Genomic DNA, 72,089 nt, shown 5'->3' on the forward strand with positions numbered 1-72,089 from the left:
CGTCATTTTAACATCTAGTGGAGTTTCTGTTATACTATGGGCACCCAGTAGCTGCTAGTTCTCTTTCCTATCCCACTCTTCTCAACTCTAAGACATTAGGATTAGATAAAGGGAGAGAGAAGGAAGGCATAAATTTGTTGAGGAGACTATATAACAAAGCTGAATTTGTAACAGCTTTATAACTTTCAGGAAAAGGCATCTCCCAGACCAATGTAGAAATCATGATCATAGAGCACAGTGATTTCCCCTGGGTCAGTATACCTAGGCTCAGATTAGAGGATTCATGCTCACTCCACTTCTCAGGTAAGCCCTTAATTACAACCTCTCAAAGAGGTTGGTCAGGTTCTTTTCATGCCAGTGAGATTTTTTTAAGGCAATGTTGTTAGTTAGATTGTAGTAATAATAACAGCTACAATAGTAATAGCATAAGCCAGAGCAATAGTACAGCACAAAGAGGAGTAGGAGTGATATTAATTGAGTATGTACTAACTGCCAGACCCTGTCTAAGAACCTTATATTAAGTAATACATATTAAGATAATTACTAACAGCAATAGTATTAGCAGTAGTATTAGTAGTGATCTCTAATATTAACTGAGTGCCTGCCATATGCCAGGCTCTACGCTAAGCCCTTTACAATTATTAGCACATTTTACCCCTCTGAAAAAATTACTATTATTATATACATATTGCAAGTAGACTTCCAGAGGAAGTAGTAAGATCTTGATTTGCCCTCTTGTCAGAACCAACCAAAAAAATGGACAAAATACATGAAACAATAATTTTCAAGACAGTCTATAACAGGTAGTGAAGGACAGTGATCCCTGAGAGACAGGAAAGAAATAAGGTGACTCCTATGACTGTCCTAGCTTACTGGTGCCCTCTCCAGCCACAGGGCAGGCAGATGAATATCAGGGGAATCCAGGACTCAAGCTGAGGAGACAAAGCTGAACATACCAAGGCAGCTAGATTTGCAAGACAGCATATCAGAAAGGAAAAAGCTTCACAGAGAAAAAACTACAGAAATCAGCAGAGGGTCTCCCTTGAATATCCAGCACATACGTGAGGAAACCAACCCAAGCCTGGGGAAAGGATTAGAGGAAATAGTACCTGGTACTCACACAGTGTCGGGAATAGTGCCTGTTCCCACCAGCCTGGAAAACCTCAAAATTCAAGAGCTACTGGGTAGAGTACTCAGGGGCCTTGTCTTGGTAGTGGGGAATAATTAGTCTGAAATTAAACTCTGTTCCAGCCCCACCTAACAAATCTTAAAAACAAGACCCAAAGGATCAGACTGTTTCCAAGTAGCTTAGCTTCATCTCAGAGCAAAGCTCAAGAATAAACATAGGGATAAAAAAAAGTATCCAGCACCCAACCAGGCAAAATTAATGATGACTGGCACCCAATCAAAAATTACCAGCAGGCAAAAAGAAGAACCCATAATAAAAAAGAAAAAATCAACCAATCAACACTGACCCAGAATTGACAAAGATGTTAGAATAAGCAAAAAAGGACACTAAAACAGTTGTTATAAATGTATTATGTATTTTAAAAAATTAGTTCCATGGAAGCTGTAAAAATAGAGATAAATGAACTTAGAGAGATGAAAACTACAATATGTGAGATGATAAAATAAAAAATGTACTGGATATGATTAACAGCAGATTAGGCACCACAGATGAAAAGATTAGTGAATTTGAAGATAAAGAAACCATCCAAAATAAAACACCAAGAGAAAGAAAATAACACAAAAAAAAAGGACAGAGAAAAAATATTTTAAGAAATAATGGTAGAAAATTTCCAAATTTGATTAAAACTATAAATCTACATATCCAAGAGGCCAATAAACACAAAGCTCAAGAAACATAAGGAAAACTACACCAAGGCATGATATAATTAAATTGTTCAAAACCAGTGATAAGGAGACAATCTTAAAAAAAAAAGAGTAAAAGACATATTACAAAAATAAGGATTATAGCAGATTTCTTGTCTGAGACAATGCAAGAAAGAAGATGATCAAGTAACATCTTTAAAGCACAAAAGAAAAGAGTCGTGAAAAAGGGAGATCAGCACTGAGTAGAACAGAAACTAAAAGAAGACTCAGCTAGGAAGCTGGAGATTTAATGTTAGATTTACAGTTCCTACAAAAAGTGGACTTCAGTCAATATCATACACAAATATAAATACCAGTTGGATTAAAGATATGTATCAATCTAGAATTCTATACCCAGCAAAAAATATGTTTCAAAACTAAAGGTAGGATAAAGACTTTTTTTCAGGAATAAAAAGCTAAAAGAATGTATCACCAGCAGACCTGCACTACAAGAAATGTTACGGCAAGTCCTTGAGGCAAAAAAATTGATGCCACATGAAAATCTGGCTCTACCCAAAGGAATGAAGAGGATCAGAAATTGTAACTACATGAGTAGGGACATAAGACTGTGTTCTTATTAACAAAAATAATAACAATTTAGAATGAGGTTTATAACATATGTAGAAGTAAAATGTAAGACAATAATAGCACAAAAGACCAGTAGGGGGAAAACAGAACCTATCATAAGATTCTAATACTCTATGTGAAATGTATAATAACATTTGATGATGTTAAAGATATATACAATAAACCCTAAAGCAATCATTAAAAGACTAAAGAGTTATAGCTCATCGGCCAAATTAAGAGGGAAACAGAGTCATTAAAAAATAATAGTCTATCCTAAAGAAGTCAGTAAAGAATGGGGAAATTTTAAAAGATGGGACAAGGAGAAAAAAATGGCAAGATGACAGACCCAAACTAAGCATACCAATAATCACATTAAGTGGAAATGTTCTAATTACCCTAATCAAAAGGCAGAGATTATCAACTTGGATAAAAAAGCAAGACCAAACTATGTGCTGCCTGCAAGAAATGCACTTTAAATATAAAGACACAAATAGGTTAAAAAATGGAAAAAGATATACCATGTTAACATTAATCAAAAGAAAGCTGGAGCATATATCATTTGCAAATGTCTTCTCCCACTCAGTACATTATCTTTTTGTTTTCTTGATGGTTTCCTTTGTTGTGCAGAAGATTTTTAGCTTGATATAGTCCCATTTGTTTATGTTTGCTTTTGTCTCCCTTGCCTGGGGAGTCATATCTAGAAAGATATATGACTCAACAACAGCAACAAAAACGAACCCAATTTTTAAAATGTGCAGAGGAGCTGCATAGACACTTTTCCAAAGAAGACATACAGATGGCCAACAGGCACATGAAAAGATGTTCAACACCACTAATTATTAGGGAAATGCGAGTCAAAACCAAAATGAGATAACACCCTCATGTCTGTTAGAATGGCTACTATCAAAAAGGGAAGCAATAACAAGTGTTGGTGAGGACGTGGAGAAAAGGGAACTCTTATACACTCTTGGTAGGAACGAAACTGGTGCAGCCACTATGGAAAACAGTATGGAGATTCCTCAAAAAATTAAGAATACAACTATCATATGATCCAGCTATCTTATTTCTGGGTATTTATCCAAAGAATATGAAAACACTAATTCAAAAAGATATATGCACCCATATGTTCACTGCAGCATTATTTACAATAGCCAAGATATAAAACCTAAGTGCCCATCAACAGACGAACAGATAAAGAAGATGTGATACACACACACACACACACAATGGAATACTACTCAGCCATTTAAAAAAATGAAATCTCGCCATTTGTGACAATACAGATGGAACTTGAGGGTATTATGCTAAGTGAAATAAGTCAGACAGAGGAAGACAAATACCATATGATTTCATTCAAATGTGGAATATAAAAAGCAAACAAGGAAAAAACAAAAGAAATCTGGATATATTAATATTATGCAAACTAGAATTCTACATACATCAACTATATCCAGTTACAAAATATAGAAGATAAAGGTAGGTAACTGAACACTTGCATTTGTCTACACTCTCTCTTGAAATATCTATGCAACAGCATTAAAAGTGGGGTTTCTTTTAATGTCATGAACCTATGAAGACAAAGAAAATAGGAAAGGGCTTCCCTGGTGGCGCAGCAGTTGAGAGTCCGCCTGCCGATGCAGGGAACACGGGTTCGTGCCCCAGTCCGGGAGGATCCTGCATGCCGCGGAGCGGCTGGGCCCGTGAGCCATGGCCGCTGAGCCTGCGCGTCCGGAGCCTGTGCTCCACAACGGCAGAGGCCACAGCAGTGAGAGGCCCGCTTACCGCAAAAAAAAAAAAAAAAGAAAATAGGAAAGAAGACTGGAGGCTGATGCTAAGTGGTAACTAACTTCCTAAACCTAAGAAAACTGACTTTTAAGCCAACAGTGGGATAGGAAATAGGCCACCTGATTTACACCATTGGATTCCCACAAAACTCAGGAATTAAAGGACCAAAGAAGATAGTGAAGTGGGGTGATGATGGGCTAAGAACAGGAGAACTGATTGAAAGTCTGTTTAGAAGAAAGTTAGTCCCTCTCCCACCACCAGACCTCATCTCCCACTAAAAGTGACTGTGCAGCTGCTCCTCCCCAACCCAGGAGAGGTTATGGTGTATATGCCCTAGAGAGAATAACACAAGATGTCTAGGCCAGGAGACAGTATGTGGGGCTACAGGTGAGTTTAACGTACTGAAAACAAGGAGATTAAGTGAAAGTTTGTATACTGAACACTGAGACCCTCTCCTTTACCCAGGTTTCTTCTCTTTCTTGCCTTTTTTCTGGCAGCTGGGCTTTCTGCCCCGATGCAGGAGGTCATAGAGCCTTCTTTGGCTAGTCTGACCAGCCCCAAAGAAAAGACTATCAAAATGGACCAGACAAGTCACCCTGCAATGAAGCCAGTTTGTTAATAAGCATATTTGTGCCCCATTCTTATTTATGTGCACACAGCCAAGATTGAGAATAACAGCCAATATTTATGTCATGCTTATTATGTGCCAGGAGCTATGAGGTAGTTAGTATTACAATTCCCATTTTACAGATAAGGAAAGAGACACAGAGAGATCAAGGAACATGCCCCAGTCCACACCACTGGAAAGTGGGAGGTGCAGAGCTCACACTCCTCTTCTTTGTCGTATATTACTGTTGATGTTTTAAGTGGATCTCTTCCCTACCCTGCACTATCCCTCTTTATCTATGACCGTGTTGCCAGGCCTCCAAGCATTTCCAAGTTTCTCCCACACAACTTTCTTCGGGAAGCTCCTAGGATGGGCTTTATCAAATGAAGCAGTAAGCCAAAAGAGAGGTGAGATCCAGAACACAAGAGACCCAAAGCAAGAGGAAGGTGAGAGTAATTCCCAAGATTGTGATGCCAGCCGGCTGAGAAGGCAGTCTATCTAGACCAGAGCAGCTCAGAAGGCTTCAGGAACAACAACCTTGAGAAAACTTCACATATAAATTCCCAATGTGTATGAGCATATTGAGAGAAGATACACATATCTAAGGAAGAGTGTGGGGTAGTATTAGTGATAACAGAGAAAAACTAATCAAACAAAAAAAAATAGACAGTTATTAACTACAGGGGAAAAATAGTGCAAGAAGGAAAATGAATTCATTTAATTTACAAAATGGCTCAGTTGTGAATTATGTTTACATAGTCAAAATAATGTAGACACTGGATATTGATCCAAAGATAACATAGTATAACTACATTTGGAAGAGATGTGAAGGGAAGTATGAGTTCATCCAAGAGGGGGAATAGAAAGAGAGCTAGCATCTCAGCCTCCACATCAAAAAGTCAATGGATAATACCTACAAGTGAAAAGTCGGGAACTAGTAATACAGTGTGCTTTGCAGAAATACAAAACAATCAGCTAAAAGAAATGCAAGACCTTTGAACTATCTCACTCTTTTAAAAATATATTTAAACTTGTTTTAAATAAACAAAACATAGTAGGAGAAAAAATCCATTTAAAATATCAACAATAACATATGCCCAAAAAAGGAGAAACCCTAGAAATAAGTTATGCACATCTTTGATATATAAAACTTTAATGAGTAACATGAAAGAAAACTTGATTAAATAGAAAACTATGTCTTTTTCATAGGAAAACTAAACATTTTAAGGTCTAAGTTCTCCCTAAATTGATCGACATTCATATGATCCCAATAAAAATAACAAAAATACTTGGCGGAGGGGTGCCTTAGTCTGCTTGGGCTGCCATAACAAGGACCACAGACTAGGTGGCTTAAATATCAGAAATTGATTTCTCACAGTTCTGGGGGCTGGAGGTCCAAAATCAAGGCACTGGCAGCATTGATTTCTTGTGAAACCTCTCTCCGTGGCTTGCTGATGGCTAACTTGCTGTGTACTCACTTGGCCTTCCTCCTGGGCACATGTACTCCCAGTGTTTCTCCCACTTATATCCTTATAAGGATAAGGACCCCACCCTTATGACCTCAATTAACCTTAAGTGCCTCCTTAAAGGCCCTATCTCCAAATACAATCACATTGAGAGTTAGGGCTTCAACATATGAACTTTGGGGTGACACAATTCAATCCATAACAGAAAGAATCTGACAAAGAGACACTAAATTTGTCAGGGGAAAAAAATTTGAGAATAACCAGAAAAACTACATTTTAAAAAAGAGTGATGAAGCAGAAAAAGGGGGATGTATAGAACTGACCCTATCAGGTATTAGGTTGAACCACATAAAATTGCCATTTTTATATCAAGAAATGCTTGAATATTGGTGATTTCATACATTTCAACTAGTAAAACTTATTCTAAAGCTATAGTAGTTACAAGTTTCAGAATGCAGAAATAGGTCCAAATATACATAGGAATTTAATATATGACAAAGTACCACTTAAAACAATGGAAGAAAATATGGTCTATTCAATAAATGGTATTAGGACCAGTGGCTAGTAATGTTAAAGTGGATTTTTACTTCATTCCTTAAAACAAAATAATATTTAGAAAGATCTGGAAATGGATAGTGGTGATGGTTATACAACAATGTAAATGTACTTAATGCCACTGAATTGTACACTTAAAATAGTTTAAAATGATCAATTTTATGTTATGTGTCTTTTACCACAATAAAAAATGGGTGTGGACAGAGAAGAGGGCACGTGCACAGGCAACTCTGAGTGTTAGGGAGGTAAGCCATCCACAGAGAAAAAGGTGACTGCCAACACCTGTCAGTCTCATAGTAAACCCTTAAAGCTGGGCAGATCCTCCAGGATATCAATGTTCTGGTATCATCTAAGTACTCAAAGTGTGGTCTGTGGATCACAATGCAGATTCTGATTCAGTAGGTCTACATGGGACCAGAGATTCATTTCTAAAGCTACCAGGTGATGCCTGAACTTGCAAAGTTACAGAGCTATGATTCTCAGTTTTGGCTGAACATTGCATTCCAGGGAGATGTCACTGGCTAGGGCCTCTCCAGACCACAAATTAGGATCTCTAGGGGTGGGGCCAGATGTTATTTTTGGAGTTCCCAAGCTGGTTCCAATGTGCAGCCAGAATATGGAACTGCTAACGTTGAGACACAGATAAGTTTAGAAAAGTAGAAGATCAGTGTTAGGAAACTTTCTTCCCAATCCCAATGTTTCCTTTCTCTATGAGAGGACTGGGTCTCTCTCCATCTTTACTCACACCATATGGGAGATGGAAACTTGGGAAGAAGTTTCACAAATTGTTCACCTCAGCTTTGCCATTTTCTATCTTGGGAGCAAGGCTCCCCACAGAAAGCACACATTTCACCTGTGTTCCTCTATGACACGAGCCAGTGGTTTTCCAAGTGTGATCTCCAAGCCAGCAGCATCTACATCACTTGGGAATTTGTTAGAATTTTGAGGGCCTCACCTCACACCTACTCAATCAGAAATTCTCAGGCTGAGGCCAAACAGTCCATGTTTTCACAAGCCCTCCTGGTGATTCTGAGCTCACTCAAGTTTAGGGACGCCCATTCAAGTGTGGTTCTGCCTGGGACTAGTGGAAAAGTCTGTTAAATTCTGAGCTTCATAATTAGAAGCTCCCTTGGCTAACAGAGCTAAAGCTACATCCTCCAACTAGGTTCTCATCAGTAATAAAGGTGATGTTGCGATCTTCAGAATAATAGTAATAATATTTAGGAGAAGCAAATAGTTTAAAGGAAAAAAATGAAAGCATAAATGCAGTTTTGATGATTTTAGAGTGTGAAAGCAAACCTAGAAGCTAAAAAGACTAAATTTGTCCACATACAAATTGAACTCATTCACCAGGCAATCCACCAATATTTCCCAAAAGTAAGCAAGATCAAAAGTGAAAGTCAAATTGAGAAAAAAATAATTGCTTAGAAATCAATAAGCAAAGAAAACCAGCCCAATGGAAAAGTGGGCAAATGACTCAAAGACAGTTTAGAGCTTTGCTGTTCAATGTGGTGGCTTTTGCCACATGCAACTGATCCAAATTGAGGTCTGCCCTAAGTGTAAAACACACTGGATTTCAAAGACTTAGTGGCAAAAATATAAAGTATCTCTTTAATAATTTTTATATTGATTATATGTTGAAATGATAATATTTCAGATATAGTGGGTTAAATAATAGCTATTATTAAAATGGACTTCACCCATTTCCTTTTAACATTTTCAATGTGGCTTCTAAAAAGTTTTAAATTATATACATGGCTTCATTATATTTCTTCTGACAGTTCTGGTTTGGAGAATAAGAGATACTAATTGTTAGGGGTTTCCCTAGTGGCGCAGTGGTTGAGAGTCGCCCACCGATGCAGGGGACACGGGTTCGTGCCCCGGTCCAGGAAGATCCCACATGCCGTGGAGCGGCTAGGCCCGTGAGCCATGGCCACTGAGCCTGCGCGTCCGGAGCCTGTGCTCCACAACGGGAGAGGCCACAACAGTGAGAAGCCCACGTACCGCAAAAAAAAAAAGATACTAATTGTCAGATTAACAGGAAAAAATATGATTCAGTGCTGGTTAGAGTGCAAATATGTATAACACTTTGAAGAATAATTTGTTAATATCTATTAATATTTTAAAAACACATACCATTCAACCCAGAAAAATTTCTTCTAGGATTTTTGCTACAGAACCGATAACATAAGTGCACAAAGATATGTGTAAAAGAATGTTCATTGCAACACTGTTTAAACTAGAAAAAAAAAGGAAAAACCCTAAATGTCTGTCAAAAAGTTGATTAAATATATTATAAGAAGCCCACAGAGTGGAATACTATGCAACCATTAAGTAGAACGAAGGAGATCTACATGCACTAGCACAGGTGTGTATCTATAATATATGTGAAGTGAAAAAACAATATTTCAGGCAATATGCACAATATACCTTCAATTTTGGTTTCCAGAAAGGCATATATATCATGTGTTGGGAAGTCTTTTAGTTTTTATGTTACTCCTGTATTTTATTGTTGCAATGAACACATACTACTTTTGTGATTTTAAAAAAGCAGCTGTAAATAAACATAACAGCACATAGGAACCATCACCCATTGCACCAGTTCCTACATTTTGTACATTAGAGGGGAAATGAGGACGACTGAGAACATTCACTTGTTAGATTCACCATCTTCTCAGTGGAGGCTACTATCCAAGGTCTCTCTCTGCCCACTTAGAAAGGACAGGAGACATTACCACCAACTTTGCCACTCTCCTAGCAGAGTGCTTTATCACCTTCCCTCCCTTCATTTAGGATCTCCCATCCAGTCCTTCTTGATCATGGCAGCCTGACCTCCACCTCTGTGATGCCACTGAACTGCCATCAGTAAAGTCAGAAGGTCATTTCATGACTGTGACCACAGTTCCACTCTAAGCAGTGTAATGGACATAGAAGGAATGAGAAGCTATGGAAGAGCAATGAACCCCAGGATGGGGCTCAGCCTTCCCCTTTGGGGAGACTCCACCTGTGGAACTGCGGGTCTCTAATTATGGTTCCACTGCATCTTGGCCTCTAGTATTCTCATCTCCAGAAATACTTGTTTTTGTTCTGTTCACAAGGCAAAGATCAGAAGAGAATTATCTAATTCTCTCCTGTGCTTTCAAAAGAAAGAAGAAAATTCACACCTTTTTAGGAGTTGAGGATTTAATCTAAGAATGCTGTGGGGTGAGCCCCCAGAAATAAATGCCTGATACATCAAGGTAGAGGGGCCTTGAAGGTAGAATCAGTTGTTCTCAAAATGCCAGAGTAACTGAACCTTCACCACCCCTCTCTCTATTACTGACCTGGTCAAGGAATGAACTGTCAATCTTTATTTTGTTGGATGGGGTAGGCAAGATGAAAGGTGGTATAGGGCAGGACACAGAGAGCCAGCAAAGAGGAGGAGAGAGATTTGGTAAAAGGAAAAAAATAAGGGAAGTGAGTCAGCTGGGAGAAGAATTTAGTAAAAGAGTTGAACTGTTTAACGGGAATATTTAAGAAATGTTATGGCTTAACGTTTGCTGTAACTTCTTCCTCCTCCATCTCCCCCAAGAACTTCTATTTCAAGTAAATATCTCCATTGCCTCTTCTACTTGGGCTTTAGTGATTTAAAAAACAAAAAGAAAAAACAGTTAAGACTAGCCCGAAGGGAGGCACTTGGTGCCAGGTTACACTTATATGGATTAATGTGGTTTAGAATCATTTATTATTTCATTGGTTTATTCACTCCTTTAATAAATATTTAATAAGCATCTTCCATGTGCCAAACACTGTTCTAGCTGCTTAGATTTAATCAGTGAACAGCACAAATATCCCTGAACTCATTAAATCTACATTGTTGCCAGAGAACAGGTGGGGCACACACGCAATAAATTATAAACACTGTATCATAGTATGTTAGAAAGTGATTAGTTCAATGGAAAAAATGTTTAACGTGGGAGAAGTTACAAGTTTAACTAGGGTGTTAGCGTATGCCCTGTGTAAAGTGACATTTGAGCAAAGATTTGAAGGCAGTGAGGGAGTGGAGAACATGACTATCTGGAGGAAAGACAATCAAGGCAGAGGGAAAAGCCAATGCAAAGGTCCTGAGGCAATGGGTACAGATGTCTCTCTGGGGTGTTGAAAACGTTCTGAAATTAGATAGTGGAGCTGACTGAATGATCCTGTGCATGTACTAAAAACCACTGAATTGTACACTTTAAAAGTGTGAATTTTATGATGTGTGAGTTATATCTCAATTTTTTAATATCTCACAATAGGAGTGTGCCTGGCATATTCAAAAAACAGCATGGAGGCCAGTATGGCTGGAGTGGAGTTGAGCAAAGAAATGAGGCCAGAGACAGGATAGGGACTCAGTAGAGCATCTTACTGGCCCTTATAAGGACCTTGGTTTTTACTCCCATGAAATGGGGACCCACTACAGGGTTTTGATGTGTGTAGTGACATGACATGACTATATTTCAAGGGTCACTCTGGCTGCTGCATTGACAGTAGCTACAGAGGGACAAGAGTGGAGGCAGGAAGACCCTTAAGAAGTTCCTGCAGTGATTTAGGGAAAGATGATGCAGGCTCAAGCACGAGGAAATGGTGAGAAGGGATTGAGCTCTGGGCAGAGTTTGAAAATAGAGCCCAGGGGTTTTCTGGCTGAATGGATAAAGGATATGAGAGAAAGAAGGGAGTGAAGCTTGGCTCCAAGTTTTGTAGCTTAACCATAGGAAAGATGGACAAATAAGGGAACCACGGACTGAGCCTCGGGGCTGTCTAATGCTAAGGGAGTAAAGAGAAAAGGAGAGATTTATAACAAATACTGAGAAGTAGGCAGAGAAATAGAAGGAAGAGTTATGAGAATGTGGTGTCTGGAGAGCCAGAAGATGACACCACGTCAAGAAGTTGTGTCAGATGCTGCTGGCAGGTCACGGAATAAGAGAACTGCGAATTTATTGTTATTGCTGGTGAATCTGATGAGAGAAGTTACAGTAGCATGGTGAGAGCAAAAATACGAGTAGTGGGGATCTAAGAAAGAATGGGGAAAATCTTTCTGACCTAAGAGTAGGCAAAGTTTTTTTAGATGGCAAAAAACATTAACCATAAAAGGAAAAAACTGATAAATTTGGTTCCATCAAAATTAAAACCTTCTGTTCCTCAAAAGACACCACTAAGAAAATGAAAAGTTAAGCTACAGACTGAGAGAAAATATTCTCAAATCATACATCTGACAAAGAGCTTGATCCCATAACATAGAAAGAACTCTTCCAACTCAATAATAAGAAGACAAACAATCCAATTTTTTAAATGGGCAAAATATTTGAATCAATACTTCATGAAAGAAGATATACAAATGTTTAATAAGCAAATGAAAAGGTACTCATTATTTTTAGTCCTCAGAGAAATGCAAATTAAAACTACAAGGAAACACTACTACAGAGCAGTTAAAATGGCTAAATTTTTTAATTTTTAAATTGAAAAGATACCAAATGGATACTAAGTTTTGGCAAGAATCTGCAACAACTGGAACCCTCATACACTACTGGTAAGAATGTGAAATAGCACAACCACTTTGGAAAACAATTTGACCATTTCTTAAAAAGTTAAACACACAACTACCACACGACCCAGAAATTCCACTCCTACATATTTACTCAAGAAAAATGAAAACATACATCCATACAAAGATTTGTCCATGAAAGTTTACAGCAACTTTATTCATATTTGCTAGAAATCAGAAATAACTCAAATATCCATTAATTAGAGAATGGACCAACAAACTGAGGAACATCCATATAATGGAATGCTACTCAGCAATATTTCTAAAAGAACTATTGATACAACAACAACAATATTTTGGATGAATCTCCAAAATATTATCCTGAGAGGAAACTAGACAGAAAAGAGTACACAGCATGATTCCATTTATATAAAGTTCTAAAACAGGCAAAAATAATTTATCATGCTACAAGTCAGATCTATGGCTCCTTGGAGTGGAAAAGACTGACTACAAAAGGGAAAGAGGGAACTTCCTTGGGTGATGGAAACATCCGTGACTTAAGCAGTGGTTACATGAGTTTATCCATTTGTAAAAGCTCATAGAACTAACTGTACACTTGGTATGAGAATCTTAATGCATGAAAATATACCCCAATAAAGTTTATTTTTTAAAAAGAAAGAGTCGAAGGACGAAATGAGCAAATTTTTTTAGTTTCCTACATAGGAGAACAAAGGAATTAGGCAGTAACAACATGAAATGCGGGTTCAAAAGACGAGTTTTTCAAAGGAAGTAGTAGCATATTCGTATGATAAGAGAATTATCGAGTAAAGATAAGAAATTGGTGACGTAGGAAAGCTTCTTTCAAGCTTCCAAGATCCAAGTTAGAAGTGAATTAGCACCATCTCCTGGGGTCCTTCCCAGGGGTGAAAACCTCTGTCATGGATGAGCACTATCATATCAAAGTACTCTCGCTTTTCCAACTTTGTATTCCATCGTGATCCAGCCCCATATATATTCTACTGTTGCCTGCTGGTACAAGCTGCCTACGTCCTGTGGAACTTGCAGTTTGCAGTCTCCTTCCTTCCATGCAGTGTTAGCCTGTCCCTAGCCAGGTCATATTGTGACTTAATTCTAGTTACTGGTCCGGTGACTAGGAAGGGAAGTGGAAGTAGATATGCCCACTGAGGGGATGCACATTTCTTGAAAGCATGAATCTCTATATTATATTCAAGCAGGTGGAACACTAGCTATTAATGGAGAAGAGTAGCTATTTCTATAGGCTTGGAGGCAAGACATTCAAGATTTTTTAATGTATCAATACAGGTGACCTTATTCCAGACTCAGCGATTCATTCCTTCCCAATCACAGATCTACACTTTCATTTCTTTTTAACATCTTTATTGGAGTATAATTGCTTTACAATGGTGTCTTAGTTTCTGCTTTATAACAAAGTGAAACAGTTATACATATACATATATCTCCGTATCTCCTCCCTCTTGCGTCTCCCTCCCACCCTCCCTATCCCACCCCTCTAGGTGGTCACAAAGCACTGAGCTGATCTCCCTGTGCTATGTGGCTGCTTCCCACTAGCTATCTATTTTACGTTTGGCAGTGTACATAGTTTCATGCCACTCTCTCACTTCGTCCCAACTTACTCTTCCCCCTCCCCATGTCCTCAAGTCCATTCCCTGCTTCTGCATCTTTATTCCTGTCCTGCGTCTACATTCTTCAGAACCATTTTTTTTCTTTAGAGTCCATATATATGTGTTAACATACGGTATCTGTTTTTCTCTTTCTGACTTACTTCACTCTGTATGACAGACTCAAGGTCCATCCACCTCACTACAAATAACTCAATTTCGTTTCTTTTTATGGCTGAGTAATATTCCATTGTATATATGGGCCACATCTTCTTTATCCATTCATCTGTCGATGGACACTTAGGTTGCTTCCATGTCCTGGCTATTGTAAATAGAGCTGCAATGAACATTGTGGAACATGACTCTTTCTGAATTATGGTTTTCTCAGGGTATATGCCTGGTAGTGGGATTGCTGCATTGTATGGTAGTTCTATTTTTAGTTTTCTAAGAAACCTCCATACTGTTCTCCATAGTGGGTGTATCAATTTACATTCCCACGAACAGTGCAGGAGGGTTCCCCTTTCTCCCCCTCCTCCAGCATTTATTGTTTGTAGATTTTCTGATGATGGCCGTTCTGACTGGTGTGAGATGATATCTCATTGTAGTTTTGATTTGCATTTCTCTAATGATTAGTGATGTTGAGCATCCTTACATGTGTTTGTTGGCAATCTGTATATCTTCTTTGGAGAAATCTCCATTTAGGTCTTCTGCCCATTTTTGGATTGGGTTGTTTTTTTGATATTGAGCTGCATGAGCTGCTTATAAATTCTGGAGATTAATCCTTTGTCACTTGCTTCAATAGCAGATATTTTCTCCCATTCTGAGGGTTGTCTTTTCATCTTGTTTATGGTTTCCTTTGCTGTGCAAAAGCTTTGAAGTTTCATTAGGTCCCATTTGTTTATCTTTGTTTTTATTTCCATTTCTCTAGGAGCTGGGTAAAAAAGGATCTTGCTGCGATTTATGTCATAGAGTGTTCTGCCTGTTTTCCTCTAAGAGTTTTATAGTGTCTGGCCTTACATTTAGGTCTTTAATCCATTTTGAGTTTATTTTTGTGTATGGTGTTAGGGAGTGTTCTAATTTAATTCTTTTACATGTAGATGTCCAGTTTTCCCAGCACCGCTTATTGAAGACGCTGTCTTTTCTCCATTTTACACTCTTGCCTCCTTTATCAAAAATAAGGTGACCATATGTACGTGGGTTTATCTCTGGCCTTTCTATCCTGCTCCAAAGATCCATATTTCTGTTTTTGTGCCAGTACCATACTGTCTTGATTACTGTAGCTTTGTAGTATAGTTTGAAGTCCAGGAGCCTGATTCCTCCAGCTCCATTTTTCTTTCTCAAGATTGCTTTGGCTATTCGGGGTCTTTTGTGTTTCCATACAAATGGTGAAATTTTTTGTTCTACTTCTGTGAAAAATGCCATCGGTAGTTTGATAGGAATTGCACTCTAACTGTAGATTGCTTTGGGTCGTATAGTCATTTTCATAATGTTGAGTCTTCCAATCCAAGAACATGGTATATCTCTCCATCTGTTTGTATCATCTTTAATTTCTTTCATCAGTGTCTTACAGTTTTCTACACACAGGTCTTTTGTCGCCTTAAGTAGGTTTATTCCCAGGTATTTTATTCTTTTTGTTTCAATGGTAAATGGGAGTGTTTCCTTAATTTCTCTTTCAGATTTTTCATCATTAGTGTATAGGAATGAAAGATATTTCTATGCATTAATTTTGTATCCTACAACTTTACCGAAATTCATTGATTAGCTCTCGTAGTTTTCTGGTGGCATCTTTAGGATTCTCTATGTATAGTATCATGTCATCTGCAAACAGTGACAGCTTTACTTCCTCTTTTCTGATTTGGATTCCTTTTATTTCTTTCTCTTCTCTGATTGCTGTGGCTAAAACTTCCAAAACTATGTTGAATGATAGTGGTGAGAGTGGACAACCTTGTCATGTTCCTGATCTTAGCAGAAATGGTTTCAGTTTTTCACCATTGAGGACGATGTTGGCTCTGGGTTTGTCATATATGGCCTTCATTATGTTGAGGTAAGTTCCCTCTATGCCTACTTTCTGGAGAGTTTTTATCATAAATGGGTGTTGAACTTTGTCAAAAGCTTTTTCTGCATCTATTGAGATGATCCAAGTTTTGTAGCTTAACCTGCCCTCTCATGATCCTTTGTATTTCTGCAGTGTCAGTTGTTACTTCTCCTTTTTCATTTCTAATTCTATTGATTTGAGTCTTCTCCCTTTTTTTCTTGATGAGTCTGGCTAATGGTTTACCAATTTTGTTTATCTTCTCAAAGGACCAGCTTTTAGTTTTATTGATCTTTGCTATTGTTTCCTTCATTTCTTTTTCATTTATTTCTGATCTGATCTTTATGATTTCTTTCCTTCTGCTAACTTTGGGTGTTTTTTGTTCTTCTTTCTCTAATTGCTTTAGGTGTAATGTCAGGTTGTTTATTTCAGATATTTCTTGTTTCTTGAGGTAATATTGTATTGCTATAAACTTCCCTCTTAGAACTGTTTTGCTGCATCCCATAGGTTTTGGGTTGTCGTGCTTTCATTGTCATTTGTTTCTAGGTAATTTTTTATTTCCTCTGATTTCTTCAGTGATCTCTTGGTTATTTAGTAGTGCATTGTTTAGCCTCCAGGTGTTTGTATTTTTTACAGAATTTTTCCTGTAATTGATATCTAGTCTCATAGCATTGTGGTCAGAAAAGATACTTGATATGATTTCAGTTTTCTTAAGTTTACCAAGGCTGGATTTGTGACCCAAGATATGATCTATCCTGGAGAATGTTCCATGAGCACTTGAGAAGGAGGTGTATTCTGTTGTTTTTGGATGGATAGTTCTATAAATATCAATTACATCTATCTTGTTTAATGTATCATTTAAAGCTTGTGTTTCCTTATTTATTATCATGTTGGATGATCTGTCCGTTGGTGAAGGTGGGGTGTTAAAATCCCCTACTATGATTGTGTTACTGTTGATTTCCCCTTTTATGGCTGTTAGCATTTGCCTTATGTATTGAGGTGCTCCTAGGTTGGGTGCATAAATATTTACAATTGTTATATCTTCTTCCTGGATTGATCTCTTGATCACTATGTAGTGTCCTTCTTTCTCTCTTGAAACAGTCTTTATTTTAAAGTCTATTTTGTCTGATATGAGAATTGCTACTCCATCTTTCTTTTGATTTCCATTTGCATGTAATATCTTTTTCCATCCCCTCACTTTCAGTCCGTATGTTTCCCTAGGTCTGTAGTGGGTCTCATGTAGACCGCATATATACAGGTCTTGTTTTTGTATCCATTCAGCCAGTCTGTGTCTTTTGATTGGCGCATTTAATCCATTTATAAAGGTAGTTATCAATATGTATGTTCCTATTACCATTTTCTTAATTGTTTTGGGTTTTTTATTGTAGATCTTTTCCTTCTCTTGTGTTTCCTGCCCAGAGAAGTTCCTTTAGCATTTGTTGTAAAGCTGGTTTGGTGGTACTGAATTCTCTTAGCTTTTGCTTGACTGTAAAGTTTTTAACTTCTCCGTCAAATCTGAATGAGATCCTTGCCGGGTAGAGTAATCTTGGTTGTAGATTTTTCCCTTTCATCACTTTAAATATGTCCTGCCACTCCCTTCTGGCTTGCAGAGTTTCTGCTGAAAGATCAGCTGTTAACCTTATGGCGATTCCCTTGTATGTTATTCGTTGCTTTTCCCTTGCTTCTTTTAATATTTTTTCTTTGTATTTAATTTTTGATAGTTTGATTAATACTTGTCTTGGCATGTTTCTCCTTGGATTTATCCTGTATGGGACTCTCTGTGCTTCCTGGACTTGACTATTTCCTTTACCATATTAGGGAAGTTTTCAACTATAATCTCTTCAAATATTTTCTCAGTCTCTTTCTTTTTCTCTTCTTCTTCTGGGGCCCCTATAATTTGAATGTTGGTGCGTTTAATGTTGTCCCAGAAGTCTCTGAGACTGCCCTCAATTCTTTTCATTCTTTTTTCTTTATTCTGCTCTGTGGTAGCTATTTCCACTATTTTATCTTCCAGGTCACTTATCCGTTCTTCTGCCTTAGTTATTCTGCTATTGATTCCTTCTGGAGAACTTTTAATTTCATTTATTGTGTTGTTCATCGTTGTTTGTTTGCTCTTTAGTTCTTCTAGGTCCTCGTTAAACGTTTCTTGTATTTTCTCCATTCTATTTCCAAGATTTTAGATCATCTTTACTATCATTACTCTGAATTCTTTTTCAGGTAGACTGACTATTTCCTCTTCATTTGTTTGGTCTGGTGGGTTTTCACCTTGTTCCTTCATCTGCTGTGTTTCTCTGTCTTCTCATTTTGCTTCACTTACTGTGTTTGGGGTCTCCTTTTCTCAGGCTGCAAGTTCGTAGTTCCTGTTGTTCTGGGTGTCTGTCCCCTGTGGCTAAGGTTGGTTCCGTGGGTTGTGTGGACTTCCAGGTGGAGGGGACTAGTGCCTGTGTTCTGGTGGATGAGGCTGGATCTTGTCTTTCTGGTGGGCAGGACCGCGTCCGGTGGTGTGTTCTGGGGTGTCGGTCACCTTATTATGATTTTAGGCAGCCTCTCTGCTAATGGGTGGGGTTGTGTTCCTGTCTTGATAGTTGTTTGGCATAGGGTGTCCAACACTGTAGCTTGCTGGTCATTGAGTGGAGCTGGGTCTTAGCATTTAGATGGAGATCTCTGGGAGAGCTTTCACCATTTGCTATCACGTGGAGCCGGGAGGTATCTGGTGGTCCAACGTCCTGAACTCGGCTCTCCCACCTCAGAGGCACAGGCCTGACACCCAGCCGGAGCACCAGGACCCTGTCAGCCACACAGCTGCTAGTGTTGGAAGGTCTCCTGCATAGGTGGGGGTGGCTGTGGCTCACCATGAGGACAAGGACACTGGCAGTAGAAGTTCTGGGAAGTACTCCTTGGCGTGAGCCCGCCCAGAGTCTGCCATTAGCCCCACCAAATTCCTCCGCCATCTTGAAGGTCTCTCGCAAGGCTCTACTCTTGATGTAGCAGACCTATCAAAGTTGTAAACTGGGCTGACTTCCGGGTAAGATGGCGGAAGAGTAAGACGCGGAGATCACCTCCCTCCTCACGGATACACCAGAAATACAGCTACACGTGGAACAACTCCTACAGAACACCTACTGAACGCTGGCAGAAGACCCCAGACCTCCCAAAAGGCAAGAAACTCCCCACATACCTGGGTAGGGCAAAGCGGAGAGATTCCCGCACAGAGGATCGGTGCCGAGCGGCACTCACCAGCCCGAGAGGCTTGTCTGCTCGCCCGCCGGGGCGGGCGGCGCTGGAAGCTGAGGCTCGGGCTTCGGTCAGAGCGCAGGGAGAGGACTGGGGCTGGCGGCGAGAACTCAGCCTGAAGGGGGCTAATGTGCCACAGCTAGCCGGGAGGGAGTCCGGGAAAACTCTGGAGCTGCCGAAGAGGCAAGAGACTTGTTCTTCCCTCTTGGTTTCCTGCTGCGTGAGGAGAGGGGATTAAGAGCGCTGCTTAAAGGGGCTCCACAGACGGGCGCGAGTCGCGACTGAAAGCGCGGAGCCCAGTGACGGGCGTGGGACGCTGGGGCTGCTGCTGCCGCCGCCAAGAAGCCCGTGTGCGAGCGCAGGTCACTGTCCACACCGCCCTTCCGGGAGCCTGAGCAGCCCGCCACTGCCGGGGTCCCGGGATCCAGGGGCGGCTTCCCTGGGAGAACGCACGGCGCGCCTCGGGCTGGTGCAACGTCACGCCGACCTCTGCCGCTGCAGGCTCGCCCCGCACTCCGTGCCCCTCCCTCCCGCCCGGCCTGAGTGAACCAGAGTCCCGGAAGAGGCTGCTCCTTTAACCCTTTCCTGTCTGAGCGAAGAACAGACGCCCTCCGGCGACCTACACGCAGAGGCGGGGCCAAATCCAAAGCTGAGACCCGGGAGCTGTGAGAACAAAGAAGAGAAAGGGAAACCTCTCCCAGCAGCCTCAGAAGCAGCGGATTAAAGCTCCACAATCAACTTGATGTACCCTGCATCTGTGGAATACATGAATAGACAACAAATCATCCCAAATTGAGGAGCCAGGAGTCAGTACTGTGCCTCTGAGGTGGGAGAGCCAACTTCAGGACACTGGTCCACAAGAGACCTCCCAGCTCCACATAATATCAAACGGCGAAAATCTTCCAGAGATCTCCATCTCAACACCAGCACCCAGCTTCACTCAACGACCAGCAAGCTACAGTGCTGGACACCCTATGCCAAACAACTAGCAAGACAGGAACACAACGCCACCCATTAGCAGAGAGGTGGCCTAAAATCATAAAAAGTCCGCAGACACCCCAAAACACACCACCAGACGTGGACCTGCCCACCAGAAAGACAAGATCCAGCCTCATCCACCAGAACACAGGCACTAGTCCCCTCCACCAGGAAGCCTACACAACCCACTAAACCAACCTTAGCCACTGGGGACAGACACCAAAAACAACGGGAACTACGAACCTGCAGCCGGCAAAAAGGAGACCCCAAACACAGTAACATAAGCAAAATGAGAAGACAGAAAAACACACAGCAGGAGAAGGAGCAAGATAAAAACCCACCAGACCTAACAAATGAAGAGGTAATAGGCAGTCTATCTGAAAAAGAATTCAGAATAATGATAGTAAAGATGATCCAAAATCTTGGAAATAGAATAGACAAAATGCAAGAAACAGTTAACAAGGACCTAGTAGAACTAAAGATGAATCAAGCATCGATTAAAAACACAATAAATGAAATGAAAAATACTCTAGATGGGATCAATAGCAGAATAACTGAGGCAGAAGAACGGATAAGTGAGGTGGAAGATAAAATAGTGGAAATAACTAATGCAGAGCAAAATAAAGAGAAAAGAATGAAAAGAACAGAGGACAATATCAGAGACCTCTGGGACAACATTAAACGCACCAACATTCGAATTATAGGGGTTCCAGAAGAAGAAGAGAAAAAGAAAGGGACTGAGAAAATATTTGAAGAGATTATAGTTGAAAACTTCCCTAATATGGGAAAGGAAATAGTTAATCAAGTCCAAGAAGCACAGAGAGTCCCATACAGAATAAATCCAAGGAGAAATACGCCAAGACACATATTAATCAAACTGTCAAAAATTAAACACAAAGAAATCATATTAAAAGCAGCAAGGCAAAAACAACAAATAACACACAAGGGAATCCCCATCAGGATAACAGCTGATCTCTCAGCAGAAACTCTACAAGCCAGAAGGGAGTGGCAGGACATAATTAAAGTGATGAAGGAGAGAAACCTGCAACCAAGATTACTCTACCCAGCAAGGATCTCATTCAGATTTGATGGAGAAATTAAAACGTTTACAGACAAGCAAAAGCTGAGAGAGTTCAGCACCACCAAACCAGCTTTACAACAAATGCTAAAGGAACTTCTCTAGGCAAGAAACACAACAGAAGGAAAAGACCTACAATAACGAACCCAAAACAATTAAGAAAATGGGAATAGGAACATACATATCGATAATTACCTTAAATGTAAATGGACTAAACGCTCCCACCAAAAGACACAGATTGGCTGAATGGATACAAAAACAAGACCCATATATATGCTGTCTACAAGAGACCCACTTCAGACCTAGAGACACATACAGACTGAAAGTAAGGGGATGGAAAAAGATATTCCATGCAAATGGAAACCAAAAGAAAGCTGGAGTAGCAATTCTCATATCAGACAAAATAGACTTTAAAATAAAGACTACTAGAAGAGACAAAGAAGGACACTACATAATGATCAAGGGATCGATCCAAGAAGAAGATATAACAATTGTAAATATTTATGCACCCAACATAGGAGCACCTCAATACATAAGGCAAACACTAACAGCCATAAAAGGAGAAATCGACAGTAACACAATCATAGTAGGGGACTTTAACACCCCACTTTCACCAATGGACAGATCATCCAAAATGAAAATAAATAAGGAAACACAAGCTTTAAATGATACATTAAACAAGATGGACTTAATTGATATTTATAGGACATTCCATCCAAAAACAACAGAATACACATTTTTCTCAAGTGCTCATGGAACATTCTCCAGGATAGATCATATCTTGGGTCACAAATCAAGCCTTGGTAAATTTAAGAAAATTGAAATTGTATCAAGTATCTTTTCCGACCACAATGCTATGAGACTAGATATCAATTACAGGAAAAGAGCTATAAAAAATACAAACACATGGAGGCTAAACAATACATTACTTAATAACGAAGTGATCACTGAAGAAATCAAAGAGGAAATAAAAAAATACCTAGAAACAAATGACAATGGAGACACGACGACCCAAAACCTATGGGATGCAGCAAAAGCAGTTCTAAGAGGGAAGTTTATAGCAATACAATCCCACCTTAAGAAACAGGAAATATCTCGACTAAACAACCTAACCTTGCACCTAAAGCAATTAGAGAAAGAAGAACAAAAACATCCCAAAGTTAGCAGAAGGAAAGAAATCATAAAAATCAGATCAGAAATAAATGAAAAAGAAATGAAGGAAACAATAGCAAAGATCAATAAAACTAAAAGCTGGTTCTTTGAGAAGATAAACAAAATTGATAAACCATTAGCCAGACTCATCAAGAAAAAAAGGGAGAAGACTCAAATCAATAGAATTAGAAATGAAAAAGGAGAAGTAACAACTGACACTGCAGAAATACAAAAGATCGTGAGAGATTACTATAAGCAACTCTATGCCAATAAAATGGACAACCTGGAAGAAATGGACAAATTCTTAGAAATGCACAACCTGCCAAGACTGAATCAGGAAGAAATAGAACATATGAACAGACCAATCACAAGCACTGAAATTGAAACTGTGATAAAAAATCTTCCAACAAACAAAAGCCCAGGACCAGATGGCTTCACAGGCGAATTCTATCAAGCATTTAGAGAAGAGCTAACGCCTATCCTTCTCAAACTCTTCCAAAATATAGCAGAGGGAGGAACACTCCCAAACTCATTCTACGAGGCCACCATCACCTTGATACCAAAACCAGACAAGGATGTCACAAAGAAAGAAAACTACAGGCCAATATCACTGATGAACATAGATGCAAAAATCCTCAACAAAATACTAGCAAACAGAATCCAACAGCACATTAAAAGGATCATACACCATGATCAAGTGGGGTTTATCCCAGGAATGCAAGGATTCTTCAATATACGCAAATCAATCAACGTGATACACCATATTAACAAATTGAAGGAGAAAAACCATATGATCATCTCAATAGATGCAGAGAAAGCTTTCGACAAAATTCAACACCCATTCATGATAAAAACCCTGCAGAAAGTAGGCATAGAGGGAACTTTCCTCAACATAATAAAGGCCATATATGACAAACCCACAGCCAGCATCGTCCTCAATGGTGAAAAACTGAAACCATTTCCACTAAGATCAGGAACAAGACAAGGTTGCCCACTCTCACCACTCTTATTCAACATAGTTTTGGAAGTTTTAGCCACAGCAATCAGAGAAGAAAAGCAAATAAAAGGAATCCAAATTGGAAAAGAAGAAGTAAAGCTGTCACTGTTTGCAGATGACATGATACTATACATAGAGAATCCTAAAGATGCTACCAGAAAACTACTAGAGCTAATCAATGAATTTGGTAAAGTTGCAGGATACAAAATTAATGCACAGAAATCTCTGGCATTCCTATATACTAATGATGAAAAATCTGAAAGTGAAATCAAGGAAACACTCCCATTTACCATTGCAACAAAAAGAATAAAATATCTAGGAATAAACCTACCTAAGGAGACAAAAGACCTGTATGCAGAAAATTATAAGACACTGATGAAAGAAATTAAAGATGATACAAATAGATGGAGAGATGTACCATGTTCTTGGATTGGAAGAATCAACATTGTGAAAATGACTCTACTACCCAAAGCAATCTACAGATTCAATGCAATCCCTATCAAAATACCACTGGCATTTTTCACAGAACTAGAACAAAAAATTTCACAATTTGTATGGAAACACAAAAGACCACGAATAGCCAAAGCAATCTTGAGAACGAAAAATGGAGCTGGAGGAATCAGGCTCCCTGACTTCAGACTATACTACAAAGCTGCAGTAATCAAGACAGTATGGTACTGGCACAGAAACAGAAAGATAGATCAATGGAACAGGATAGAAAGCCCAGAGATAAACCCACGGACATATGGTCACCTTATCTTTGATAAAGGAGGCAGGAATGTACAGTGGAGAAAGGACAGTCTCTTCAATAAGTGGTGTTGGGAAAACTGGACAGGGACATGTAAAAGTATGAGATTCGATCACTCCCTAACACCATACACAAAAATAAGCTCAAAATGGATTAAAGACCTAAATGTAAGGCCAGACACTATCAAACTCTTAGAGGACAACATAGGCAGAACACTCTATGACATAAATCACAGCAAGATCCTTTTTGACCCACCTCCTAGAGAAATGGAAATAAAGACAAAAATAAACACATGGGACCTAATGAAACTTAAAAGCTTTTGCACAGCAAAGGAAACCATAAACAAGACCAAAAGACAACCCTCAGAATGGGAGAAAATATTTGCAAATGAAGCAACTGACAAAGGATTAATCTCCAAAATTTATAAGCAGCTCATGCAGCTCAATAACAAAAAAACAAACAACCCAATCCAAAAATGGGCAGAAGACCTAAATAGACATTTCTCCACAGAAGATATACAGACTGCCAACAAACACATGAAAGGATGCTCAACATCTTTACTAATTAGAGAAATGCAAATCAAAACTACAATGAGATATCATCTCACACCAGTCAGAATGGCCATCATCAAAAAATCTAGAAACAATAAATGCTGGAGAGGGTGTGGAAAAAAGGGAACACTCTTGCACTGCTGGTGGGAATGTGAATTGGTACAGCCACTATGGAGAACGGTATGGAGGTTCCTTAAAAAACTACAAATAGAACTACCATATGACCCTGCAATCCCACTACTGGGCATATACCCTGAGAAAACCATAATTCAAAAAGAGACATGTACCAAAATGTTCATAGCAGCCCTATTTACAATAGCCCGGAGATGGAAACAACCTAAGTGTCCATCATCGGATGAATGGGTAAAGAAGATGTGGCACATACATACAATGGAATATTACTCAGCCATAAAAAGAAATGAAATTGAACTATTTGTAATGAGGTGGATGGACCTAGAGTCTGTCATACAGAGTGAAGTAAGTCAGAAAGAGAAAGACAAATACTGTATGCTGACACATATATATGGAATTTAAGAAAAAAAAAGGTCATGAAGAACATAGGGGTAAGACAGGAATAAAGACACAGACCTACTAGAGAATGGACTTGAGGATATGGGGAGGGGGAAGGGTAAGCTGTGACAAAGTGAAAGAGCGGCATGGACATATATACACTACCAAACGTAAGGTAGATAGCTAGTGGGAAGCAGCCGCATAGCACAGGGAGATCAGCTCGGTGCTTTGTGACCGCCTGGAGGGGTGGGATAGGGAGGGTGGGAGGGAGACGCAAAAGGGAGGGGATATGGGAACATATGTATACATATAACTGATTAAATTTGTGATAAAGCAAAAAATAAAAATAAAAAAAAAAAAAAAAAAAAAAAAGTTGTAAACTGAACTTTCTCTGGAGCTCTGTTTCATCTTGGTTTTTCTGCATTTTGGCTTAAAGAGAGGAGAGACTCTCTATATGCTTTCAAAAAGACCCTCTGACTTTCACCCTTGACATCGGTGATTAATTAGTCTCAGGCTTTCACTGTTTTTCTCCAAGGTGTCAACTGCCCCCACAGCAGCCATCTGATTATAATCCTGATAATGACTACCCAACACCCCCAAAATCTTAACCACCTGAGATATTGCACCTGCCCATGTGCTTGCTCCCACTGGCGCCCCATGTCTGTTCACCACTGTTTAAAATGTCAGCAGTTGTACCGCATCTTCACTATCAGTTCTCCATCTACCCCTAGTGATGTGGTCTTCATTGCCAGAAGGCCAATGGGTGATCCATCTTCAAAATCTAATTTTAAATGGTATTTCCTAGGGCCATTTCTGATACCAAATGTCAAGTGTCACCAGGAAAAAATAACCTCTAAAGCTCTAAGACTTTCATGAAAAATGTTTATTAGGATTACTCTTGGAAATCACATCTGTAAGGGTGAGGGAAGCATGACTGGGCAGAAGTTGAACTGCAATGTGAATGGCAAGTTGATCTCAGCTGATCCTATGGGAATCTTTGGAGTTGTAATGGTCCTTTGTTATTCTTCCCTCTTGACACCAGAGGTATGGACCTTGATACCTCTCCTCATTAACCAGTCATTGGATGCAGGCTGCCCACAGGAGGTAGGTAACCTTGGGAAAGGCAAAAGGCAATTCCTAGAGAGGGATTTGGCTAAGAACTTTCAGTTGCCAAAAATGTAGTGCCTCGGTCCTGAAGGGGCATCTGGGTGGTAAACAACAGCATCCACTACCCTCATGATAACATTGTGAGTAAAGGAAACCAGTCATTTTGCTACCATTTTACGAGTGGAAGTGGATAAATACTTAACAGTATTTTCTTTTCCCAGCCCAGGGCTTTTTCCACTTAGGGGAAGGGAGAGGCCAAAGAGTTTATACTGCTCTAGACTTAATAAAAACAAATGAAGACCAGATGGCAGGAGGCTCCAATCTTAATCCAATAGAAGTATCTTTCAGTCTGTCTCCCTGTCTCCATTTTGGCCTAAACAGGCCACAAAAGAGCCCACAGTCTTGCTGAAAGGGAACTGAGTAGTTATGTACTATTTAATACAATCCAACATATAACAGCTAATATTTATAAATCATTTGTATGTGTCAGACCCTGCTCTAAGTGCTGTGTCTGTAAATATATATGTACATGTGTATATACAGACATATTATATGTACATACATGTGAACCTATATATGATACAGACACATGCATATATATATATATATATATATTCATTTAACTCTCAGAAGAACCCTCTGAGAAAGGCACTATGATTATCCTATTACAGATGAGGAAACAATACAGAGAAGTGAAGTTGATTTGCCCAAATTTCTTTTTTTTTAATATTTATTTTATTTATTTATTTTGGCTGCATGGGGTCTTCGCTGCAGCATGAGAACAAGGATCTTTTAGTTGCGGCATGCAGGCTTCTTAGTTGCAGCATGCAAACTCTTAGTTGCGGCATGCATGTGGGATCTAGTTCCCTGACCAGGGATGGAACCCAGGTGCCCTGCAGTGGGAGCACGGAGTCTTACCCACTAGACTACCAGGGAAGTCCCATGCCCAAATTTCTGATAAGTCAAAAGAACACTGCCTTTAGCTTCCAGTTCATTTATCCTTCCCGTACATCTTTTTTGAGCTCTTGATCTTTGCCAGCTCTAGAGATAGAGACTAGTCTTTGAGTATCCCATAAATGTGATCACTTTTCCATGTATATAAATAACATAAAGGTTCTATTATGGAAGGTTCTACTTATGAGCCCCATTAACTGTATGGGAGATCCGGGCATAAACAGCGTTTCATAGATGAAGAGCTCTCATGGATCTCAGACACCATAGCACCAGCATCATGACCACCACGATGTAAACGCCGAGGAATACAGAGTGTGGGCAGGGACAGGGGCATGCTCTCCCATAGGATGCCTGGGTGGAACTCTGTGCATAGGACAGAGAGTTAATTAGGTGGAATGTGCTCAGGAGGGAAAAGGATCAGCATAAACAGTAAGGCAGCTGGTTGTTCACTTTCTGTATGCCCTGTCCTTACCTTTGGATGGCTGCATTCACAGCTCCAGTCTCCTCTATGACCTACATACTGATGACTCCCAAATACTCCCAAACCATTCTCCCAAATGCCAGACCCAAACATTGAACTGCCAGGTAAACTTCTTCGCCTAAATGTACCAAAGAAACATGACTATCTCCAAAAATTATCTCACTATGTTTTTCTTCCCTTAAACTTGCTTCTATGTGCCCTCAGTTCTGGTTATTGGCATGTTTTGAACCTTTCACCGGTACCAAAGAAAGAAGTACCCAGACTTTCTTAGCAGCTTGCTCAGATGTGGGACAGGAGGGTGAGAAGGAGAGGTGAGGTTTAAAAGCTGTCAGCAGCCAAACATCCAAAACAGAAGACAGACTCTCTTACATAATTATTTCCTCTACATACATGCAAAGTTTGTCTCTCACCTACTTTTTGTAAACAGACATTTTCTAGAGTACCATTTTAATTCCCTTGTTGTTTCCTTAATATATTTTTGAGTTATTTCATTAGTGGCTGCCATGGGGGTTACAATTAACATCCTTACTCGTAACAATCTAGTTCAGATTAATACCAACTTAGTGTCTATAGTATATAAAACCTTTGCTTCTATCAGAAAGAGAAATTAAGAAAACAATCCCATTATCAATAGCATCAAAAAGAATAAAACACATAGGAGTAAATTTAACCAAGGAGGTGACAGACCTATACACTGAAGTCTATAAAGACATTGATGAAATAAATTGAGCAGACACAAACAAATGAAAAGATGTTCAAGGCACATGGATTGGAATAATTAATACTGTTAAAATGTCCATCATGCCCAAAGCAATATAAAGATTCAATGTAATCCCTATCAAAATTCCAATGGCATTTTTTAAAGAAATAGAACAAACAATCCCAAAATTCATACAGTCCACAAAAGACCCTGAATAGCCAAAACAGTCTCAAAAGAGAACAAAGCTGGAGGCATCATGCTCCCTGATTTCAAACTATATTGTAAAGCTTTAGTAATTAAAACAAGTATGATATTGTACAAAAACAGACATATAGATCAATGGAACAGAATAGAGAGCCCAGAAATAAACCCATGCATATAAGATCAATTAATTTACTAAAAAGGAGCCAAGAATAAACAATGTGGAAAGGATAGTCTCTTCAGTAAATGGTGTTGGGAAAACTGGACAGCCACATGCAAAAGAATAAAATGGACACCTATCTTACACCATTCACAAAAATCAATGCAAATGGATTAAAGACTTGAACCTAAGACCTAAAACATTAAACCTCCTAGACAGTAAGGGGCTAAAGCTCCTTGGCATCAGTCATGGCAATGATTTTTTAGATCTGACATCACAAGCAAAAGCAAGAAAACAAAATAAACCAGTGGGACTGCATCAAATTAAAAAGCTTCTGCACAGCAAAAGGAAACCATCAATAAAATTAAAACAAATTACCAAATGGGAAAAGTATTTGAAAATCATGTATCTGATAAGAAGTTAATATCCAAAAAAAAATTAAAGAACTCATTTAACTCAATAGCCAAAAACAATCTGGTTTTAAAATGGGCCAAGGAACTAAACAGACATTTTTCCAAAGAAGACATACAAATGTTCAACATCACGAATTATCAGATAAATGCAAATCAAAACCACAGTGAGGTATCACATCACACGCATTAGAATGGCTATCATCAAAAAGATGAGTGATAACAAATGTCAGCAAGGATATGGAGAAAAGAGAACCCTTATGCACTGTTGGTGGAAAATAAATTGGTCCAGCCACCATGGAAAACAGTATGGAGGTTCCTCAAAAAATTAAAAATAGAACTACCATATGATCCAGCAATCCCTCTTCTGAGTATAAATCCAAAAGAAATTAAAATAGAATCTCAAAGAGATATAAGCACTCCCTTGTTCATTGCAGCATTATTCACAGAAGTCAAGATATGGAAACAACTTAAGTGTCCATCAACAGATGAATGGATAACAAAGATGTGGTAAATATATACAATGGAATATTACTCAGCCATGAGAAAGAAGGACATCCACTGTTTGCAACAACACAATGGACCTTGAGGGCATTATGCTAAGGGAAATAAGTCAAAGAAAGACAAATAATTCCTGATATCACTTATATGTAAAATCTAAAAAAGACAAACTCATAGAAACAGAGACTAGAATGGTAATTACCATGGCTGAGGGGTGGGGGAAAAGTGGAGATTAAAACAAAACAAAACACTTTGCTTCTACACAGCTCCATGTCTCCACTCCCTTCTTTGTGCTAGTATTGTCATGCAAATTATTACATCTTTAATTCTGTGTGTCCAGTGACACAGTGATATAATAATTGCTTTATGCTATTGTCTTTTAAATCAGAAAGGAAATGTGGATCTGAACTACTGGCTTGTGTTCTGCCTGTTCAGCCTGAAAGAATCCCTGTGGTATTTCTAGTAGTGCAGGTCTACTAGTGACAGAATCCCTTACTTTTTGTTTACCTGGAAGGTCTTGATTTCACCTTCATTTTTGAAGGACAGTTTCACCGTGTATAAAATTCTTAATTAACAAACATTTTCTTTCAGCATTTTGAATATCACCACCCACTGCCTTCTGTCCCCCACTTTTTTTCTTTTTCAGCTTTATTGTGGTATAATTGACAAATATGTTCCCAATTTCTGATGAAAAAATTATCTATCTTACCAAAAATCCCTTGTATGTGATGAGTCACTTCTCTTGTTGCTTTCAAGATCCTCTCTTTGTCTTCAGCTTTTGACAGTTTGATTATTATTTGTCTAAGTATGGATCTCTTTGAGTTTGTCATACTTGGAGTTCATTGCATTTCTTGGAAATACAGATGAATATTTGTCATCAAATTTGGAAAGTTTTCAGCAATTATTTCTTCAAATATTCTTACTGTCCTTTCCTCTCTATCTTCTCCTTCTGAGATTTGCATTATGCATATTTGTATGCTTCACAGCATCCCACAGGTCTCTTAGGCTCTGTTCATTTTTCTTCATTCTTTTTTCTTTCCATTCCCTACTCTCGGTTGACATATCTTTTTTTTTTTTAATTTTTAAAATTTATTTATTTATTTTTGGCTGCATTGGGTTTTCGTTGCTGCACGCAGGCTTTCTCTAGTTGTGGCGAGCAGGGGCTACTCTTCGTTGCGATGTGTGGGCTTCTCATTGTGGTGGCTTGTCTTGTTGCAGAGCAAGGGCTCTAGGTGCGTGGGCTAGTAGTTCAGTAGTTGTGGCTCACGGGCTCTAGAGCACAGGCTCAGCAGTTGTGGTGCACAGGCTTAGCTGCTCCACGGCATGTGGGATCTTGCTAGACCAGGGCCTGAACCCCTGTCCCCTGCATTGGCAGGCAGATTCTTAACCACTGCACCACCAGAGAAGTCCCATCAGTTGACATAGCTTTAAGTTCACTGATTCTTTCTTCAGCCAACTCAAATCTGCTGTTGAGCCTCTCTAGTAATTTTTTTCATTTCAGTTACTGTAATTTTCAACCCTAAAATTTCTTTTGGTTCTTTTCTATAATTCTATTTTTAGTGATATTCTTTATTTGGTAGTATTACTTTCATACGTCCTTTTAGGTTTTTAGATGTGGTTTCCTTTAGTTCCTCAAACATATTTAAAATAGTTGATTTAAATGCTATTTAGTAAGTACAGTGTGTGAACTTCCTCAAGGACAGTGTCTGTTCACGTCTTTTCCCCTATATGTGGACCATATTTTTTTGCTGCTTTGCATGTTGAAATCTGGACATTTTAAATAATATAATGTGGCTACTCTGGAAATCAGATTCTCTCCACTCCCTAGAACTTGTTTTTGTTGCTGTTTGTTGTTGTTGCAGCTTCTGCTGTTTGTTTAGTGACTTTCCTGAACTAATAATGTAAAGTCTGTAGTCATTATCATATGTGAAGTCTCTGTTCAGTTAGCTTAATGGTTGGCTAATGGTTGTACATAGATTTCTTTAAATGGCTGGAACCGGTAATTCTCCCACTCTCTGTCAAAGGTCTCTGTGTGCATTTGGGGGCATGACTTCAACACTCAGTCAGGAGTTTGACAACTCTACCTTAGCCTTAAGCCAGAATGAGAGCTTAGAGTTTTCCCAGGTCTTTCCTGAACATATGAACAGCCTTGTGTATGCATGGCTTTTCATAAGCCTATGCATGCATGTGACCTTCTGGATTCCCAGGAATATAGGAGAGCTTTTCAAAACCTTCAATGGAAATATCATTCTCCAACTTTTCCTCTTGGGTTTTTTGGTCAGCTTGTTGTTTGCCCGACTAATATCATCATCTCAGGCAGCTGTGATACTAAACCATCACCACTGATTGTTTTTTACAAATGCCTCTTCTTTGCACTGGGGAAGCTCTAAGGTCAAATAAAGACAACTCTTGGGAATGGGGAACCATTAGAAGGTGAAATAATGACAGTTCTCTGGGAATGGATCTTTGGAGGAATTCCAACCCCATTCTGCCCCTCCAATGGCTGTTAGTCTGCTGGCTTTCACCTTTGTTTTGGGTTGTTGGTTTCCAAGGCTACTGCAGAGCTGGGAGGGGAGATGGAAATATGGCAAGTTAAAATGCCACAAAGTTTACTGTTAGCAAGATTCCAGTGTTTCTCCTTTAAACTATTTTTAAATGTTTTAGATTTCAAACCAAGCACATCTGCAAGCCAGATATGGCCATGGGGCTATTGATTTGCTACCTCTGTCTTATGCCATCTAAATGCAGAAACCTTTTTGAGCAAGAAAGAGTAAAATCCAGGTCAATATTTATGTCTCAATTAATGACTCATGTAAAAGTTGACCAAGCCCAGCAACAAGCTGCAGGTGGGATGACACCCAACAGAGATTTTGAAGGGATTACATGACCATATTTGTCTGTAGGGAGGCCCTTTTGGCAGCAAAGTCAATTCTGCTCAGCCAGGGAGAGACCCTGGGGGGTTCAGGCTCCTGTCCAGGTAAAAGGTGGCAAGGATATGATCCAGGGAATTAGCTAAGAAGATGAACAGCACAGACTCAAGGCATCCTCCAAAGCTGTGGCTTTCACTCATTTGTTTTTTGTTTATTTGCTTGTTTTTGCATATCCCCCAGGAATTTTGAAAATGATACACATTTCAAAGATGACACTTGAATTATTTTATCTTAAATTTTTATAATGGCAAAGGATATAATTTGCATATTAAAAATACTGACAAATTAAAACAAAAATTTTACAATACTCCTTTTAAATGTAACTGATAGAATTTAAGTACCTTGAAATTTGATGCAATTAAAACCTAAATAGACATTCTCCAAAGAAGATATACAGATCGCCAACAAACACATGAAAGAATGCTCAACATCATTAATCACTAGAGAAATGCAAATCAAAACTTCAATGAGGTATCATCTCACACCGTTCAGAATGGCCATCATCAAAAAATCTACAAACAATAAATGCTGGAGAGGGTGTGGAGAAAAGGGAACCCTTCTGCACTGTTGATGGGAATGTAAATTGATACAGCCACTATGGAAAACAGTATGGAGGTTCCTTAAAAAACTAAAAATAGAACTACCATATGACCCAGCAATCCCACTACTGGTCATATACCCTGAGAAAACCATAATTCAAAAAGAGTCATGTACCACAATGTTCATTACAGTTCTATTTACAACAGCCAGGACATGGAAGCAACCTAAGTGTCCATCGACAGATGAATGGATAAAGAAGATGTGGCACATATATACAATGGAATATTACTCAGCCACAAAAAGAAATGAAATTGAGTTATATGTAGTGAGGTGGATGGACCTCGAGTCTGTCATACAGAGTGAAGTAAGTCAGAAAGAGAAAAACAAATACTGTATGCTAACACATATATATGGAATCTAAGAAAAAATTTTAAAAAGGTCATGAAGAACCTAGGGGCAAGACAGGAATAAAGACGCAGACCTACTAGAGAATGGACTTGAGAACACAGGGAGGGGGAAGGGTAAGCTGGGACAAAGTGAGAGAGCGGCATGGACGTATATACACTACCAAATGTAAAATAGATAGCTAGTGGGAAGCAGCTGCATAGCACAGGGAGATCAGCTCGGTTCCTTGTTACCACCTAGAGGGGTGGGATAGGGAGGGTGGGAGGGAGGGAGACGCAAGAGGGAAGAGATATGGGGATATACGTATATGTATAACTGATTCACTTTGTTATAAAGCAGAAACTAACACACCATTGTAAAGCAATCATACTCCAATAAAGATGTTAAAAAAAAAAATAAAAGGGGTTTCGCTGGTGGCGCAGTGGTTGAGAGTCCGCCTGCCGATGCAGGGGACACGGGTTCGTGCCCCGGACCAAAAAAAAAAAAAAAAAAAGAACCTAGCATTTTAATAGCTAGAAATTTACATGTTCCTTTTTCTCCTAGAATTGTGTTTCTATTTCCCATTTCCACCATTGAATTTTCTCCTAATATGTTTTCATGGCTGAAAGGCTATTATTGATTACTTTATCATACTCCCATTTATTTGCATATAAATGAAATATAGATTTTTAAAATATTTCCTTTGATTATAAGGCTCTAATAGGTGCTAAGAATGTTTATTTTAGGTGAATTATTATAATTATTAATAGCATGTAATTGATAAAAATAACATAAGAATATTATAAATTTGGATAATTAAATCACATGAAAAGCAAAATTTTATGGTAAATTTGTTGCTTAATGAGATGGATGGGATGTTTGTATAAATTAGTTCATGCATACAAAGATAAACATTACTTATTTTTCAGCTTTTATAAATCCAAGTCTTGAAAAACAGTTCTCTTAAATAAGCAGAATAGAATGGAGTTGTGCTATAGAGATGTCTCTCAGTTCTTTGAACTCCTTCCTAGTTATATGCCAAAAAGCTGGGTGTAAGGGAATTCTCTGCATTTTCCCAGTTTTTCTGTAAGTCTAAAATTATTTCTAAATTTAAAAAAATTTTTAATCCCTACGCAAACCTAGCCTCAGAGAACTCAGTCACCAGACCAAATGTCTGAAGTGAAGATCCATACTGCCCTTGTGCAGGGTGCTAAATGGCCTCAGTATAACCCTAGTCACTTGTAAAGGTATGTGTGGCTTTGTATCAGCAGATATCCCTTTGAATCTCTCCACTCCTCTGCCCTCCTCTCAACACTTTAGACAAGACCCATGACCACATTTCCTCCCCTCTTCAATGGTACCTCCAGACATCCCCCACCCTCTGCATGGGCATAAATAAAAATGGTCTCTCTTGTGACCTAGGCTCTGGGGAGGAGAGAGGGGACAATATTGGCAGAGTGACTGAAATGGTTAATTTTATGTGTCGACTAGACTGGGCTACGGGATGCCCAGATAGCTTATAAAATATTATTCCCAGGGCTTCCCTGGGGGCACAGTGGTTGAGAGTCCGCCTGCCGATGCAGGGGACACGGGTTCGTGCCCTGGTCCGGGAAGATCCCACATGCCGCGGAGCAGCTGGGCCTGTGAGCCATGGCCGCTGAACCTGCGAGTCCGGAGCCTGTGCTCTGCAACGGGAGAGGCCACAACAGTGAGACGCCCGCGTACCACCAAAAAAAAAAAAAAAAATTAAAAAAAAATATTATTCCTGGGCCTGAGATACTGTTTCAAGAAGAGATTAGCATTTGAACTGGTGAACTGATAAAGCAGATCACACTCTCCAGTGTAGGTGGTCAATGTCCAACCTGTTGAGAGTCCAAATAGAACAAAAACATGTAGAGGAAGGTAGACTCTGCTCTCTCTGCTGGAGCTAAGATGACCATCTTCTCCCCTCAGATTCCAGTGCTCCTTGTTCTCAAGCTTTCAGACTCAGAAAGCTCCCCAATCCTCCCCAGTTCTCAGGCTTCAGCCTTGGGCTGAATTACCAGCCCCACCACCAGCTTTCCTAGATCTCCAGCTTGCAGACGGCAGATCGTGGCCCTTCTTGGCCTCCATAACCACATAAGCCAATTCCTACAATAAATCTCCTTATATATGTATCCTGTTGGTTCTGTTTCCCTGGAGAACCTTGATCATGCAGTCACACAGTGATCTTTCTTAAGGCAACCCTGATCGAGACTTCTCTTGGCTACAATGCCTCTAATGCTTCCTACCCTTAGTGTAATACTCAAAAGCTTGATCTGACATTCACATCTCTGTACAAGCTGTCCCCATTGTAGGCACCTTGGAGCTGATAACTTCCCATGACAAGTAACAGTCATACTGTCACGTTTCAACCCCATGGCTGAGAATCATCACGCTCAAGTCTCAGGTCCTCTCCCCGACTGTTTTTTGCCTCCTCAGTCAGCTATCACCTCTATCGTCCACTCCATCTTCCCTCATGGAGCTCTGCCTCTATGGGCAGAGTTGAACTCATGCCAGTAAAACTGCTGGGATTCAAGCCCATAGGCAGCACGCACCTATTTTCCTCGTTCTTTTCTTCTCTCTCTTAGCTACAACTCAGAGCAACCAAAGAAAGGTTCTTCCTAATCACTTCCAGGCTTTCCTCCTGGTGGGTAAATGGCAACTTTGAATTCTATTATCCTTGTAAACCCACGGAGCGGCAAACAATATCAACAGAGATGCTACACGTCCCGTCGGCAATGGCTGATCATAATTTTATACATAAAATTTTAATTGAAAACGAATGAACCAGGAACCATTTCAGACATTCCCAACTTCCCTTAAGATTCTGTTTTCTTTCTTTTTTTTTCAAGAGGGTATTAAATCGTTTATTGATTACACATGATAATGGATGATACACAAGCTTCATTTCCATCTATAACTTTATCTGGTACCATAATTCAATTTAGATATATTGCATAGGATGTGCCAACAGTCATATTAATAACCAAAAAACTCCATGACTTTGCTTGGGTAACCCTTTTCACGGTGAACTCCAGGTCACAACACAGTAACTGTCAGTTCAGCTACACCAAGGTTTCTGAAGACAATAGCTTCTCCACCAAAGCAGGTTGTATATAAATTTTGAATGGAACCTGGCATCACCCTGAAGGAATTCTAACTTCACACTGTTGGGGTAGTTTACCAAAATGGCTTCAGAGTAGACTAACGTTACACAGCACATTTTTTAAAAAGACACATTTATTCAGTGTCATGATCAGACTACTACATTTAGCAATCAATAGCATGGGTGCAAAAAAAAACTACATTAAAACCCTTTGTTGGATATGTATATGTATAGCTGATTCACTTTGTTATAAAGCAGAAACTAACACACCATTGTACAGCAATTATACTCCAATAAAGATGTTTATTTAAAAAAAAACAAAAAAAAACCCTCTTTTTTGAAATGCTTTACACTTTCCACAGAACAGAAACTAAAATAACCTGTTATACAATTAGTCACAAATACAGTCCTCAAGGGGTTTTTTGCCCATACACATGAGTATTGTCTAAAACATGTCTTCTTTGTAGCAGCTAGGCACTGCCACCACTGTGCTTGGCTGAGTTCACAACTCTGTTGTAGCCTATAGCTTCCCTGTCACTTCTCTGGCTCTCCTCTCCTGCTAAGCTTTGTTTCCTGGCAGTAATTACAACCTCCTGCCACTGCCATAGCTACTGCTGCTGCTGGAACCACCATAGCTACCTTGGTTTCGTGGTTTGGAAAGTATTGGCCTCCACTACCACAGGGGCCAGAACTTCTGCCTCCAAAGTTTCCTCCTTTCATGGGTCCAAAATTTGAAGACTGATTGTTGTAATTGCCAAAATCATTGTAGCTTCCACCACCTCCAAAATTGCTTCCATCATTACCGAATCCATTACAGCCATCCCCACTGCCACCACAGCCACCACCACCGCGGCTGCCACCAAAGCCAGCTCGACCACTGAAGTTTCCTCCACGACCACCACCAAAGTTTCCAGAACCACTTCAACCTCTTTGGCTGGATGAAGCACTAGCCATATCTTGCTGAGATAGGGCTTTCCTTACTTCACAGTCGTGGCCATTCACAGTGTGGTAATTCTGAATGACAGTCTTGTCTACAGAGTCATGGTCATCAAAGGTTACTAAAGCAAAGCCTCTCTTTTTACCACTGCCTTGGTCAGTTATGATTTCAATCACTTCAATTTTCCCATATGTTCAAAATAATCTCTTAGGTGATGTTCTTCAGTGTCTCCTTTAATGCCACCAACAAAAATCTTTTTCACAGTTAAAATCTTTTTCACCAGGTCTTTGAGAATCTTCTCTTGAGACGGCCCTCTTTGGTTCCCCAACTCTTCCACCCACCTCGTGTGGCCTTGCCTTCATGGCCGCATCCACCTCCTCCACAGTGGCATACATGACAACCCCGAAGCCTCTGGAGAGCTTGGTGTTTGGATCCCTCATTACCACACAGTCTGTGAGCGTTCCCCACTGCTCACAATGGCTCCTCAGACTACCATCGGTTGTTTCAAAGCTCAAACCTCTGATGAAGAGCTTCCGCAGCTGTTCGGGCTCTTTGGGAGACTCTGACTTAGACATGACGGCTGTGGAGGGGGAGATGTCAACGATGCTTACATGGCAGCATCCATAGGCAGAAAGCAAGATTCTGTTTTCTTTCTAAAACCCATCCCATCAATCAGACCCTCAATTCAGTTACACGCTTTCTTCCCAGAACTCATTAAATCATTCTTCCACTTTTGTTTCTTTTCTCATTTCCCCCTATCAGCCTCCCTCTCCGATTTTGAGATTTTTGTTTTCTTTTCACCTCCCACTGAAATAACTTCTTGGTTATGTGCAGCACTGTTCTTTCCAGAATTACTAAATCATGCTTCACTTTCATTTCTTTCCCCCATTTCCCCATCCTGCTCCTACCCTGATGGCATCAGTTTATTGACCTTGGGTCTGCTTGTGCTTTAAATCTTTAGTAGAGGAGAGGAGACTTGCCCATTTCCCCCCACGTGTTTAGTTAGCAGACTGGATTTGGTGACAGCTCAGACACTGCTGTGTGGCCTTTCGCGATGCTGTTTATATGTCTGTTTGTTCTTGGGTTGCTCAATAAGGGCCCCTTGCCAACATACTTTAGAAGGGGGCTGCTTGGGTATCTGACCTTTGTGTCACCCTGCCATTAGCCCACTCTTCACTCACTGGAAGGCAACTCACAGGTTTTATCCCAATCCCACACCCTCCATCCCTTCCATGCCACTCTCCATCCTACCACCGTATGTCTCAGTCCTGTAAGCCCTGTTCAAGATCCAGCTTCATCTGGCCTGACCCTGTTTGACAACAACCATTTCCCCAAATGAACCCGTCAGGCCTTCTGTGTACACCAGGCATTCTCAAGCTTCCATGGCAACTTGAACATGTGGATTTTTAGCTTTGAAAATGGTCTTAAGCACCATCTGCCATATTTTCTGTGTCTCTCAGGGTGAGTAGATGAGGGTATCAGTGAAACAAAGTTAGCCAATAGGGCTTCCCTGGTGGCACAGTGGTTAACAGTCTGCCTGCCAATGCAGGGAACACAGGTTCGATCCCTGGTCCAGGAAGATCCCACATGCTGCGGAGCAACTAAGTCCGTGTGCCACAACTGCTGAGCCTGCACTCTAGAGACCATGAGCCACAACTACTGAGCCCACGTGCCACAACTACTGAAGCCCATGCACCTAGAGCCCGTGCTCCGCAACAAGGGAAGCCACCACAATGAGAAGCCCACACACCACAACAAAGAGTAGCCCCTGCTCTCCGCAGTTAGAGAGCCCGCATGCAGCAACGAAGACCCAATGCAACCAAAAATAAATAAATAAAATTGATTCTTAAAAAAAAAAAAAAAGATACAGTTACCACTATCATATTGCTGCTTTGAATAAGTACCTGTGCTTTCATCTGTCAAATTCCAGATCTTGATCTCAGGCTTGATAAGTGACATAGAGGGATGCTTGGAGGCACTGAGGACACTTCATCCAGGAGAAGGCATGGTCGCCATAGAGAAAGAAGCTGTCATCAGTGTCAAACATCTCAAAATATTTTGCACAACAGGAGTTGGACATGTTCTCATCCCATGTTCTACGTGTACAGGAGAACTGATTTCAACTTAGGCTAAGGACACATTTGTAACAATGGGACTGGGTTGCCTCAGACAATGGTTCCCCACAACGAGCAATGTCCAGGCCAATTCTGCTTTCCAGATGGCCTGCTATAAAAACAACTATCTACCATGACTACACACTTCTCAAAGTACTTCATAAATATTACTTCATTTGACGCCTACCACAACTCCACACGTAGGTATTATAATGCCATCTCTCAGCTGAGGATCAGACAGGTTATATAACTTCCCCAAAGCCACACAGCAGAGCCAGGACTGGAACTCATTCACATCTACCTAACTAGAAAGCCCAGGCCTTCCTCACCACACTGCACTCCCCACAGATGTGCAGGGACAGGGGTCCACACTGGCAGAAGGCTGTAAGCTGTCAGCTGTGCAGGCCACTTTAAGGCCACCCCAGCCCTAAGCTTTGGAGCTCTCACACCCCTTTTCCATGCTGTGAAGTTTCTTTTGACTGTCATTTTTTCCCTTGATTGTAGGTTACAGGACTCGTGCTTCAGAACTTTGAGAGTCTCAGTGGTACACAGGTGCCCCAGGAGTGGATAACCTCCTTGCCCCCTCTGTTAGGTCCACAAATTAAATCTATTTGTGGCCTGTCCCCCTTCCTTCCATACTCTTGTAATCTTGAAAGCACACATTGTTCAGTTCCTGAGAGGTATTCTCTTTCCCTGAGTAACACAGTTACTTTTTGTTCTTTTTCTTTGGAAAGTCATGTTATGTCAAACTCCCTCTCCCTCCCATCCCAGTAAATGAAACCTTAAAGACTGTCTATAGTGTCTTCATCAGTCTGTTTGTCATTAGTACAGGAGAGGGAGCAATAATAGCAGTAATCAAGAACAGGGACTCAGAGCACATGTGGTACCTAGCAGTGTACTAGGGGCTGTCTGTGTCTTGTCCAGCTTAATGCTTCCAAAATCCCCATGTTGCTGCTGATGAAGAAAGGGACACTTGAAAACCTACACACAGATGTTTATAACAGCTTTGTTTATAACTGCCAAAACCTGGAAGCAACCAAGATGCCCTTCGGTGGGTGAATGGATAAACAAGCTATGGTACATCCAGATGATGGAATATTATTCAGTGCTAAAAAGCAATGAACTATCCAGACATGGAGGGACCTTAAATGACTATTACTAAATGAAAGAAACCAATCTAAAAAGGCTATATACTATAGGATTCCAACTACATAACATTCTGGAATAGGCAAAACTACAGAGATAGTAAATAGATCAGCGGTTGCCAGGTGAGGGGAGAGGGACGGACAGATAGAGCACAGAGGATTTTTAGGGCAGTGAAAATACTGTGAATGATACTATAATGATGGGTACATGTCATTAGACGTTCGTCCAAACCCATAAAATGTGCAACACCAAGGGTGAACCCTGATGTAAACGATGGACCTTGGGTGATAAGGATATGTCAATGTGGGTTCATCAATTACAATAAATGTACCGCTCTAGTGGGGAATGTTGATAGTAAGAGAGGCTGTGCATGTGTGGAGTAGATGGGATATAAGGGAAATCTCTGAACCTCCTTCTCAATTGTGCTGTGAGCCTAAAAATACTCTAAAAGAGAAAGTCTATTTTTAAAAAGGAAGGAAAGAACGAAGGAGGGAGGAAGGAAGGAAGACACAACTGGAGAGGTTAGGTGACCTGCCCGGGGTCACAGGCCAGTGATTAGCAGGATTAGAATCTAGAGTCCAGTTCTGTCTGGCTCCATTGCCCATGCTTTCTAATGAGTCCGTGGAGACAAAATGGCCCCTGACTTAGCTTTGCCTTTGAGTGTCAGCCTCGCATGACCTCCCACACCATGGGTAGTTTCTCTTTCTGAGTCTCGAGACTGATTCTGCGCAGAGAGTAAGGGGATCTCCCCATGGAGTGTCTCTCAGAGTGTCCATCTGACAGTCAAGAAGGGACTCACCTGACCCCACTCTATTACGCAGAATAGAGTTGGCATTAGAGGCTGCCACCTTTCTGCCTGCTGATAATGCAAAAATTGAGGACGTTTGGGACTCAAAAGGAAATGCCGATTAATGAGAAACAGAAATTCAAACACCATAAATCAGGTGGCCTTCTATATGTTGAGGAAAAGAGTTAGGAATATTAAGGTCAAGGCCAGAGCCAGATTAAGCCTGATTCAGGTGGAGGGCAGCATGGGGAGGGGGATCCTCACATTGGCCACATCAGGGGGTGTCCCAGAGCAGGTGGGCCAGTGATCCTTGCTGCCAGAGCTGAGTGAGGTCAGACTCAGAAAAACGTGGATATCTACACAATAGAGACAGCAAGCTTTCTTTCCTGGACAAATAATTTCTTCGTAATCAGGATAATTTTATCCATCACCTCTTAAGGGTAAGACATGAATGGTTTTCTTGTACCACCAGAGGAAATTCTCAGAAGCTAGGTGCTTGCTGGGGAAACTACTTTATTAAGTGTTCTGGGTGAATATAATACTGATTTCAAACAACTATAGCTGAAGTCATCAACAAGTACAATGGTTATTGTATGCACAAGAATCAGGGCCATATTTTATATCTAGGTAAAAACTATTTTTAAGGTATTTCATAAATCACCGGCAAGGTCAACCATACTAAACATTCCAGAACACACAGGGGAAATCTCTGGGGGCGTGCCCAGACCTCCAGGCTGCAGGGATTCATTGTTCTGACACTTCCTGCACGCTGCACGGAGCTGTCCCGTCGTCAGCAAGTCTGCAGGGTCTGCAGAAGGCAGGCTCACTTCACAGGCCCCACAGGTGGGGACGACACTGAGCTGCACACCTCCTGTCACTGCACAGAGTGACATCACCACTGGGCTCACCCCCTGCAGGCCCACTGCTGTCTTCACACAGCAAGTGGGGACAAAAGCAACCCATGGAGTAATGGTTAGTATTACTCTACAGGGAGCATTTTGTACCCAGCCCGTCATATGGTCGGTGCTCAGCAGTGATCAGGAACAGGGACACCGTCCCCATCACCAGGCCCAGGTGCATTAAGCAGTATGTTCAGCCCTGATGCTTGATATGGTTCATGAATAAATGAATGCACCCATGAATAATGAAACACTAATAAATGGAGAATTCCCTATTTTTGCAGATGAGGATATTAAGAGTCAGATAAATTGTATTTGTATCTGAACTATATTCAGAAAAACTGAAAGCCTCGCTTGAGAGAGGGGTAGCCAAGGAGATATAAGTCGAAGTTGTGAGTAGAACTTCTAGGAAAGCAGGTTAGAAGGGAGCCTGACAAGTGGCCTGAGGCTCTCTTGTTCTCATCTTTCCTCTTTCTAGGTGTGAGGATACAGATGTGACGGCTGGAGTTCCAGCAGCCATCACAGACTCCTGAAGATGAAGCTGCAGGCTCAGGTTGACAAAACTTAGAGGACGTCTGTGTCCCCAATGTCTGTGGAGCCACCATGTTTGCCCTGGCACACATCTAACTTTTCACATGGCAGTGGGGAAACACCCTTCCATTTGACTTCAGCCATTATTAAGTTTGGTCTTTGTTACTAGTAGCCAAATACATTTCCAACTGAAAAAATTTTATTGATTTCTCTCCTCCCAAACTGCTTGCCCCTTCTCAGCCTCCTTGCCAGGCCCTCCTCCTCTCCCTTCTCTAAACACTGGATTGATGTAGGGTTCAGGCCCAGGCCCTCTTCAAATCCCACAGCTTAAAATATCTTCCACAAGCTAATAACACCCAAAATGATATTAGTAGCTCAGACCTCTCCCCTAAGCTCCAGACATACCCAACTGCATGGTTGGGTTTTCCAAGTTAGCATATCCAAAACAGAACCTTAATATTCCTCACCAAGTAGCCTTCCACTCACCCATTCCTCCCCATTAATAACCGTGTGTTATTTTCTTTGTGACGTCATCACAATTTGAAAATCAGCTCATCAATTTCTAGTGCATTCTTTAGAATATGTACCTCATAAAAGCAGGAATTCTCTCTGTCTTCATCCCTGGCTTCTAAATCATGCCAGCTCAGAGACCCTGCTCAGTTTCCATGCATCCATCAGGAATTCAAGAGCCAGGCCAGAACTTCCCTGGTGGCGCAGTGGTTAAGAATCTGCCTGCCAATGCAGGGAACATGGGTTCGAGCCCTGGGCCGGGAAGATCCCACAGGCTGTGGAGCAACTAAGCCTGTGCGCCGCAACTACTAAGCCTGTGCTCTAGAGCTTGCGAGCCACTACTATTGAAGCCTGCACAGCTAGAGCCCATGCTCCACAACAAGAGAAGCCACTGCAGTGAGAAGCCCGCGCACCACAATGAAGAGTAGCCCCTGCTCACTGCAACTAGAGAAAGCCCGCGTGCAGCAACAAAGACTCAATGCAGCCAAAAATAAATAAATAAATTTAAAAAATAAAATAAAATAATTAAAAGCCTTTATGTAAAAAAACAAAAAAAAAAGAGCCAGGCCATTGTGACCAAGTGACAGTTTTTGTTTATTATGTATCTTTAGTCTTCATTCTGATTTCTGACCTTTTCATCCAAATTGGCAACATGCAGACATTTATCAATTGACCTCTCCATCCCAGAGTTCTTCCATTTGATTCTTCTCACAGTTATAACAGTATAAGGTTTAGCATACTTTCAGAGCCCCTGCATATAAAAATGTTTTATTTTCTTAACATATAAAATTCAAATTGACAGTAATAAACAAGATTTCTCTGAAAACTTAGAAGATGTTCCATTGTTTTCTAATTTCCTGCTGTTAATGAATAATCTAACATTATCCTGACTGGTGTTTTGTTCCTTTCTGAGAAACATGTACTCTCAGATTGAATGCTTTTATATCTATTTTTAAATCACTGATTAAATTAATAGAGTATATCTATGTTTGTTTTTGAGCAAGTTTACCTTAAATGTCATTATTGATTATTGTCTATGAATGAAGTATATTTTTCCCAGCTCAGAAAATTTTTCAAACATTGTATCTTTGATTATTGCTTCTTCTGACTTGTTTATATTTCTTCCTCACAAAAGCCATACAATTCAAAGGTTGACGTGCTTTTATTAGGTTCTGTAATTATTGTATTTCTTATTATTTTCATCTCTTTGTCCTTTTTCAGTGAATTCTAGAAAAGGAACTTAAGTTTGCCCTCAACATTATAGCATTTTTCTGCTGGTTCAGTTCTTCCCTTTACTGCCACTGATAAGAGATTTTAGCTCTACTGTTGTATGCTTTTTGGAAGCCTTTTCCTAATATCACTGTTGTCCTTTTCATCTGAGCTCAGATCTCAGGCTGCTCTGCTGTCATCAGCCTGATCTCTTCTAATAATTTCATATATTCTTATAACTCACTAAGAACATGAAATATAGATCTTTAAATTACTTTTTATTTCCTCCTAAAAATAATTTTTTAAAAGTTGTGTTTTTCAAATGTAGTCAGTGTATTCAGTTCAGAATTTTATTGGTTCTCAGGTGGTTTGATTTTTTTTTGTTGTTGTATATTCATCTTCCACAAGACCTTGCTGACAGAAGACATGCAGCACAATTTTACCATTTTTGCCCATCCCCCGATCCCCTCGTTCCCTGGAGAGCTAAAGTTGGAAGGCAAAATTGGTTCACATCCCGTCCACATGGCAGTACCGTGGTGTCAGGCACTCACTTGGTGGGCTGAGGATGGTCAAGTTCTCCCACATACTTATGCCCTAGTAAGTATGCGGAGGGGCTTAATTTTCTTCCACCAGGTTCAATGCACAGAAGATGAAACGGCTCTCTTGCTCCCTCAGCCCCAGCCAGCAGCATTGTACCTGTGAAAACCACACCTTTCAGGATTGTTGTAACAGGCCCTCCCCTTTATCTCCCCCAGATTGCAATGGGCAGGGAGGTGGAGAGGGGGCAGGGTGCTATTCAATACTCCGCTGGGTTCAAGGACTTCTTCAGACCTTGGGGAGCAAGGGGTCACCAAGGCCTCTTCTCACCTTTGGCCAACTGAGCCACTAACAATGAAAATGTCATCAATTGTGCTTCTGAATCTGTCTCATTGTTGCTGAAGATAATGGAAATCCCTCCCAAGGCTAGCAATTGTTGACAGTGTTCCTGTGAGGTTTTTTGTGTTGTTTTTGGTCGTTTTCTGTACTCTCATGTGTATTTTAAGGACAAGATGGAAGAGAGATTACTCAGGGCTGAACCAGCCTCAGGTCATAGCTAGTCTCATTCTCTTTGACTCTGTCATAACACAGAGCCCAGAAGCTGGCACACGGTAGGTTCTGAGGAAGTACAAACAAATGAAGAGTTTGGGCACAGAGAGATCAGCTGGGTGCTTTGTGACCACCTAGAGGGGTGGGATAGGGAGGGTGGGAAGGAGACGCAAGAGGGAAGGGATATGGGGATATATGTATATGTATAGTTGATTCACTTTGCTACACAGCAGAAACTAACACAACATTGTAAAGCAATTATACTCCAATTAAAGATGTTAAAAATAAATAAATAAATAAAGAGTTTGGGCTGAAATGTTTGGGACCAGAAGCTGATCTGGGATCAGGCTGGGATCTAGATCAGGCATTGGGATGTATAACACGTCCCAAGAGAGAAAGAGTGGTCAAAAGCCGTGTGAAGGCACAGACATGGCCTGGGTGGAAGGCAGGAGATGACTCCAGCATATGAAGCAGGTTGCCGCGGATGAGTCAGCTGTGGGAATCAGGGGCCCAGGGCTCTGGGTGGGATTTATGTTGGGCCATCAGGGATTCTGAGGGCTCGCGTCTTCCTTCAGGGAGAATGTAGATAAAAGCTGAACTCAGAAGTGCCATCATTAAGCTGGATAGACCTCAGGGCCTTAGGATGAAAGACTCAGACCCCGTGGCCAAACCCCCAAGACTCCTCTGCAACATTTCCATGCTTCAGTCTCCATCCCCGTGAGCTCCTCAGCATACAAGGACCTGAGGCTCCCATTCTTAGCGGGACCACAAGACTTGCTTCCGGGAGGCCTGTTGTTCCAGACACCGGTCCTAGCTCTACCCAAGGCTCCTCTTTCTTCCTCCGCGAGATTGCTTCAGGATTGCTGAAGATGCCTACCTTTCTCAGTTCAGAAGGGATGAGGCCATCAGGCCAGGGAAGGGTCGAAAGAAGTCTCTCCATTCCCCTTGCCCAGGTCATTAGGGGAAAACAACAAGGAGAGCTGAGGAAGAGCAGAAAAGTGAGGGATGCCATCAAAGTGCTGTGGAACCACCTACCACGCCAAGAACTGCTGCCAGCCTCCCTGTCCCAACACGCATGTACAGTCACGCCTGGACCACCCTCCCTTTTCTGCCCTGGAGGATGAGGCCTTGGCAAAAAATACTGCCCCACCCTGGATCTACTCTGGAAAGGTGCCAGCAAACCTGCCACCGGTGGAGAGCAGCCAGCTCTCCAGTACCCCAGCCCACGGGTGGCAGTGTCTGTCAGAGCTCAAATACTGCCCTCGTCCCACCTTCTATAGCAGTCAGGACAGAGGGATTCTGCACGTGTTTTCACGAAAGAATTATTCTTCCTGGGGCATTTCCAACTGCAACTAGTTATTCTACAGCACAGTCCACATACGCATTACAGGGAAGTGATATATCATGCCTGAAGCAGCGAAAGTGACTTCGGGGAGACCTGGAAGGCTCCAGCTCAAAAAGTGGATGAAAGCTAAAGATGTGGGCAGGCAGGGAGGTAGGTGGATTCACCTGCAAACACACACCTTCTGTGTTTCATCTTCCCCTCCTCCATGCACACCCCATGTCAGCAACGCACATCTACATTAGATAAACGGTAACTTCCTACAGTGTCAGATGTTGCAGAAGCTACAAGACAGAAGTTCAAATTCATATTTTAAAAGAAGAAAAAAACTGCTTATCTTACTTTTTTAAAACCAAAGAATTGTCCCACCCATCAAAAGTGGGAGAAAAGAAGCTTAAAGTATAAATATAGCCCCCCAAAAAATTGTTAGTAGAGGCAAAAAAGGATTAGATAATGTCTCTAATATTAATATTACTAAAAATATTTAATTTAAAGTTAAGTAAGTCACTGAACTGAATATACACCTGGGCATAATCCTAGGCTTTGTAAACTAGCAGCGATGTGCTGGTGGTGTGCTCCTGACTTTCTCCTCACTGCCTTCTAGTTACTATACAAAGTGGTGTGTCCATGGTTAACCTATTTATGGTGAGCAAATTTGTTGACACCCTTTTTTTCCTCTCTCTCTTTCTCTAAGACTATAGTGAGGCCAAAATATGCTAACCTTAAAGGGTTAAGTCATTTCCATTAAGTTCAGGATATTTAGAAAGTGACTTAGTTGTCAAAGGAAAACCTGGTTAAATAAGTAGAATGGTAATGAGCCACACAGCACATTATTTAAAAAAAAAAAAAGGAATTCCCTGGTGGTCCAGTGGTTAGGACTCTGCACTTTCACTGCAGGGGGCATGGGTTCTATCCCTGATGGGGGAACTAAGATCCCACAAGCCATGCAGCACAGCCAAAAATAATAATAATAATTTTAAAATAATGAAAAATAATAAAGTGGTGTGTTATTTCTTCCATTAGCACGAAGTTCAGCCTGCATCCCTGCCTGCTCAAGATATTTTAATGACAACATCCAAATCCCGCTTCTTGCCCTCAGGACCTTCTGGATGTGACTCAGCCCATTTTCCTCATCTACCTCCTGCTGGTCCCTTCTGTCCAGGTAGCTTGAAGCATGACCCGCACTGGAACTGCTGGACCCTGCGCTTTGGTCACAAAATGCATCACCGCTGCCCTTCTTTTTCCCTAAGGCTTTTGTCAAAATCCCACCCAACCTTCAAGGGCAGCTTAAAATCCATCTTCTCCAGGAAGCTGTGCCTGAGCCTCAGCCAGGGGAAACTCCCTGCAAACTGGTTCCCTGGCACATCCTCAGACTCTCTTACAGTCATCTGTGGACATGTCACCCTCCCTTGGAGACCGCTAGCTCCTCAAAGGCAGCAACAGTCCCTCAGAACCTTGCACTGTTCCTGGAACCCAGACACTCAACAATTTTAAGGGTCACTAGCGTGAGTGATTTACAAGCTCTCCAACTGTGTGATCTGGCCTCATGAATTTGTCCTGGCACAAGGAATGTGCCTAACACTTTTATGATCAACAGAGAAAACAGAAGGAAAGAGGAGCAAAGAGGAAGGGAAGGATACAAAGAGAGGCCTTGGAGAAACAGGTGTATTGAACTCCTCATCGGTGGTTCCTGGAATCCTGGAAATTTTGAGGGAAGACTTGCCTGAAAGGATTGACAATAAGCTCTTCCTCTTCCGAGTAACAGCTTCTACAAAAATTTGTTTGAAAACAAACTCCTACCTGGCTGTCAGCTTTATATACGTAGTTAGGCAGAACAAGGCACTATTCAAAATTCCTCTCTATTCACAAAAAAACTTCTTACTAAGCTCATGAAAGGTAAAAAGCTGAGTGTCTTGGGGAGTCTGAAGTTGGAGGGATGGTCCTGGGTGGACGTGAAGGCCAGCTGTTCAGGGATGTGAGAAGGAGGGCAGAAGCAGGAGCAGGCAAGATGGGCAAGGCTGGGTGCGGGCATCCAGGCCAGTGGCTCCACACCCTTGCTATAAGGCAGCAGAAATCAAAAGGTGCTTGCTGTGTGTGGACCTACAGAAACCAGTGGTGAGGGCTTCCCTGCCCATGTGCATGGCAGAGCAGAAAAGCTGTCACAAACACAAGGCCATGGCTACAGAGGGCAGCAGGGCTCACAGACATGGCAGGGTATTTATCGCAGCCTGAAGAGTTGAGTTTTGGGCCAATTACATCAACATACCAACATTTTCAAGGGACAGAAGAGGTTTCAGCTTTCATTCATTTACACACACACACACACACACACACACACACACACACAGGCTTAGCACAATGCTGGGGACCAAGCAGGTGCTCTGTGTGTTTATTTGGGTCAAACTGAGTTGAGTTGAAATGACAAGTGGCTGGTGCTGCCAGCGGAGCCTAGCAGAAGCTTCTCTAGATAACAGGGTGCCTTCTACCCACCATGTGCTGATTCTTCCCAAGCTTTACACATCACCAACGCAGGCCAGGGGCCAGGGGCTCTGTGGGGCCGGCCCCTCTAAGCAGGGAGGTGGCCACCTGTGGCCCAGGGAGGACCTGAGTCACAGCAGAATCGATCTGTGCCCCGCTGGGTGCAACCTCTCCCGAGCAGGGCCTGATACACACGTGCTCACAGAGAGGGCTCTATGCCTGTCGGTTTGGATCTCATGAGTCCATTTGGAGGATGATTAAAAAGGGGAGGGAACAAGTGTAAAATAGATACCTAGGGGGAAGCAGCCACATAGCACAGGGAGATCAGCTCGATGCTTTGTGACCACCTAGAGGGGTGGGATAGGGAGGGTGGGAGGGAGGGAGATGCAAGAGGGAGGAGATATGGGGATATATGTATATGTATAGCTGATTCACTTTGTTATAAAGCAGAAACTAATACACCATTGTAAAGCAATTACACTCCAATAAAGATGTTAAAAAAAAAAAGGGTAGGGAAGGATGACACGTTAAGTAATGTAGAAAATGGAGTCCTTGTTTACTTTAGAGATGGAGAAGACAGCTTGCCAATAAAACACAGCTTTCCATTTCCCTCTAGAATTCTGTTATTAAAAATAATCTGCAATGAACTCCTAGCACCTCTCTCACAAAGCCTTCCAAAAGCTTTAAAAATAATAATAATAAAGCATGCTCAGGAAGAGCAGAATGCATTCCAGCACGACAGCTGGACCAAATTGCCTCCTGCTTGGCTGGCGGGGAGAGGGAAGGACGGCAGCTGGCGGCTTCATAAACTAAGCACATTAAGGACAAAATTAGTAAATGTAAGTAAAGGAATGTTGTTCCTCCAGCTCTTCAGATACACCACAAACACAGTCTAAACATAAACACTAATTCAGCTCATATATCCTATCATATACACACAAGCACCACAGAGACACACATACACAAATGCAGACCCACAAAAACACAAGCAGAGCACATCCTGACATGTAAGACATACAAAGCACACACTTTTTCACACATGGACACAACACAAAAGCAGCATATGTACACACACTTGGAAGTAAATACGCAGGCACTTTTCAATTGACTTCAGTGTTAAACTCAGGTGCTGAGGCCTTGCAGGTCTCTGTGAATGGCGTGGGGGTGGAGCAGGAGAGAGGATCAGATTCTCAGCAGAATCGCATGGAGACGGTTCTGGGCAGAGGGAGTCTTTCACATAATCTTCTGGCCTGAAACGGTGAAACAATGATGTCTCGCTTGTCGAGCACCATGGAAAATGAAGCCTTGTGGATCTCCCCCTCTCCTTTCCCACCCTGCTCTGAAGAATGCTTGGGCTCAAAGGGTGCACAACAGTATCTCAGGGTCCCCATGGAGGGGTACACCCTGAACCCTTCCCTGAAAAGCACCCATCATTCAGATCCCCTGAGTGAGCCTGCGGTGGCCCAATCCTGTTCAGGTGGAAAAATGAGACATTGTTTAGTAACCTTCAATGCCCCCCATTTTAAAGTCAATAATGGTACAAAATGTTCTTTTAAAAAGTTGAATATCATGACTCTGAGAAAGAAATACACTTTGTAGGATGTAGCTGGCAGGGTGTGCATCTGTCTTCCTTTGCCCCACAGCCCTACTCTCTTCCTCGTAAGGACACCTGCATTCCTTGAGGATGGACCACTGGGGACACATGAGCAGTTTCTGCTCCTCTGGGTGCAGGGATTGATGTCCCAGTGAGCTCGGGGCCGCAGCCTGGCCGACTGGAGTCCTGCCCTATGGCTTTGTGTTGGGACCTGGGAAAGGGACACTCTCTCTCTCCTCCAGATTTGCTAACATGGATGACAGGAGCCTGGTCATCTGCGGCCATGCTCTCCCTTCCCCACCGCAGGGAGAGGAGAAGGCAGAACGGAGAGTGGAGCAGAGAGGTGGTCCGGGAGGAGGGAGCCGGAGCGCTGACTTTGCTGAGGGCACCTAGTGTGAGCTAAGAGCTGATCAACACAGATAAAGTCACGTCTAGAAAACCGACTCCGTTAAACTCAAATCTTATTATCACATTTCAAATGGACATGAAAACCTCTCAGAGAGCAGCAGCTATGTGCACTGGAGGTGAATTCGGGATTTTCAGGCATTGGAGAAATTCTTTTGACAGGAGAAACCAATGTGAGGAAGGCAAAAGGGCAGATGCTCAAAGTGGGGATGGCCCCTGGGAGCCCTGAAATAAAATATGACGCACTTTTCCCAAATAGTGACAGCCAGTCTCCTCAGAGGCTGGACAGTCACATCAGCAAGGGCCTCCTGCAGCTGGGTCACACTGTGGCCACTGAGCCCGCAGAGACGGGTGGGGATGACCACTGGGGAAAACACAGGCGCCACACAGGCAGGCAAGGCAGAGCCTCCCGCTTGACCCACTGGAGGATTTGTTTGTGTGGGGGCATTTCTCATCTTCTGCTTTAGAATATAACACATAATAAGACTCACATTCTAAAAGGTGTGTTTTTTAACTAAACGATAATAGATCAGTGAAATCATGGGCTATGTCCACCCCACAATGTAGACTGAACATGAAGCTTCTGTACATCTTTATTTCTAGATGTTTAAATTCAAAATAAATCAAAACAAAATGTTCTCGGCTTAATATAATTTTACCAGTACAATAGGTTCCTTTCCTGAAATCAACTGTCATTAAACTTTATAGGAAATTCTCTCTCTATTATGAATGGAAAGCCCAAGTGTGAATGATATTATTTTTCTTTTGGAAATATTTGCTGCCTTGTAGAAAAGCGTGTTGAGAGCCTTCCAATTTATCTGGAATAACCAGATGAGTTACAATTGACTTTCTTCAACACTTTAAAGACTAAGCCTAATGGACATATATACACTACCAAACGTAAGGTAGATAGATAGTGGGAAGCAGCCGCAGAGCACAGGGAGATCAGCTCGGTGCTTTGTGACCGCCTGGAGGGGTGGGATGGGGAGGGTGGGAGGGAGGGAGATGCATGAGGGAGGGGATGTGGGAACAGATGTATATGTATGACTGATTCACTTTGTTATAAAGCAGAAACTAATTAAAAAAAAAAAAAAAAAAGACTAAGCCTAAAGAATCACTGCCTACATACATACACACACACACACACACACGTACACGCATGCACGCACACACATGGCCCTGTGCTAGATGTCATGGGGAAATTAAAATAATAAGATGGGCGGGGCGTTCGAGATGGTGGAAGAGTAAGACGTGGAGATCACCTTCCTCCCCACAAATATATCAGAAATACATCTACATGTGGAACAACTCCTACAGAACACCTACTGAACACTGGCAGAAGACCTCAGACCTCCCAAAAGGCAAGAAACTCCCCACGTACCTGGGTAGGGCAAAAGAAAAAAGAAAAAACAGAGACAAAAGAATAGGGACGGGACCTGCACCAGTGGGAGGGAGCTGTGAAGGAGGAAAGGTTTCCACACACTAGAAGCGCCTTCGGGGGCAGGGACTGCGGGTGCCGGAGGGGGGAACATTCGGAGCCCCGGAGGAGAGCGCAGCAACAGGGGTGCGGAGGGCAAAGAGGAGAGATTTCCGCAGAGGATCGGTGCCGACCAGCACTCACCAGCCCAAGAGGCTTGTCTGCTCATCCGCTGGGGCGGGCGGGGGCTGGGAGCTGAGGCTCCGGCTTCGGAGGTCAGATCCCAGGGAAAGGACTGGGGTTGGCTGCGTGAACACAGCCTGAAGGGAGCTAGTGCGCCACAGCTAGCCCGGAGGGAGTCCGGGAAAAAGTCTGGAGCTGCAGAAGAGGCTAGAGACTTTTTCTTACCTCTTTGTTTCGCGGTGCATGGGGAGGAGAGGGGATTCAGAGCGCCGCCTAAATGAGCTCCCGAGATGGACACGAGCCACGGCTATCAACGCGGACCCCAGAGACGGGCATGAAACGCTAAGGCTGCTACTGCAGCCACCAAGAAGCCTGTGTGCAAGCACAGGTCACTATCCACACCTCCCCTCCTGGGAGCCTGTGCAGCCCGCCACTGCCAGGGTCCCGTGATCCAGGGACAACTTCCCCGGAGAACACACGGTGCGCCTCAGGATGTTGCAACGTCACGCCGGCCTCTGCCGCCGCAGGCTCACCCCGCATTCCGTACCCCCTCCCTCCCCACGGACTGGGTGACCCAGAGCCCCCGAATCAGATGCCACTTTAACCCCATCCTGTCTGAGCGAAGAACTGACGTCCTCAGGTGACCTACACACAGAGGTGGGTCCAAATCCAAGGCTGAAGCCCAGGAGCTGTGCAAATAAAGAGGGAGGGAAATTTCTCCCAGCAGCCTCAGGAGCAGCGGATTAAATCTCCACAATCAACATGACGTACCCTGCATCTGTGGAATACCTGAATTGACAAGAAATCATCCCAAATTGAGGAGGTGGACTGTGGGAGCAACGATATATATGTTTTTTTTCCTTTTTCTCTTTTTGTGAGTGTGTACGTATATGCTTCTGTGTGTGATTTTGTCTGTATAGCATTGCTTTTACCATTTGTCCTAGGGTTCTGTCTGTCTGGTTTGTTTGTTGTGTTTTTGTTTTGGTTTTTTTTAGTATAGTTTTTAGCACTTGTCATCATTGGTGGATTTGATTTTTGGTTTGGTTGCTCTGTTCTTTCTTTTTTTTCTGACTTTTTAATTTTCTTTTAATTTTTAACACTTATTTTTTATTATTTATTTTAATAACTTTATTTTGTTTTATTTCCTTGTTTTCTTGTTCTCTCTCTCTCTCTCTCTCTCTCTCTCTCTCTCTCTCTCTTTCTCTCTTTCTATCTTTCTCCCTTTTATTCTGATCTGTGTGTATGACAGGGACTTGGTGCTCCAGCTGGGTGTCAGGCCTGTGCCTCTGAGGTGGGAGAGTTGAGTTCAGGACATTTGTCCACCAGAGACCTCCCAGCTCCACATAATATCAAACAGCGAAAATCTCCCAGAGATCTCCATCTCAACGCCAAGACCCACCTCCACTCAACGACCAGCAAGCTACAGTGCTGGACACCCAATGCCAAACAACTAGCAAGACAGGAACACAGCCCCCAGCAGAAAGGCTGCCTAAAATCATAATAAGGTCACAGACACCCCAAAACACACCACCGGACACGGACCTGCCCACCAGAAAGACAAGATCCAGCCTCATCCAACAGAACACAGGCACTAGTCCCCTCCATCAGGAAGCATACACAACCCACTGAACCAACCTTACCCCTGGGGGCAGACACCATAAACAATGGGAACTACGAACCTGCAGCCTTCAAAAAGGAGATCCAAAACACAGTAAGTGAAGCAACATGAGAAGACAGAGAAACACACAGCAGATGAAGGAGCAAGGTAAAAACCCACCAGACCAAACAAATGAACAGGACACAGGCAGTCTACCTGAAAAAGAATTCAGAGTAATGACAGTAAATATATCCAAAATCTTGGAAATAGAATGGAGAAAATACAAGAAATGTTTAACAAGGAACTAGAAGAACTAAAGAGCAAACAAACAATGATGAACAACATAAAAAATGAAATTAAAAAAATCTCTAGAAGAAATCAATAGCAGAATAACTGAGGCAGAAGAACAGATAAGTGACCTGGAAGATAAAATAGTGGAAATAACTACTGCAGAGCAGATAGAGAAAAAAGAATGAAAAGAATTGTGGACAGTCTCAGGGACCTCTGGGACAACATTAAATGCAGCAACATTCGAAATATAGGGGTCCGAGAAGAAGAAGAGAAAAAGAAAGGGACTGAGAAAATATTTGAAGAGATTATACTTGAAAACTTCTCTAACATGGAAAAGGAAATAGTTAATCAAGTCCAGGCAGCACAGAGAGTCCCATACAGGATAAATCCAAGGAGAAACACGTCAAGACACATTAATCAAACTACCAAAAAGTAAATACAAAGAAAAAATATTAAAAGCAGCAAGGGAAAAACAACAAATAACATACAAGCGAATCCCCATAAGGTTAACATCTTATCTTTCATCAGAAACTCTGCAAGCCAGAAGGAAGTGGCAGGACATATTTAAAGTGAGGAAAGGCAAAAACTTACAACCAAGATTACTCTACCCAGCAAGGATCTCATTCAGATTCAACAGAGAAATTAAAACTTTCACAAACAAGCAAAAGCTAAGAGAATTCAGCACCACCAAACCAGCTTTACAACAAATGATAAATGAAATTCTCTAGGCAGGAAACACAAGAGAAGGAAAAGACCTACAATAACAAACTCAAAACAATTAAGAAAATAGTAATAGGGAGAGGGCAGAGAGCAGAAGGAAGAAGAACTGCAATCCTGCAGCCTGTGAAACAAAAACCACATTCACAGAAAGATAGACAAGATGAAAAGGCAGAGGGCTATGTACCAGATGAAGGAACAAGATCAAACCCCAGAAAAACAACTAAATGAAGTGGAGATAGGCAACCTTCCAGAAAAAGAATTCAGAATAATGATAGTGAAGATGATCCAGGACCTCGGAAACAAAATGGAGGCAAAGATCAAGAAGATGCAAGAAATGTTTAACAAAGACCTAGAAGAATTAAAGAACAAACAAATAGAGATGAACAATACAATAACTGAAATGAAAACTACACTAGAAAGAATCAATAGCAGAGTAACTGAGGCAGAAGAATTGATAAGTGACCTGGAAGACAGAATGGTGGGACTCACTGCTGCAGAACAGAATAAAGAAAAAAGAATGAAAACAAATGAAGACAGCATAAGAGACCTCTGGGACAACATTAAATGCAACAACATTCGCATTACAGGGGTCCCAGAAGGAGAAGAGAGAGAGAAAGGACCAAAGAAAATACTTGAAGAGATTATAGTTGAAAACTTCCCTAACATAAGAAAGGAAATAGCCACCCAAGTCCAGGAAGTGCAGAGAGTCCCATACAGGATAAACCCAAGGAGAAACATGCCGTGACACATAGTAATCAAATTGGCAAAAATTAAAGACAAAGAAAAATTATTGAAAGCAGCAAGGGAAAAATGACAAATAACATACAAGGGAACTCCCATAAGGTTAAAAGCTGATTACTCAGCAGAAACTCTACAAGCCAGAAGGGAGTGGCCTGATATGCTTAAAGTGATGAAAGGGAAGAACCTATAACCAAGATTACTCTACCCAGCAAGGATCTTATTCAGATTCGATGGACAAATCAAAAGCTTTACAGACAAGCAAATGCTAAGAGAATTCAGCACCACCAAACCAGCTCTACAACAAATCCTAAAGGAACTTTTCTAAGTGGGAAACACAAGAGAAGAAAAGGACCTACAAAAACAAACCCAAAACAATTAAGAACATGGTCATAGGAACATACATATCGATAATTACCTTAAACGTGAATGGATTAAATGCTCCAACCAAAAGACACAGGCTTGCTGAATGGATACAAAAACAAGACCCATATATATGCTGTCTACAAGAGACCCACTTCAGACGTAGGGACACATACAGACTGAAAGTGAGGAGATGGAAAAAGACATTCCATGCAAATGGAAATCAAAAGAAAGCTGGAGTAGCAATACTCAGATAAAATAGACTTTAAAATAAAGAATGTTACAAGAGACAAGGAAGGACACTACATAATGATCAAGGGATCAATCGAGGAAGATGATATAACAATTATAAATGTTTATGCACCCAACATAGGAGCACCTCAATACATAAGGTAACTACTAACAGCTTTAAAAGAGGAAATTGACAGTAACACAATAATAGTGGGGGATTTTAACACCTCACTTACCCCAATGGACAAATCATCCAAAATGAAAATAAATAAGGAAACAGAAGCTTTAAATGACACAATAGACCAGAAGGATTTAACTGATATTTATAGGACACTCCATCCAAAAACAGCAGATTACACTTTCTTCTCAAGTGCACACAGAACATTCTCCAGGATAGATCACATCTTGGGTCACAAATCATGCCTCAGTAAATTTAAGAAAATTGAAATCCTATCAAGCATCTTTTCTGACCAAAACACTATGAGATTAGAAATGAATCACAGGGGAAAAAAACATAAACAACACAAACACACAGAGGCTAAACAATACGTTACTAAATAACCAAGAGATCACTGAGGAAATCAAAAAATACCTACAGACAAATAACAATGAAAACACAATGATCCAAAACGTATGGGATGCAGCAAAAGCAGTTCTAAGAGGGAAGCTTACAGCTATACAAGCCTACCTCAAGAAATAAGAAACATCTCAAACAATCTAACCTTACACCTAAAGGAACTAGAGAAAGAAGAACAAACAAAACCCAAAGTTAGCAGAAGGAAAAAAATCATAAAGATCAGAGAAGAAATAAATGAAATAGAAACAAAGAAAACAATAGCAAAGATAAGTAAAACTAAAAGCTGGTTCTTTGAGAAGATAAACAAAATTGATAAACTGTTAGCCAGACTCATCAAGAAAATGAGGGAGAGGACTCAAATCAATTAAAGTAGACATGAAAAAGGAGAATTTACAACAGACACCGCAGAAATACAAAGCATTCTAAGAGACTACTATAAGCTACTTTATGCCAATAAAATGAACAACCTGGAAGAAATGGACAAGTTCTTAGAAAGGTATAACCCTCCAAGACTGAACCAGGAAGAAATCGAAAATATAAATAGACCAATCACAAGTAATGAAATTGAAACTGTGATTAAAAATCTTCCAACAAACAAAAGTCCAGGACCAGATGGCTTCACAGGTGAATTCTATCAAACATTTAGAGAAGAGCTAACACCTATCCTTCTCAAACTCTTCCAAAAAATTGCACAGGAAGGAACACTCCTAAACTCATTCTATGAGTCCACCATCACCCTGATACCAAAACCAGACCAAGATACTACAAAAAAAGAAAATTACAGAGCAATATCACTGATGAATATAGATGCAAAAATCCTCAATAAAATACTAGCAAACAGAATCCAGCGACACATTAAAAGGATCACACACCATGATCAAGTGGGATTTATCCCAGGGATGCAAGGATTCTTCAATATACGCAAATCAATCACTGTGCTACACCATATTAACAAATTGAAGAAGAAAAACCATATGATCATCTCAATAGATGCAGAAAAAGCTTTGACAAAGTTCAACACCCATTTATGATAAAAACTCTCCAGAAAGTGGGCATAGAGGGAACCTACCACAACATAATAAAGGCCATATACAACAAACATACAGCAAACATCATTCTCAACGGTGAAAAACTGAAAGCATTTCCTCTACGATCAGTAACAAGATAAGGATGTCTACTCTCACCACTATTATTCAACATAGTTTTGGAAATCCTAGCCACAGGAATCAGAGAAGAAAAAGAAATAAAAGTAATACAAATTAGAAAAGAAGAAGTAAAACTGTCACTGTTTTCAGATCACATGATACTATACATAGAGAATACTAAAGACGCCAGCAGAAAACTACTAGAGCTAATCAATGAATTTGGTAAAGTTTCAAGATACAAAATTAATGCACAGAAATCTCTTTCATTCCTATACACTAATGATGAATAATCTGAAAGAGAAATTAAGGAAACACTCCCATTTACCATTGCAACAAAAAGAATAAAATACCTAGGAATAAACCTACCTAGGAAGACAAAAGACTGGTATGCAGAAAACTATAAGACACTGATGAAAGAAATTAAAGATGATACCAACAGATAGAGAGATATACCATGTTCTTGGATTGGAAGAATCAATACTGTGAAAATGACTATACTACCCAAAGCAATCTACAGATTCAGTGCAATCCCTATCAAATTACCAATGGCATTTTTCACAGAACTAGAACAAAAAATCCTAAAAATTGTATGGAGACACAAAAGACCCCGAATAGCCAGAGCAGTCTTGAGGAAAAAAAACGGAGCTGGAGGAATCAGACTCCCTGACTTCAGACTATGCTACAAAGCTACAGTAATCAAGACAGTTTGGTACTGGCACAAAAACAGAAATATAGGGCTTCCCCGGTGGCGCAGTGGTTGAGAGTCCGCCTGCCGATGCAGGGGACACGGGTTCGTGTCCTGGTCCGGGAAGATCCCACATGCCGCGGAGCGGCTGGGCCCGTGAGCCATGGCCGCTGAGCCTGCGCGTCCGGAGCCTGTGCTCCGCAATGGGAAAGGCCACAACAGTGAGAGGCCCGTGTACCGCAAAAAAAAAAAAAAAAAAAAAAAAAAAAAAAAAAAAAAAAAAAAAAAAACAGAAATATAGATCAATGAAACAGGATAGAACGCCCAGAGATAAACCCACACACATATGGTCACCTTATTTTTAATAAAGGAGGCAAGAATATACAATGGAGAAAAGACAACATCTTCAATAAGTGGTGCTGGGAAAACTGGACATCTACATGTAAAAGAATGAAATTAGAACACTCCCTAACACCATACACAAAAATAAACTCAAAATGGATTAAAGACCTAAATGTAAGGCCAGACAGTATCAAACTCTTAGAGGAAAACATAGGCAGAACACTCTATGATATAAATCACAGCAAGATCCTTTCTGATCCACCTGCTAGAGAAATGGAAATAAAAACAAAAATAAACAAATGGAACCTAATGAAACTTCAAAGCTTTTGCACAGCAAAGGAAACCATAAGCAAGACGAAAAGACAGCCCTCAGAATGGGAGAAAATATTTGCAAATTAAGCAACTGACAAAGGATTAATCTCCAAAATTTACAAGCAGCTCATGCAGCTCAATAGCAAACAAACAACCCAATCCAAAAATGGGCAGAAGACCTAAATAGACATTTCTCCAAAGAAGATATACAGATTGCCAACAAACACATGAAAGAATGCTCAACATCATTAATCATTAGAGAAATGCAAATCAAAACTACAATGAGGTATCACCTCACACCAGTCAGAATGGCCATCATCAAAAAATCTACAAATAATAAATGCTGGAGAGGGTGTGGAGAATAGGGAACCCTCCTGCACTGTTGGTGGGAATGTAAATTGAGACAGCCACTATGGAGAACAGTATGGACGTTCCTTAAAAAACTACAAATAGAGCTACCATACGACCCAGAAATCCCACTACTGGGCATATACCCTGAGAAAACCATAATTCAAAAAGAGTTATGTGGGCTTCCCTGGTGGCGCAGTGGTTGAGAGTCCGCCTGCCGATGCAGGGGACACGTGTTCGTGCCCCGGTCCGGGAAGATCCCACAGGCCGTGGAGCGGCTGGGCCCGTGAGCCATGGCTGCTGAGCCCACGCATCCAGAGCCAGTGCTCCACAACAGGAGAGGCCACAACAGTGAGAGGCCCGCGTACCGCAAAAAGAAAAAAAAGAGTCATGTACCACAATGTTCATTACAGCTCTATTTACAATAGCCAGGACATGGAAGCAACCTAAGGGTCCATCGACAGATGAATGGATAAAGAAGATGTGGCACATATATACAATGGAATATTACTTGGCCATAAAAGGAAATGAAATTGAGTTATTTGTAGTGAGGTGGATGGACCTAGAGTCTGTCATACAGAGTGAATTAAGTCAGAAAGAGGAAAAACCATATACCGTATGCTAACACATATATATGGAATCTAAAAAAAAAAAAAAAGGTTATGAAGAACCTAGGGGCAGGATGGGAAAATAAAGACACAGACCTACTAGAGAATGGACTTGAGGACACAGGCAGGGGGAAGGGTAAGCTGGGACAAAGTGAGAGAGTGGCATGGACATATATACACTACCAAATGTAAAGTCGATAGCTAGTGGGAAGCAGCCCCATAGCACAGGGAGATCAGCTCGGTGCTTTGTGACCACCTAGAGGGGTGGGATAGAGAGGGTGGGAGGGAGGGAGACGCAAGAGGGAAGAGATATGGGAACATATGTATACGTATAGCTGATTCACTTTGTTATAAAGCAGAAACTAACACACCATTGTAAAGCAATTATACTCCAATAAAGATGTTAAAAAACACAAAACATCACAGAAAATAAGATGCAGTATATTTATACAATGTAATATTATTCAGCCATAAAAAAGAATAAAATAATACCGTGGACGGGCCTAGAGATTATCATACTAAGTGAAGTAAGACAGAGAAGGACAAATATCATATAATATTGCTTATATGTGGAATCTAAGAAAAAAAAAGATACAAATGAACTCATTTACAAAACAGAAAGAGACTCACAGACATAGAAAACAAACTTATGGCTACCAAAGGGGATACGGGAGAAGGGATAAATTAAGAGGTTAGGATTAACATATACACATTACTATATATAAAATATATAGCCAACAAGGACCTGAATCACTGTGCTGTACCCCTGAAAATAACACAGCATTGTAAATCAACTCTACTTCAATAAAAAATTAATTAAAAAATACAAAAAAAATAATAAGATGCAGCAGAAACTGCTGTTGAGGCTTCCCACTGCTAGAAGAGCTAAAGCACACCCATAAATAATTCTAGAACAGGCCCTTCTGAGGAGGGCAGAGATGTTTTATAGAGGAAGTGAGTTTTGAGTTGGGACTCAAAGATGGGAGGACTCCATACGGTGGGGCGGAAAAACAAGAGCATCCTCAGAGGCAGGAAGTGTACACACAGTCTACACACTGAGGTGTAGTTTGTGACCAGATGGCGGTGGGTCCTTGAACTCCACACCTGGAAGTCTGAATGCTATTTCATAAGCAAAGGAAAGTCAGTGAAGTACGAGTGACACTCTCTGATGATGTTCTTGTGGCGATATGCAAAGTAGACTGAGTGAGATAGGGAACACCCAAGGTATGATTGTAGCCATCGAGCTGCAAAGGCGAGGCCAATGGATAGGATGGAGTTTTCTCTCAGAAGACACTTGCTGATTGAGTGCAAGGAGGGGTCGAACACTCTGCCAAGGCTATGTCACCTACAGAAATAAAAAGACAGAGAAAGAGCCCAGGTAGCCCCAAGAAATCATTCTAAAGAGAAAAAGAGCCGTCCCCTATCCCAGTGGGAAAGTTCTATCAGCAGAGAAGAATGGGGGCCTGCAGTTCTCCTTTATTGCCTTCATATTCTCAGCTAAAGAACCATTAAACCCAGAAAAGAAAAAACATTAAATCCAAAGTGAAGAAGAATGAGCTACTCTAGTGAGCTACTCTAGTATATGCTTGCCGGTTTGGAGAACCAAAATCTACCCTAGTTTAACTTTTTTCAAACAGCAGAGTGGATGGCTCTTCTTTGGAAGGACCATGCCTTTCCTTACAGCAAACTCTTTGCTAATCTTCTCTTGCTTCCTGCTTGGACTTTAATCATGGCAGTTCTTCATACACACACTTACTGCCACGCTGGTTCCCCTGGAACCCCACTGTCATTTAGCAGTAACCATGTCCTCATATTTTGATCAAATTATTTCCATTGAAGAACGAGGCAGTTCAATGGGACCATAGTCAGGGTCTTTATTATGCCATTTCTTTACAAGAATCCTCCTGTCAGTGTTTGTTTACTGTTTAAAATCACTTATAAGGAGCCATGGGCACCAAGGGTGAAACCCATAGTGTGTCCCTGAGGGGCTGAAAGGGGAGCTGATAAGAGAAGAAAGGAAAAAAGTGCAATTCTGGGGGGCCCAGGAGTGTCGTCCCAGGTCAGAGTCAGCCACGCATGCACCCCCTCCTCCCAGACTCTCTGCTTGTCACCCGAGGGCTGACTGTTCCAAGGCCATCACTCGCATTGACACTTCAGCCCCAGGAAGAATCCCACAGGGTGAAAGAGTGCTGAAGAGTAGTGGAGGAGGTCTCAGGAGCACGGAGGCCAGAGCAGACTGAGGTTGGGAGAGGGGACCGGGTGAGGGGGAAGGCTGGCCTGGGAATGTACACAGCAGGGGAGACCCAGGAAAGGCCCAAGATTAAAACCTGCCCTGATACACCTTGACAAGGGGCCCCAGAGTTGATATCATGCACTCTAAGTGGTCAGGGACCTGCTTTTCTAACACAGAATGGTGCCCAGATCTCAGCTTCACCATTCACTGTGCACCATTCACACTGCCAGACGGGGCCTTTGGCCACATGGGATTCACCCCCAGCAGAAAGAATTGAACTTCAGTACATGAGCATCATTTATTCAGCCTGGTCAGGCAAACGTATCACTGGTGGTTCCAGAAGCTCATCAAAAACAGCGCTTCCATTTCAGCCTTGACACATAACATTATCATATATGTTAATATCACAGGTGAAAGTCCATAAAGAGTGCCTTTGTCTTTTTTTTTTTAAAGAATCAATTTTCTTCATTTATTTATTTTTGGTTGCGGTGGGTCTTCACTGCTGCACACAGGCTTTCTCTAGTTGCGTTGAGCAGGGGCTACCCTTCATTGCAGTGCACAGGCTTCTCATTGCAGTGGCTGCCCTTGTTGCAGAGCACGGGCTCTAGGCGCCCTCCCATATCCTTGACCAGCCCTTGGCTGCAGGTGAGCAAGAAGGAGAAAGCAGACGACTCTACTGATTCATAGTTGTCTATTGGCAGAAGGTCAAGGAGAGAGGGATCAGATAGGACTGGAGTGACCCTGAAAAAACATTTACGAGAAGAGAGGCATGTCGCAATCTGTGTTGTAATGGGAATTGGCAAGACTTATATTGCCAGACGTCCAAGTGTTCAGTTTTGAATTATGTTGAGATAGCTCTCCTTAAATCTTTGTTTAAAGGTTTCCTAATCTTGTACCCCCACCTCTCTTTCAACACAGTAGATAAATGCTAAATAGACAAGCTTCCCAGTTAGCCTCAGTTGACAGAGGAAAACAAAGCTGTCAGGTCATCTAAGATGCATAGAGGAAACTGTGAAATGTCCACATGCACAGGCAGTACTCAGTGCCCACACAGAGCCGATGAGGGGCCCCGGGTTCCAGGGAACTCAGGAATACCGATGCTCTTCTCCTCCTCCAGGACTGGCAAGCACATCCTTGAGGACTATTTTCATGGAAACATCTTCCACGTTCTTCTCCTTGCAGCAATATTTGTTCCTTTATCTGTAAAACAGGGCCCAGGACCTTCAGGGGCTCAATGCCTCCAAAATTCTAGCTGATCTTGACCCTTCCTTCTTACTGAGCTGTCAGTCTCTAGCCATTTCTTCTGTGTCCTCCTAAGAACCCCCCACCGCCCCAATGCAAAGCAGGAAACATTTAACTTAGTGGGAGAGCTATTAAGAGAGTGAAGGAGACCTATGTGGGAAAAAAGTAAGTGGACACTATCGGAAAGGGAATGCCAGGCACCCAAGTGCTGGGTCTGGGCCTCTTCCTGGCTTCCAGATGGATGCCAAGCTGACCTCAGAGGCATAGACCTGGGACAGACAAAAGCAAGAATGAAAAAGAATGTCACCGTTTGACTATCTTCCCAGAGTCTTTCATCTCTTCACCATAGTCTTAATAACCATCTGGTCCAAAATATTACCTTAAAAATGTGTTGAAAATATGCCACTTTCAAAAACTCATGCAACTGCCACTGTGGAAAATAATATGCTGGTTCCTCAAAATATTGAACATAAAATTACCATATGATCCAGCAATTCCACTTCTGCTTATATACCCATAAGAATTGAAAGCAGGGACTCAAACAGATATTTTTACACCCATGTTCACAGCAGCATTATTTGAAATAGCCAAAAGGTAGAAATAACCCAAATGTCCATCGACAGATGAATGAATAAACAAATGAATGGAAAAACAAAATGTGGCATATACATATGATGGAATATTATTCAGCCTTAAAAGGGAAGTAATTTCTAATATATGTTATAACATGGATGAATCTTGAAGACATTATGCTAAGTGAAATAAGCCAAACACAAAAGGACAAATACGGTATGATTTCACTAATATGAGGAACCTAAATGTCTTAGTCCATTCAGGCTGCTATAACAAAAATACCACAGATTGGGTGGTTTATAAACAACAGAAACTTATTTCTCACAGTTCTGGAGGCTGGGAAGTCCAAGATTAAGATGCTGGTTAATTTGGTGTCTGGTGAGAGCTCGATTTCTGGTTCACAGACTGCCTTCTTCCCACTGTGTTCCCACATGGCAGAAGGGGCAAGGGAGTTCTCTAGGGTCTCTTTTATAAGGGCACTAATTCCAATCATGAGAGCTGTACCCTCATGACCTAATCACCTCCCAAAAGTTCCACCTCCAAATACCATCACATTGGGGATTAGGTTTCAACATTATGAATTTTTGTCGGGACACAAACACGGTGGTTGCCAGAGGCTGTGGGGAGGGAGGAATGGGGAGTACCTGTGTAATAGGGACAGAGTTTCAGTTTGGGAAGATGAAAAGAGTTCTGGAGATGGATGGTGGTAATAGTTGCACAACAATGTGAATGTACTTAATACCAGTGAACTGTACACTTAAAATGGTTAAGATGGTAAATTTTATCTTATGTGTATTTTACCACAATTAAAAATAAAACCAGAAAATAAAAAAGAAACCCCTGATGACCCCCCATCTTCCTCCAGCTACCCCCATTCCCCAGCTCTGCACAATTCCAACTCCTCTCTTTTGACATTGTGTCACATTTACATTTTACCCCACCATTTGACCAAAACCGCTTTGATGACGTCAATGGTGATGTCATTTTTCCATCCTCATCTTACTAGACTTAGCAGTATTTGATACAGGTAATTACCCTACCCCCTTCCACACTTTTCTTCAGGCCCTCTGGGTTTCTCCCTACCCCACTGGCACTCCCTCTCAGCCTCCTGTGCTATGTGTCTCCAACACAGCTATCCACTGGCAGAGTCGAGCCCAGCTTCAGTCCTTGATCTCTGACTACTCTGTCTACACTCACTCCTGAGGAATCTCATCCACTCTTACAGTTTAAATGCCGCCTATAAACTAATGATTCACAAAGTATATTCCTCTCACGTTGAGCTTCTCACCTCAACTCCATTCTCACGTTTCCAATACTCTACCAGACGGCTCCTCTCAAATGTTGGATCTTAAACTGTAAAATCAAAAAGCAAACTCCTGGAATATTATTCAGCCATTAAAAGAAGAATGAAATCTTACCATTTGTGACAACATGGAAGAACCTGGGGGGTATGACGCTAAGTGAAATAAATCAAACAGAGAAAGACAAATACCATATAATTTCACTTATACGTGGAATCTACAAAAACAAATGAACAAACAAAACAAAACAGAAACGGACTCATAGATACAGAGAACAAACGGGTGGTTGCCAGACAGGGGGAGGGCGCAAAATAGGTAAAAGGGATTAAGAGGTACAAACCTCCAGCTATAAAATAAATAAGTCACGGGGATGTAATGTACAGCAGAGGGAATATAGTCAAGAATATTGTAATAACTCTGTACGGGGACAGACGGTAACTAAACTTGTCATGGTGATCACTTCATAATGTATAAAAATATCAAATCACTATTGTACACCTGACACTAATATAATATTGTATCTGTTATAATTCAATTTTTAAAAAGCAAATGTCTGATTCCTGCCCCCCCAAAAAAAACCCAGTGCCCCCTGGATCTTCTTTTCCTCAGTGAAAATCAACTTCTTTCAGTTGCTTAGCTCAAATCTCATCTACCTTTGATGACCCTCTTCTCCTCCACTCTAAATCGATCTGTCAGCAAACCTTGTTGTACCTGCCTTTAAAGTAAATCCAGAATGTAGCCACTTCTCATCACCTCCATCACTATCAGGCCAGTGCAAACTACCGCAAACTGCCAGCCTCCCTCCCTCCCTGAATCATTACACGAGCCTCTTCCCTCTTCTCTCCGCTTCTGCCCTTGCATTAGGTGCCCCTCCCGGAATCTAATCACAACATCAACACCTGAATAATCTTTTTAAAGCTTAAATGAAATCATGTCACTCCTTTGTTTAAAATCCCTCGGTGCCTTTCCCTCTCAAACCACTTAAAATGACCCAAATACTTAGCACGGCCTGAAGTCTCTCACCACCTGCACCACCGACACCAAGCCCGCGGCCTCCTCGGCCAGGAATCATCCCAGCTCCACCCACACTAGATGTCCAGCTCCTGTCTCAGGAGGCCTTCACAGGCTGTCCCCTTGGCTTGGAATGTGCTCCCCCACGACTCCTCCTGGCTCGATCCCTCACCCCTTCTGACCTCTACTCAGGCTACCTTCACAGCCAGCCTTTCCTGACCACTTTGTTTAAGGCTGTCAGCTCCCTCCCTCCTCATTGCGCCCCCCCTTTCAGTCTTCTCTGCTCTGCCTGTGTTTCCAGGGCACTGATCACTTTCTCTCATTTGATACATTTTTAACTTGTTTATTTGTTTATTTTCATTCCCCCACCCCTCACTGAACATAAGCTCTAAGCAAGCCAGGACTTTTCTCTGTTTTATTCACTGCTTGATGCCCAATGCTGAGACCCAGAGGAGGGCCTCAACAGGTATTTGTTCAACAAATGCATGAATAAATCATGACTCTCTTTACTTTTTCTCTTTCTTTATATCTTCTTTCCTATAATTTCCATTGCTTTTTATTTTTGCTCTATCTATAGGGATCGCTCCAGTGTTACTTTCTCTGCCTCAGATTTCAGAGTCCATTTGTCACTCATTACTTCCAGTGAGTTTTGTTTTAATTTGCCCCATTGTGGATTTTTTTATTTCCAAGAACACATCCTTGTTCTCCTACTGTTCCTTTTTCATAATTGCCTACACTTGTGCTTAATCAAAGCACTAGCTCCTAAACACCTTCTGAGACCACAGACAAGAATTGTGTAGAGGCGCTTCCGTTTTCTACATTAACTATTTGGATCGGGGTCCTTTGATTACCTGGCTAGACCCCTCCTTACGCACTGCTGGCTCACAGAGCCACCCAGTGGTTCTTTGTGGCCCATCCACATTAGTGAACAGAGGCCTTGATTGATCACTTGGAGCCAGAAATCAGACATCTGGCTCCAAGTTCTTTCTCCCACTGGGAGCTTCCCCACTGGGGCCTCACTGCCCACCTGTCTGATGCTGGGGTAAAATAGATGGTCTTTTAATTCCCTTTCCAGATTCTGCAGTTGGTGAGTCCATGAGCAACATACTTAACAGCATTTGATAGCTACTGGATAATTTTCTTACCACCAAGGTAATTATCAAGGTAATTCCACTTCCTCATCATCACCATCATACGACATTTATAAGGGGCCTTGCCAAGCATGGTGTGGAAATCAGAGTTTCAAAAAATAAAAATGATGCTTATTGAGTGCCACTGCATCCAAAGTTTTAGGTTTGTCAAGAGATACAATCCTTGTTCCTATGAAGCTTAAATACTCATTGTGTAGTGTTCCAGTTACCCACATCTGTGGACCAAACAAATCAAAACTCGGTGGGTAAAAACAAAAACCACTTTATTATATCCCACAGCTTCTTGGCTCAGAAATCTGGCAGTTTGGCTGGGTGATTTTTCTGTTCTACATGAATAGCAGAGGTCACTTGGTGGTATTCAGGTGGCAGGTGACTCTTGACAGGACCAAGCTGGTTTCACTCACACATCTAGCAACTTGGAAGAGATGGGGGAAAGCTCAGCTGGGACTGTCAGCCAGAGCTCCTACACATGCCCTCTCCAGCATAGCAGTCTCACAGTAACTGGACTTCCCAAATGGTGCCTGAGGATTCCAGAGTGGGTGTTCTGGTAAACAAGGCAGAATGCATGGCCTTTTGTGACCTAGTCTCAGAGTCACATAGCATCACTTCTGTCATATATTACTGTTCATAGCAGCCCACTCAGATTCAAGGAAAAGGGACATAGTCACCATCTCTCAATGAGAAGAATGTCAAAGAATTTACAGCTATCTTTTAAAATCTCCACAGGAAGCAATAATACACAGAAAGGAAACTCTTTAAAAGAACTATCTTAAAACGGAACTTCTTAAAGACAACTTGACCTATACATGAATGTTTGTAGCAGTTCTATTCATGGTCACTAACAACTGGAAATAATCCAATGTCCTTCAGTGGCTGAATGGATAAACAAACTGCAGTACACCCATAGGATGGAATACTACTTAGCAATAAAAGACACACATTACTGATACATACAACAACTTGGATGAATCTCAAAGGTAATATGCTGAGTAAACAAAGCCAGTCTCAAAGTTTACGTACCCTGCGAATCCATTTATATGACATTCTCAAAATGATAAAATTTTTAGTGACAGAGGACACTTCACGTGTACCAGGAGCGAGGGTGAAGGGATGGTATGCCTGGAAAGGACCAGCACCAGGGAGTTTCTGGAGTGATGAACAATTCTGCATCCTGATTGTGGTGAATGTATACATATATTAAAACTCATAGAGCTGTACACTGCCCAAAAAAGTCACATTTACTGTATGTTAATTTTTTTAATAAAATAAAATAACTTTGAGTCAAGTAACAATTAACTTGTTCTGGACTTAAAACATGAACGCTGAAGGAATTCTGAAAAGGAGACTGATCAGTTGTGCAAGGAACGTGTGTGCTGGGGAAGGGGTGCAATCCTGTCTCATGCTCTCTGCCCCCTCACCAAGGGCTCACTTTAGTGATGCTGACCTGAGTCAGCCATGTCCTGCCACGTCCGACAGGCACAGAGGCAGAGGCACAGAAAGATTCAGGAACCTGCAGAAGTCACACGCCAAGTCGGCAGCTCTGGTTGCCAGTAACCTCCTGCTTACCAGAGCTCCTCACCGCCACGTGAGCACTAACAGCCAGCACAGGGACACCAGCCAAAACTCCTCCACAACACTCCCCAAGTTTCATTTTTCTGCAATTAAAACATTTGTCAAAGAGGATTTAATCCTGGTGTTGTAAAGTGCTATGTCAAACAGATTTGGTTCAATATTTTTAAACGTTCTGCGAAATGGCTATTCCCAACAGTAATTCAACTAAGTTACCATGGCTTTAAACAAAAACAGCAACTAAAAAGATCAGATTTTGATGTACCAGGAAAAATCATTTTGAACCACAGTCATGAATTCCCTTGCAAAAAAAAAAAAAAAAATTAAGTCCAACTGTAAAAGAGCTCCCTAAAATGAAGCCTCAGGAAATCTATAAGTCAGAGGAGGGACAAATGCAAAGGAAAGCAAATCTATGGTATTAATATGAAACTGTTGACAAGAGTGGTTTTTTGGAAAATCCTCAACTCGTTTCACCTCCATTTCTATCCACCACACTTTGCTTGTATTTCCCCTGTGGATCAGGAGTAGTCTGAAAAATAGTGCTTATGGTAAATTCAAATTGTAAAGTAGATAGGTAGTTCTACAAGTCAACATGTATGTGTAAGCAGTATAAGTTCATCGATATGGAAGAGCATTTGCTAAATATTAGAACAAATTGTGGGCTGAGGAGGTGCAGGGAAGAGATGGGGAAGCAATGCGTAATGTTAGTGGGGAGCATGGGGGGCCAGGAGGAGAACATGGCAGCAGGGAAACATGGCAGCAGGGAGAATGTGTAGGGTGCAGAACATGGCAGGAGGCCCCACAAACACGCAGGGAGCCACGTGCCATTTCCCTGACCCACTCAGCCTGGTGGCCCAGACTCTTGGACATCATGCCCTGACTACACCCAGATGAGAAGATGTACATCTCCCACCACCCACCAAAAACGGACCACTCCACCTTCGGTTTCCCCAAGGGCCACCCTTGCTACCTTCCCTCCCTGGAAGCTCCCCAAAGCACTCACATCACCACTGCATCTGTGAGGTTGGACCTTTTCCTTGGCCTCATGTCTTCATTTTTATATATGTGTTGGCTCGTTTGTTACTGGCAAATAAAGAATAAATGAGGAATAAACAATCTTTTAAAGAAACTAAGTTATGCCCTTTGTTCTTGGTCCCCACATCATCTTAGGGGAGATCTGTTTGTTACCAAAGGTATAATTAAGAATCTCCTATAGGTTTTTTGGTTTACCCAATACACACATGTAGCATTCAGGGGTGTGGGGGGTATGGAGAGACAGGAAAAGGCACCAAGAGGGTCATATTGTGATGATGGGAGGCATAGTCAAGAAGAACATTTAACCCTCACTGTGGTTCCAGGCCCAGATAACATCATAAGCCAACAAGTAAAATAACTCCTACAGGAATCATAAGGATAAAATAGAAAAAAACAGTGTCCTGAGAGGTTTTATCTTTTTCTTTTCTTTTTTTATTTTTGGCTGTGCAGCACAGCATGTGGGATCTTAGCTCCCCCACCAGGGATGGAACCCATGCCCCTTGCATTGGAAGCCGGAGTCTTAACCACTGGACTGCCAGGGAAGTCCCAGTTTGTCAATTTTTTCTGGGAGGTTTTAATGTACCTATTTTAATATACATTTTTAACAGA

Source organism: Hyperoodon ampullatus (assembly GCF_949752795.1).
Source record: "Hyperoodon ampullatus genome assembly, chromosome: 1".
NCBI lineage: Eukaryota > Metazoa > Chordata > Mammalia > Artiodactyla > Ziphiidae > Hyperoodon > Hyperoodon ampullatus.